The following is a 72,089-nucleotide window of genomic DNA, read 5'->3' on the forward strand; positions in this document are numbered from 1 at the left end:
TGTTGTCCCACAAGGTCTACAAGGGGTATCGGATTTAATGAATGCACGTTTTGCTGACTATGCCAACAATAATTGGTTTTGTTTAATTATCCCAGTGTATATTTTTTTTTTCAATGTCTTTGAATTGTAACGATTTCCAGAGAAATCCAAGCTGAAGGAAGATGGAGAGATAAAGAAAGGATGACTTAGGACGTAGTTTAGCATGTATGTGCGCTTTTTCTAATGTAGCTGTTTGTAGTGTGAGACAGAGTTCTCTGAAGTTTCGCAAGTTGTACTATTTATGTATTCACGTCAGCAAATGTTTGAAATCCTGTGGCTGATGCTCTTCTTATTACTGCAAGTTTGCAGATCTCAGCCTGTACTATGTCACACACAAGCAAATGTGACCAACTCGGATCAAACACAGCAGCTAGAAAATGTGTTTTTTGTGCATGTGTATTACGGATTTAAAATGCGTCACTTCCTGAATCATACTTTACAGCACTACTATGTTTGGTCTGCCACTCCTCATTTTCCTACATGTTCTTAATGTCCAGGGTATATGTTACCCATTGTTGTACTTATAAAAAAGGAAACCACATAAAGTAGTACCTTGTAATATCTGTCTTACCTCATTAAATATCATGGTTAATAAATATTACCAGAAAATATTGAGTTATATACTAAAAGAACACCTTGACTGCAACTGAGCTGAGCTTGGCAAAGTATAAACTGTACTGTGGTAGTGGGGCTTTATTTTGTGTTCTGCAGCAGGGTATATGTTGAGGCAGGATCATATGAATGCTTCCCTTGGCATCTTCCTTTGAACTCTAATGTGGCCATCAATGCCAAACAATAATGTTCAGTGATGAAAGTTCTGCCTTGATACTAATAAAGGCTATATCAGAGTTTGCAGGATGGATGGAGAGTAGCTACTGCCATCATGCATAGTGCAAAGACACAGAGGACCTACACCATGACACATGGAGCACCTTTAGCTACCATTGCCATTCCTATTTAGTATTTGTTGAGGGAACATTGACCAGCCTTTGGTATGTCAAGGACATTGTGGAACCAGTACTACTACCTTTTTGACTCAGCTAGGAGATGTGGTGTACCAACATGATAACGCCTGCCTGTACACTGCCCACGTTACACAACATGCTCTTCAGGGTATCCAGCAGCTCCCCTGGTAACCTCCATCGTCAGACCTCTCCGCCATTGAGAATGTCTGGGACTGGTTGGGGCAATGGATCTCCCATGCACAGCAGCCAACAGCCACCTTGGCTGAACCATGGGTCCAATTTGAAAGATCTGGGAATGACATACCACAGGAAGGTATCCAGCATCTGTATGACCATTACCATGTTACCGTGCCACACTGGCAGTCTGTATGGCAACAAGTAGAGATGTCACCCAGTATTACTGAGACTGAGCTTCAACATATAACCTGCTGCAGAACCGAAAATAAAAGATTCTATGATCATTGACCAAGCGCCACTACCAGTTAATTACTTTGGCAATTATCCAGAGTTAAAGAAAGAAGAAGAAGAAGGGGCTAGTACAGCCCATGAAAGTGTCATTGAAGAAATAAATAATAAAACAAGTGAATATACTTACCCTTCTCCTTATTCCACCGATACGAACAGCACTCCCTCTTCTTCTTTCTCTACCTATGGATACATTGCTCAACCTCTAGTACAACCAATCCAGGTGAGTACCCAATCTGTGGCACCTATTCCCTAAATCCAGCAGTACCTATGCACGCTCCTTTTGTTCTTTCTATACATTGTATATATCATGTAATTCATAAATATTTACATTATGTACTGAAATGGAGAGACCTGACTGACCTCAGTGTCCAAGCAATAGTAAATAATATGTTGGAATAACATAATGACACATATGCTGCTATTGGCTTCACCCATGCCTAACATTTCAGATTTGAAATGTTCTGTTTAATCTACAGTATTTTTTATTGCTTTTTGATGTCTAGGCCAAAGAATTGCCCTTTATTCCTAAAGAAATAGAAATTTTTATCTCTAATTTTTTTTATCTTCTACATAATCTGACAGTCTGTGTTTGTTTTTTTAAATCTTGAAGTTGCAATCTTATTATAAGCCTCCACTTAAAGGGGTTCTTCACTTTGTTTTAACTGATGATCTATCCTCTGGATAGATCATCAGCTTCTGATCGGCGGGGGTCCGACACCCAGGACCCCCGCCGATCAGCTGTTTGAGAAGGCAGCAGCACTCCATTAGTGCCGCGGCCTTCTAACTGTTTACCACCGGCCCACTGACTTCACAACGAGTATCAACTAGCGAGGGCGCTGCTAAGCTCCGTTCCCTTCCCGGACCCCCGCTGATCAGAAGGTGATGATCTATCCAGAGGATAGATCATCAGTTAAAACAAAGTGCAGAACCCCTTTAAAGGGAATCTGTCACCAGCGCCCTCCCTATGCAACTGATTTCATAGATACATAATTGTGGTTCACTTGATGAAAATTTATTTTTATTTTTTTCATTTGTTGAGCTGAGTGTCCATTCTGTTCCTAAGTTATGATAATTTTTCTAAAAATCAAAAATAGTCCTTTGGTGTAATGACGGTGTCGCCATTGTTCTTGCTGCACCCAAGCTTCTGTCTTTTCTGTGGCCAGTTCCTCTCTCATTGCTTTGCCACTTCCTGGCCCTGTCAATCAAAACAGGAGGAAGGGGCTGTACAAAGAAACGAGTGGTGCTTGGGTGCAACAAGAGCAATGGTGATGCCTTCATTGCACCAAAGGTTCTAATTTGCATATTAAGAAAAAGTATAGTAACTCAGGAAGAGAGCCTTGGATCAACCAAAGAAAACCAGTGTTTTAATAAGGTGAACTATAGCTAAGTGTCTTCCCTTTAAGATTCTCTAAAGTATATGAAGTGTAGAAATTCTTTAGAATTACATTCCACCCCCAGGAAAAGTCTTTTTATGTAAACACACATCTGCCAAAAGTGGGCTTTGACAAGATAAAGGGTATGACATTCATATGTATACAGGTTCTTCTGCTATCGTTGGGTTAATGAATCCATCATAAGCATGCACTCTTGGCTAGGAAGCAACTTTGAAGCAAATCCTTCTACTGTACTTCTAGCAGAAAAGCTAGAGAAAATACGTGCTCCTGCGATATAGGCCTGGAGAGAAGACTGGTCCAAGAAATCTTCATCCCTAATGCTGAAGGTTGCCAGAAATCAACTAAACTGAGAAATTGCTCCTGAAGGAGAGACAACAGACATTTTTCTGATGATTGAGAATCACTTTGAAGACTGTGCCTGGAAAAACAGTAAGGTACAGCATGTTCATGGCAATAAGACTTTACTGCTTGTAGAGAAGGTACATTGCTTTGCCATCACCACATTTTGAAATGGCTGGTCATCCAAATCTAAGATCTGTGCCCACAGCCTGGGAATTGCAGAAAGAGTTAATGAGAATAGAATTACATGACTATGGTTATTTGGGAAGATTGCAAGTGAACTTAGAGTAAAAAACGTATATATTAGGGATCTACAGTTAGTGGACCTCCTATTTGTATTCTCAGTGGTCTCAATAATAGAAATACGGAACTGAGGATGCCTTAGTGTATTTAGGTTAATATATAACTTTTATTTAGGTCATATAAAATAAGTGAGACAGTATGGTGTATTAAATCTACACTATAGAAGATAGGGGGCGCTATAGGTCTATAGCAACAAATAAGGCCCAGCTGCCTAGTATATTGGAGGAGGGTGGCAGATCTGGGGAGGAGCCTATGAGTCAGGACCCTACCTTACCCTGTATACTCACCCTACTTGGCCTAGTCTAATAGGTGTGGTAACCTCAGTGGCTGTAGTCGGGGCACTCGTCCTGAAAAGGACGACCCCCAGCCTCAGGAACCTCGGGCCTGTGCTGTAAACCCTATTCTCTTACCTCCCTAGTAGTTGTTGATGGTACCTTTATCCAACGCGTTTCACCGGGTGTAGACTCGGCTCGTCAGGGATATTGGTGGACAGAGCACCGGATGCAGTGGCTGTGCGTCTGTAGTCTTCTTCTGGCAGTGGCAATGTTTGATACTCCCGCGTCTCCTTTTGAACGCGTCGCTCCTCCCACATGGTGCATCACTCATCACATGTCTCTTCAGACGGAGACACCTATGCCGAGATACCGCCCCAAGCTGAGTACGGGCTTGCTGTGCTCCATCGCTACCCGGAAGTGACATGTGTTGTGGGAGTGGTGAGTTGCTATGGGGATCTAACTCCGCGTCCCCGGCTGCTTTCAGTACAGCAAGTTTCTATTGATGATCGCTGTTTAGCGATCCTGATGCCGTCTGGATCAGAGGGCATCTGATGGGTTGTTATAAATGTATCAGATTAGTGGACCGGAGATGACGCTCGATCACCCTGTCCAGTTCCGGACCTCAGTGAGAGCATACAGGTCCAGTCCACTTCTAGATTATGACAGCATTGTCGTTTATTGGATCATAGCAAGTATATATGTATAGTACTCCCATGTGTATATCGCACACATATATCTGTACATAACCAGCGTCAGCTGCCTGTGCATAAGGAGATTTTGCACCATATATCATATGTATATCACCAGAGACTTTGCACCATACACCATATGTATATCACACAGATGCTCCTGTGCATGGCCAGAATCAGTGACCTATACATATAGTAAAAAGTTTGCAGCAGACATTGATCATGCCACTGTGGATTGTCTCCATGGCATGTACAGAGAGTAAGTGTACCCTAATGTAGTTAGCACTACTACATATAGTGTTTAAGATGTATAGGTTGTCCCTAGACAGGTGGTAATAGTCCAGTCAGCTCTGTCCCCAGGTACAGATGGGAACACTTGGTGCAGATAAATGTCACCAGTGTCCCATAGGTACAATTGGGGACATCGCCGTGGACAGCATAGGTATGAAGGGATAGTCTGGTCGGTATTGTTCCACTAGTGAGTGACCTGGCATTTATTGTCTACTGTTTTTTATTTTTACAGAAAAGGCTTATACGAAAGGTATTCATTGAGACCATTAGGTGTCACTGATTTTAGTCTGAAGATCCATCTGGTTTCTGCCTTAAGGATCATTTTGTCCCAATCTCCACCTCTTCTGGGCCTGGCGATGTGCTGGATACCTATGAATTTAAGGTAAGTGGTATCCCCATTGTGATATTGGTTCATATGGTGGGCCACCGATGTATCTTTCTTATTTTGAATGTCATTGATGTGGTCTCTGACTCTTCGCCTAAATTCCCTCTTCGTTTTCCCTACATAGTCAAGGGGGCATGAGCACTGTGCCAAATATACTACACCCATAGTGAGGCAGTTTATATAATCACGTATTGAATACTCTATGTGTGTAGCCGAACTTGTGAAGTTCTTTGTTTTGGATATTTGACTACAGGCTGTGCACCTTCCGCATTTGAAGGTACCTGTCGGCCTCCTTGACAGCCAGTTTCCGGGGTTCTGAGGGGGCTGGTAGTGGCTGTTGACCAGTCTATCCTTCAAGCTTCTACCTTTTCTGTAAGTTATTAGGGGATAGGGTCCTATAATATCTTCCAGATCTGGGTCTGTTTTGAGTATGTCCCAGTGTCTGGATAGCACCTGTCTCACCTGCTGATGTGCATCGTCAAAGGTGCCAATGATTCGAGCAGAATTCTGCTCCTTCGTTGGTCCCCCCCTCTTCTTATTGGGTATGAGCAGTGTGTCTCTGTTTGCCGAGCATGCTGCCTCAAAGGCCACAGGTAGCACTCCGTCGGGGAGCCCCTTTCCCTGAAACTGTATCTCAGATACCTTGCTTCACTCTTAAATTTCTTCATAGTGGAGCAATTACGACGAGTCTGAGATACTGGCCCTTGGGTATGCCCGTCCGTAGAGCATAGGGGTGGGCACTTTCCCAGCGGAGCATGCTATTCGTGGCCGTCTTTTTGCGGTAGATGGAGGTAATTACAGTGGGATGCGAAAGTTTGGGCAACCTTGTTAATCGTCATGATTTTCTTGTATAAATCATTGGTTGTTATGATAAAAAATGTCAGTTAAATATATCATATAGGAGACACACACAGTGATATTTGAGAAGTGAAATGAAGTTTATTGGATTTACAGAAAGTGTGCTATAATTGTCTAAACAAAATTAGGCAGGTGCATAAATTTGGGCACTGTTGTCATTTTATTGATTCCAAATCCTTTAGAACTAATTATTGGAACTCAAATTGGCTTGGTAAGCTCAGTGACCCCTGACCTACATACACAGATGAATCCAATTATGAGAAAGAGTATTTAAGGGGGTCAATTGTAAGTTTCCCTCCTCTTTTAATTTTCTCTGAAGAGTAGCAACATGGGGGTCTCAAAACAACTCTCAAATGACCTGAAGACAAAGATTGTTCACCATCATGGTTTAGGGGAAGGATACAGAAAGCTGTCTCAGAAATTTCAGCTGTCTGTTTCCACAGTTAGGAACATATTGAGGAAATGGAAGACCACCGGCTCAGTTCAAGTTAAGGCTCGAAGTGGCAGACCAAGAAAAATCTAGGATAGACAGAAGTGACGAATGGTGAGAACAGTCAGAGTCAACCCACAGACCAGCACCAAAGACCTACAACATCATCTTGCTGCAGATGGAGTCACTGTGCATCGTTCAACCATTCGGCGCACTTTACACAAGGAGATGCTGTATGCGAGTGATGCAGAGGAAGCCTTTTCTTCGCCCACAGCACAAAAAGTGCCGCTTGAGGTGGGCTAAAGCACATTTGGACAAGCCAGCTTCATTTTGGAATAAGGTGCTGTGGACTGATGAAACTAAAATTGAGTTATTTGGCCATAACAAGGGGCGTTATGCATGGAGGAAAAAGAACACAGCATTCCAAGAAAAACACCTGCTACCTACAGTAAAATATGGTGGTGGTTCCATCATGCTGTGGGGCTGTGTGGCCAGTGCAGGGACTGGGAATCTTGTCAAAGTTGAGGGACGCATGGATTCCACTCAGTATCAGCAGATTCTGGAGACCAATGTCCAGGAATCACTGACAAAGCTGAAGCTGCGCCGGGGCTGGATCTTTCAACAAGACAACGACCCTAAACACTGCTCAAAATCCACTAAGGCATTTATGCAGAGGAACAAGTACAACGTTCTGGAATGGCCATCTCAGTCCCCAGACCTGAATATAATTGAAAATCTGTGGTGTGACTTAAGGAGAGCTGTCCATGCTCGGAAGCCATCAAACCTGAATGAACTAAAGATGTTTTGTAAAGAGGAATGGTCCAAAATACCTTCAACCAGAATCCAGACTCTCATTGGAACCTACAGGAAGCGTTTAGAGGCTGTAATTTCTGCAAAAGGAGGCTCTACTAAATATTGATTTCATTTCTTTTTTGTGGTGCCCAAATTTATGCACCTGCCTAATTTTGTTTAAACAATTATAGCACACTTTCTGTAAATCCAATAAACTTCATTTCACTTCTCAAATATCACTGTGTGTGTCTCCTATATGATATATTTAACTGACATTTTTTATCGTAACAACCAATGATTTATACAGGAAAATCATGACGATTTACAAGGTTGCCCAAACTTTTGCATCCCACTGTATTTTATTCCCTGAGCCTCTTTCTATCAATACATCCAAGAAAGGTAGGGAGTCATGGTTACCAAGAAAGATACATCGGTGGTGTCACGGAACCATGAACCAGACGTACAACAAGAGATAAGTGAAAATGAGAAGGCTTTATTGAAAATAAAGCTGTAAAGCAAAAGTCCAAACGGATGGTGAAACCGAGCAGAGTCTTTGCGAAGCCAGAGGTCAGGAACCAGAAGGGTAGTCAGACGAAGCCAGGATCAGGAACCAGCAGGGTAGTCAGACGAAGCCAGGATCAGGAACCAGCAGGGTAGTCAGACGAAGCCAGGATCAGGAACCAGCAGGGTTGTCAGACGAAGCCAGGATCAGGAACCAGAAGCAGCAGCAGTCTTAGAAGCATGTGAACACAAGAGGACCAAGCAAGGAACTGAAGCCACAGACCTCCTATATATATGAGCTAGGCATCCAGCTCCTCCCAGGGGAAGGAGGAGCCGCAGGGTGGAAGGCTACAAGAAACCCAGAAACCAAGATGGCCGCCAGCACATGTCAAACGAAAGAGAGCAGCAAGCAGGTAAGACCATGACAGTACCTCCCGCTCAAGGGCCCCTCCTCCGCGGAGCACAAAACGGTTTCTGAGGGAAGCGTGCGTGGAAGGCTCGGAGCAAGGCAGGAGCATGGACATCTGCGGAGGGAACCCAGGAACGCTCCTCTGGACCATAACCACGCCAATGGACCAAAAACTGCAACCGACCGCGGACCAGGCGTGAGTCCAGGATATTGCTCACCTCATATTCCTCACGATTGCCCACTTGGACCGGACGAGGCCGAGGAACCGAGGAAGTGAAACGATTACACACCAGTGGCTTCAACAGGGAGACATGAAACACGTTGGAGATCCGCATGCCAGGAGGAAGCGCAAGGGCATAGGCTACCGGGTTTACCCTGCGAAGCACTCGGAAGGGACCAACAAAGCGAGGCACCAGCTTGGGAGTGGGCACTCGAAGGTTGAGGTTGCGGGTGGACAACCATACACGGTCTCCGACCTGGTAGGAAGGAGCAGGCGCTCGTCTGCGATCAGCCTGGAGTCTCTGGCGCTGCGCAGAGACCTCAAGGGACTTCTGGATCTGTACCCAAGAAGCACGTAGGACGGAAAGGTGATCCTCCACAGCCGGAATATCCTGGGGAGAGAATACCTCCGGTAACACGGCAGGTTGGAACCCATAATTGGCCATGAAGGGAGACGTCCCAGAGGAAGAGTTCACCGCCGTGTTCCTGGCAAACTCAGCCCAAGGCAGGAGGTCAACCCAATTGTCTTGGTGATCGGAGACATAGCAACGAAGGAATTGCTCCAAGGCCTGATTGGATCGTTCTGCGGCCCCATTGGACTGAGGGTGGTAGGCCGAGGAGAAGGAGAGATGAATCCCCAACTGGGAGCAAAAGGCGCGCCAGAACCTGGATACAAACTGACTCCCCCGATCCGACACAATCTCCTTAGGCAAACCGTGCAACCGGAAGACCTCCCTGGCAAAAATCGTGGCCAACTCTTGTGCAGAGGGTAACTTCTTGAGAGGAACACAGTGGCACATTTTGGAAAACCGATCCACAATCATGAGAATGACCGTATGGCCTCGGGATGCAGGGAGGTCCACAATGAAATCCATCCCCAGGTGTGACCATGGACGCTCCCCGGTGGCTATGGGTTGCAGAAGGCCCAACGGAAGGTGCCGAGGGGACTTACTCTGGGCACAAACGGAGCATGCCGCTACATATGCGGCGATGTCGGAACGTAGGGAAGGCCACCAGAACAGACGTGAAACAGCCCAGGACAGCTGATTCTTTCCAGGATGCCCCGCGGTCTTGGAGTTATGGTAGGTTCGCAACAACCGAGTGCGCAACTCCTCAGGCACAAAACCTCTGCCGTTGGGTCTCCCAGAGGGAGCACCAGATTGAGCCGCCAAAATCTGCTCACCCAGGGGAGAGGTCAGGCTGGTGCGAATGGCGGCCAAGATCTGATTCGGAGGTATGACCGAAGTCGGAATCGACTCCTCCCTGGACAGCTCGGAGTACTGCCGTGATAAGGCATCCGCCCTGATGTTCTTGGAACCGGGTAGGTAGGAGACCACGTAATTAAAACGTGACAAGAACAGAGCCATCTGGCCTGACGTGGTGTCAATCTCTTGGCCTCAGAAAGGTAGGTCAGATTCTTGTGGTCCGTCAGGATGAGAACCGGAACCACCGAACCCTCGAGCAAGTGCCTCCATTCTTTAAGGGCCTGCACGATGGCCAATAACTCCCTGTCACCAATCTGATAGTTGCACTCCGCGGAAGACAGTTTCCGGGAGTAAAACCCACAAGGAAGCAGAGGACCCTCTGGTGTTCTACGCTGAGACAGAAGGGCGCCTACTCCCGTCTCATACGCGTCCACCTCGAGGACAAAGGGCAACCCAGGGTTGGGATGCGACAGAATCGGAGCCGACACAAAGGCGGACTTTAGGGCCTCAAAAGCTCGGATGGCCTCGAGCGGCCAGACCTGGGAATTACTGCCCTTCCTGGTCAGATCCGTGAGAGGCTTGGCCAGCATGGAAAAGTCCCTGATGAACTTCCGATAATAATTGGCGAAGCCCAAAAAGCGCTGCAGGGAACGAAGACCACTGGGCTGGGGCCACTGTAAGACAGCCGAAACCTTCTCAGGATCCATGGAGAACCCCTCAGCGGAAATGATGTAACCTAAGAAGGTTACCTGGGATCGGTGAAATTCGCATTTCTCAAGCTTACCGAACAGCTTGTTCTCTCGTAACCGTTGCAACACTCGTCTGACATCCAGAATGTGGGCCTCCATGGATTCAGAATATACCAAGATGTCATCCAAATAGACCACCACACACTGCTGCAACAGGTCACGGAAAACATCGTTGATGAATTCCTGAAAGACTGCGGGCGCATTGCACAACCCAAAGGGCATAACCAAGGATTCGTAATGACCGGTCCTGGTGTTAAACGCGGTCTTCCACTCATCGCCCGCCTTGATCCTTACCAGGTTATATGCCGCCCTCAGGTCGAGTTTGGTAAAGACCGTGGCCCCTTTAAGGCGATCGAACAGCTCGGAAATCAAGGGTATCGGGTAAGCGTTCTTGATCGTGATGCGATTGAGACCCCTGTAATCGATGCAAGGCCTCAACTCACCGCCCTTCTTTTTCACAAAGAAAAATCCAGCCCCTGCCGGGGACGAAGATTTGCGAATGTGTCCGCGTGAAAGCGCCTCCCTCACGTACTCCTCCATGGCCTCATTCTCCGCTACCGACAGTGGATAGACTTTGCCACGAGGAGGAACGGCACCAGATTGTAACTCTATGGCACAATCATATGGGCGGTGCGGAGGTAGGGCAACCGCGCGCACCTTATCGAATACATCCCGGTACTCCTCATATTCAGGAGGCAACAGAGAGTCCGAGGAAGTACACAGCAACTTGACAGACCCATGGATGCAACTAGCCCCACACTGCGGTGACCACGAGAGGATCTCGACCGATCTCCAATCGAAAGTCGGATTATGCTTCTGGAGCCAGGGGTACCCCAAGACCACCGAGTAGTGTGGAGACGAAATAACCTGGAGGCAGACCGACTCTCTGTGAACGGCACCAATGGCTATCCCCACTGGAAGGGTCTCATGAGTCACGTGTGGCGGCAGAAGGGGTCTGCCGTCTATCGCCTCAAGAGCCAGTGGGGAACCTCGAGCCTGCAGAGGAATGGAATTGGCGGCAGCGAACACACTATCAATGAACAAACCACCAGCACCAGAGTCCACCAACGCCTGGGTCGTCACCGAGCCCCCGACCCAGGAGAGGACAACAGTGATCAGTGGTTTGTCAACACGGGAAACCGGGGACGAGGAGACTCCACCCAAGATCTGCCCCCGACAGGATCTCAGGGTACGAGCGTTTCCCGGACGGTTCGGACATGCCAACCGAAAATGCCCACCGAGACCACAGTACATGCATCGGCCCTCACGTCTCCGGAGTGCCCTCTCCCCCTCGGACAGGCGAGCAAACCCCAGCTGCATGGGTTCACCCTCAGACAAGTCATCCCCAGGAGGCGTGGGAGGAGAGGGAGGCACGGGTGGGACAGCAAACGTAGGCACCAATCTGTTAGAAGACCTCCGCAGGTTCTCCTTAAAGGAAGCTCTCTCCCTGAGTCTGGTGTCAATCAAAATCAGGAAAGAAATAAGAGACTCGAGCTCAACTGGTAGGTCCTTAGCTGCAACCTCATCCTTCAAGGCATCCGAGAGACCCTGAGAGAAAGCAGCGACCAGAGCCTCATTATTCCAGCCCACCTCTGCTGCCAGGGTACGAAACTCAATGGCGTATTCAGCTACGGATCGTGAACCCTGTCTGATGGACATAAGGAGCTTCGCAGCAGAGGCAGCACGAGCCGGCACATCGAATACCTTCCGAAGAGAAGCAACAAAACCGGAAAACTCGGCAACCACCGGATTGTTGTTCTCCCATAAAGGGCTGGCCCAGGCCAAGGCCTTGTCCGAGAGCAGCGAGATCAAGAAGCCCACCTTTGATCTCTCAGTAGGAAAGGCATGTGGCAGCAACTCGAAATAAATGCCCACCTGGTTAAGGAAACCTCGGCACTGAGTTGGCTCTCCCCCAAAGCGCTGTGGAAGAGGGGCAGAACCGGTCATACCCCGAAACACCGCCGGCGCAACAACAGGTGTCGGGGTAGACTTTGGCGCAACAACCGGAGCGGCAGTAGGAGCGAGCCCAGGAGCAACAACCGACCCATCGGCAACGGGAGCGAAATGAGCCGTGCGTTCAAGCAGAGTTTGCAACGCCACAGCGAACCGACCCAACAGGTGATCCTGCTGATCAAGTCTGGCAACCAGCGTGGGTAGCGAGGATGGCCCTGTACCGTCAGAATTCATGGCTTGGTCCTAATGTCACGGAACCATGAACCAGACGTACAACAAGAGATAAGTGAAAATGAGAAGGCTTTATTGAAAATAAAGCTGTAAAGCAAAAGTCCAAACGGATGGTGAAACCGAGCAGAGTCTTTGCGAATCCAGAGGTCAGGAACCAGAAGGGTAGTCAGACGAAGCCAGGATCAGGAACCAGCAGGGTAGTCAGACGAAGCCAGGATCAGGAACCAGCAGGGTAGTCAGACGAAGCCAGGATCAGGAACCAGAAGCAGCAGCAGTCTTAGAAGCATGTGAACACAAGAGGACCAAGCAAGGAACTGAAGCCACAGACCTCCTATATATATGAGCTAGGCATCCAGCTCCTCCCAGGGGAAGGAGGAGCCGCAGGGTGGAAGGCTACAAGAAACCCAGAAACCAAGATGGCCGCCAGCACATGTCAAACGAAGGAGAGCAGCAAGCAGGTAAGACCATGACAGGTGGCCCACCATATGAACCAATATCACAATGGGGATACCACTTACCTTAAATTCATAGGTATCCAGCACATCGCCAGGCCCAGAAGAGGTGGAGATTGGGACAAAATGATCCTTAAGGCAGAAACCAGATGGATCTTCAGACTAAAATCAGTGACACCTAATGGTCTCAATGAATACCTTTTGTATAAGCCTTTTCTGTAAAAATAAAAAACAGTAGACAATAAATGCCAGGTCACTCACTAGTGGAACAATACCGACCAGACTATCCCTTCATACCTATGCTGTCCACGGCGATGTCCCCAATTGTACCTATGGGACACTGGTGACATTTATCTGCACCAAGTGTTCCCATCTGTACCTGGGGACAGAGCTGACTGGACTATTACCACCTGTCTAGGGACAACCTATACATCTTAAACACTATATGTAGTAGTGCTAACTACATTAGGGTACACTTACTCTCTGTACATGCCATGGAGACTGTAACGGATCACCTGGTACACCGACCGGGTACCTCCGTTGAATGAATGCTCCTAGTGCTTTCCGAGGACTCCAAGCACTCCACTTGACGCCGTACGCACTGCAGACCCCACGAACCGCCGAAGCTTGGTTGAGGTCTCACCGTCTCCTACCCACCCTGGACCTACGACAAGGCTCCAGGCTCCAGTGGGTGGACCTCTCCTAAAACCAGAGATCAGGAACAGCCCTTAAAAGAGCTAGTAGTTATAGCCAGGGGAGTATACACGTATAGCAATCCCCACACACATGAGACGAGGCTCTATGTTGAAGGTGAAACAGGAACTGACTGTACTTCACGTACAGCCTCTTTTATTCACAAACCAAAAACATAGTACTGCCCACAGGGGTTTGAAATACAACCAATCAGTAATTAACAACACATACAATGCAACTACAGCAACCAATCGTTCACGCCCCCAGAGGACCAGAATGAAGACTGGGACATAGGACAACATATCCCCACAATGCATCATGGTCTCCTCCCCTCTGTCTGGAGACAACCTGAGGAGCAATCCAATTATCTCTCAGAACAAAGGGAGATCGCCAATACACATGTAGATACAACAGGACAGACATCACCATTTAAACACACAATGGGACAATGGCACAATAGAAACACACCCAGCATTTTCCTCCCAAGCTGACAAGTTACAATTATTATAGATTGTTACAACTTTGTGAGTTTACATTGGCCATACATATAACTTACATTAATTCAAACAGTATAACGTGGGGACAAACCTATCCAAAATTCACTTGAATCGGTTCAGGGGTTTAAAAGTTAGTATATGGCCCATAATCCTGGGGCAAGAGGCCAGCAGCCAGTCCTCTCCAAAACCCCGTGGCGAGGTTGGTTTCACCACACATCTCCCCCTCCCAGGGAAGACTAACCAGATACCTGACCTCACGGTCAGTACCGGAGTTAGTCTGGCAGTCCAACCACAACCCAATACTGGACCTGTTGAATCTTGGGGCCTGGCTCTGTTCTGTATGTCCCCAGCTGTTGAGTGGGCATCTGCTACTCCTCGCTTCCTTGTGGTTCTCCAGCTTGGAGCTGTAGGTACTTGGTGGGCAGAGGCCGACTGCGCTCTGCCCAGATGCCAGCTCTTCTGCTGGGGTAGCCTGTGGGAAGTCCGGCTCTGGAGAAGAGGATAGGGGAGGGCAGAGGCCGACTGCGCTCTGCCCAGATGCCAGCTCTTCCGCTGGGATGTGGTCAGGGAATCCTATCCCCAGGACCTTGTTGCAGATCGGCTGTGGAGAGGAGGAATCGCTTACCTCCTCCTCCTGGCATTCCTGCAGGGTTGGTGGGGGATCTGAACCGGCCGTCCAGTATCTCGGTAGGTCTGGTGCAGAGACCGTGGTCCCATCTGCACCATCGGAGTTAGGGGTGCTGTCCCCCTGTGGTTGGGGAGAGAGATCAGTGGATATCGCAGGCTCATCCCCTGCCCCCAGAACTCGGTTGGGAAGTACCTGGGAAGGGGAGGGCTCGCTTACCTCCTCCTCCTGGTATCCCTGCGGAGATGGCTGGAGATCTGGACCAACCGTCCAGCATCCCTGTAGGACTGGTAGAGAGACCTCGGTCCCATCTCCACCTGCCATCTGTGGGTCCTCCCAGGACCAGTCTGTGAGGTCCCCCAACAGTTGCGAGTAAGAACCACCTGCGTCCACACCTGGCAACTCCGGCTGCTGTTGAGCGTCTGGGCCAGCTGCCCAGCATCCCGGTGGAGAGACCTCGGTCCCGTCTCCACCTGCCTGTTGTGGTTCCTCACAGGACCAGTCTATGAGGACCCCTACTTCGGGTTCCTCTGGCCGCCTCAGGGGGAGACTGCTAACCTCCTCGGATGCAGCCTCTGCTCGGCTGCTGTAACACTCCTTCCGCTGGGCAATTTCGCTCTCTTTCGCCAGTCGGAATTCTCGTTCCATCCTTGCATGTCGCTTGGCTGTGACCTGGTTCCAGATGGCCTGGTATATATCCATGGACACATTACCTCCATACTGGGCCACTCGCTGCCTCACCTCGGCCAGCCAGTCATCTTCAGAGCCTTCCATACTTGTCTGCTCCAAGTCGCTGGATACCTCTGCTCCCAGGGGCGCTGTACGGATACTAGCGTTGCCCTCAATTTGTAACTCCACGAACGGTGTCTCCGAGCTGCTTCTCCTCACACTAGGACGCCATCCCACTGCTTGCCACCAATGTAACGGATCACCTGGTACACCGACCGGGTACCTCCGTTGAATGAATGCTCCTAGTGCTTTCCGAGGACTCCAAGCACTCCACTTGACGCCGTACGCACTGCAGACCCCACGAACCGCCGAAGCTTGGTTGAGGTCTCACCGTCTCCTACCCACCCTGGACCTACGACAAGGCTCCAGGCTCCAGTGGGTGGACCTCTCCTAAAACCAGAGATCAGGAACAGCCCTTAAAAGAGCTAGTAGTTATAGCCAGGGGAGTATACACGTATAGCAATCCCCACACACATGAGACGAGGCTCTATGTTGAAGGTGAAACAGGAACTGACTGTACTTCACGTACAGCCTCTTTTATTCACAAACCAAAAACATAGTACTGCCCACAGGGGTTTGAAATACAACCAATCAGTAATTAACAACACATACAATGCAACTACAGCAACCAATCGTTCACGCCCCCAGAGGACCAGAATGAAGACTGGGACATAGGACAACATATCCCCACAATGCATCATGGTCTCCTCCCCTCTGTCTGGAGACAACCTGAGGAGCAATCCAATTATCTCTCAGAACAAAGGGAGATCGCCAATACACATGTAGATACAACAGGACAGACATCACCATTTAAACACACAATGGGACAATGGCACAATAGAAACACACCCAGCATTTTCCTCCCAAGCTGACAAGTTACAATTATTATAGATTGTTACAACTTTGTGAGTTTACATTGGCCATACATATAACTTACATTAATTCAAACAGTATAACGTGGGGACAAACCTATCCAAAATTCACTTGAATCGGTTCAGGGGTTTAAAAGTTAGTATATGGCCCATAATCCTGGGGCAAGAGGCCAGCAGCCAGTCCTCTCCAAAACCCCGTGGCGAGGTTGGTTTCACCACAGAGACAATCCACAGTGGCATGATCAATGTCTGCTGCAAACTTATTACTATATGTATAGGTCACTGATTCTGGCCATGCACAGGAGCATCTGTGTGATATACATATGGTGTATGGTGCAAAGTCTCTTGTGATATACATATGATATATGGTGCAAAATCTCCTTATGCACAGCTAGCTGACGCTGGTTATGTACAGATATATGTGTGCGATATACACATGGGAGTACTATACATATATACTTGCTATGATCCAATAAACGACAATGCGGTCACAATCTAGAAGTGGACTGGACCTGTATGCTCTCACTGAGGTCCGGAACTGGACAGGGTGATCGAGCGTCATCTCCGGTCCACTAATCTGATACATTTATAACAACCCATCAGATGCCCTCTGATCCAGACGGCACCAGGATCGCTAAACAGCGATCATCAATAGAAACTTGCTGTACTGAAAGCAGCCGGGGACGCGGAGTTAGATCCCCATAGCAACTCACCACTCCCACAACACATGTCACTTCCGGGTAGCGACGGAGCACAGCAAGCCCGTACTCAGCTTGGGGCGGTATCTCGGCATAGGTGTCTCCGTCTGAAGAGATATGTGATGAGTGATGCACCATGTGGGAGGAGCGACGCGTTTAAAAGGAGACGCGGGAGTATCAAACATTGCCACTGCCAGAAGAAGACTACAGACGCACAGCCACTGCATCCGGTGCTCTGTCCACCAATATCCCTGACGAGCCGAGTCTACACCCGGTGAAACGCGTTGGATAAAGGTACCATCAACAACTACTAGGGAGGTAAGAGAATAGGGTTTACAGCACAGGCCCGAGGTTGCTGAGGCTGGGGGTTGTCCTTTTCAGGACGAGTGCCCCGACTACAGCCACTGAGGTTACCACACCAATTAGACTAGGCCAAGTAGGGTGAGTATACAGGGTAAGGTAGGGTCCTGACTCATAGGCTCCTCCCCAGATCTGCCACCCTCCTCCAATATACTAGGCAGCTGGGCCTTATTTGTTGCTATAGACCTATAGCGCCCCCTATCTTCTATAGTGTAGATTTAATACACCATACTGTCTCACTTATTTTATATGACCTAAATAAAAGTTATATATTAACCTAAATACACTAAGGCATCCTCAGTTCTGAACTTAGAGTAAGACTCAGGGAGGATTACTACCATCACTGCTACTGGTTATACACAATTATTGGGAAGATTCTACTCTGTAATATATCTCAAAACTGTGCCTTTTGCTGCTATATGTGTAGTGACCTGGAGCAAGGGTACTGTGAAGTTTGGACATTTGTGGACATTTACCCCTGTTTCTCCTATGCAAAGGTACAGTTTAAATAATACCACTGCATTTCATATGTATGCTGTGATATATATCCTGTTCATTTGCACTGTATTGTGAGGCACTGTGGAAAAAGTTAATGAATACTGAGAGGATTTGGGGACTTTGAATGAGAATCTGGTAATTTTCCACAGCTGCATGTTTTGGAGGGAAAAGGCCAGACTTGTTTACCACCAAAACCAGACAGACTGACCTTTTGAATATCTGGTTTTAGCTATGTTGTTATGTCTGGAAACTTGTTTTTGAAGCTCTAATGCCAGATGGAAATGGTAACTTTGCAATTGTTTGTGCTGAGTTTCTCCACTCCACCCCTCCCACTAGAAGATTCCAGTCTAGCTAGAAACTGTATATATGGAGAGCAGTCAGAGCCTCTAGTGTTCTGCAGTTAGGAACCAGTGTTTGTAGGGGAAGACTTATGCCAGTCTGCATGAGTGACCAGAAGAAGACCCTAAGATGGGGATGCTGAGCCACAGACCATGGGTCACCAGTAGAGTTGAGCGGACACCTGGATGTTCGGGTTCGGCAGGTTCGGCCGAACTTGAAAAAAAAAATCGGGTTTGGGACCTGAACTTGACCCCGAACCCCATTGAAGTCAATGGTGACCCGAACTTTTGAGCACTAAAATGGCTGTAAAAATGTCATGGAAAGAGCTAGAGGGCTGCAAAAAGCAGCAAAATGTGCTTAAGAGCATGGCAAATGCTTTGCAAACAAATGTGGATAGGGAAATGAATTTAAAAAACATAAAAGACCTTAAAAAAATATTAGGAATGATGTAGGAGGAAGAGGTTGAGGAGGCGGTGAATGGGTGGATGTGGCCGTGTAGGCTCACGTGGCGGTCTAGGTGGAAGCGGCGGCGAAGGAGGAATAGGTAGCCAACACAGATGTGTGTTATTTTTCATTTTTACATAGGGGTATCCCCCAAAATATTGGGACATATAAAAAAAAAAAGGAATAAGTGCACTTGAGTACAAGGATGGATGGTTGAGGCTGTTAGAACTGTCTATTCTGCACAAAGTACAGACAAGTCCTGAGGGATCCAAGCCTGGTTCATTTTAATGAACGTGAGCTTATCCACGTTGGCTGTGGACAGGCGGCTGCGTCTGTCTGTAATGACGCCTCCTGCCGTGCTAAATACATGTTCAGAGAGTCCACTGGCTGCAGGGCAGGCCAGCACCTCCAAGGGATACAGGGCAAGCTCTGGCCATGTGAACAATTTGGAGACCCAGAAGTTGAATGGGGCAGAACCATCAGTCAGTGCGTGTAGGCGTGTGCACAGGTACTGTTCCACCATGTTGTTCAAATGCTGCCTCCTGCTAACACGCTCCATATCAGCAGTTGGGGCCGGTTGTTGCGGCGAGGTGACAAATCTTTTCCACATGTCGGCCATGCTAACCCTGCCTTCTGAGGTGCTGGCGCTGACACAGCTGCGGTGGCAAACTCTTCCTCCTCCCCTGCCTTCGCCTTGTGCTTCCACTTGTCCCCTGGCGTCAGTCGGGAAGGCTCTCAGAAGCGTGTCTACCAGCGTGCGCCTGTAGTCGCGCATCTTCCGATCACGCTCCAGTGAGGGAATTAAGGACGGCACATTGTCTTTGTAACGGGGATCCAGCAGGGTGGCCACCCAGTAGTCAGCACACGTTAAAATGTGGGCAACTCTGCTGTCGTTGCGCAGGCACTGCAGCATGTAGTCGCTCATGTGTGCCAGGCTGCCCAGAGGTAAGGACAAGCTGTCCTCTGTGGGAGGCGTATCGTCTGTGTCCTCTGTATCCCCCCAGCCACGAACCAGTGATGGGCCCGAGCTACCCCGCTGTGAACATGCTTCATCCCCATCCTCCTCCTCATTCTCCTCCTCCTCGTTCTCCAGTAAGTGTGCCCTGGCTGGCCAAATTTGTACCTGGCCTCTGCTGTTGCAAAAATCCTCTTTCTGAGCCCTTCTAAAAGACTGGCCTGAAAGTGTTAGAGATGACCCCTCTTCCTCCTCCTTGTCCTGGACCACATCCTCTTCCATCATCGCCCTAAGTGTTTTCTCAAGGAGACATAGAAGTGGTATTGTAACGCTGATAACGGCGTCATTGCCACTGGCCATGTTGGTGGAGTACTCGAAACAGCGCAACAGGGCACACAGGTCTCGCATGGAGGCCCAGTCATTGGTGGTGAAGTGGTGCTGTTCTGCAGTGCGACTCACCCGTGCGTGCTGCAGCTGAAGCTCCACTATTGCCTACTGCTGCTCGCACAGTCTCTCCAGCATGTGCAAGGTGGAGTTCCACCTGGTGGGCACGTCGCATATGAGGCGGTGAGCGGGAAGGCCGAAGTTACGCTGTAGAGCAGACAGCCGAGCGGCGGCAGGAAGAGAACGCCGGAAGCGCGCACAGATGGCCCGCACTTTACGCAGCAGCTCTGACATGTCGGGGGAGTTGTGAATGAATTTCTGCACCACCAAATTCAGCACATGCGCCAGGCAAGGGATGTGCGTCAAACCGGCTAGTCCCAGAACTGCAACGAGATTTCGCCCATTATCGCACACCACCAGGCCGGGCTTGAGGCTCACTGGCAGCAACCACTCGTCGGTCTGTTGTTCAAAACCCTGCCACAACTCCTGCGCGGTGTGGGAACTGTCCCCCAAACACATCAGTTTCAGAACGGCCTGCTGACGTTTACCCCTGGCTGTACTGAAGTTGGTGGTGAAGGTCTGTCGCTGACTGGATGAGGAGGTGATAGAAGAGGAGGAGGAAGCCGAGTAGGAAGAGGAGGCAACAGGAGGCAAAGAATGATGGACGTGCGCCAAACAGCTCTCCGCCTGGGGCCCAGCCGCCACTACATTTACCCAGTGTGCAGTTAGGGAGATATAGCGTCCCTGGCCGTGCTTACTGGTCCACGTATCTGTGGTTAGGTGGACCTTGTCACAGATGGCGTTGCGCCGTGCACACTTGATTTTATCCGATACTTGGTTGTGCAGGGAGGGCACGGCTCTCCTGGAGAAGTAGTGGCGGCTGGGAACGACGTACTGTGGGACAGCAAGCGACTGTCACAGCTGAGGATGCGGAAAACCCTCAGCCGTGCGATGACGGAAGATGGTGGTCGCTGCTTGGCCAGGAGCACAGAATTAGGGAGCAGGTCACCTCCTAACGCATCCCTAATCTGACCCTGACTCCTAGCTGCATGAGCCGACCTTGAAGGTAGGAGGGCTCATGCTCCGGAACCTCGGATCCCTAGTAACCCTCCGCAGATCCCTAAAGCTAGGAGCAGGGTAAGACGACCTGTTCCTCCTAGACACGGAGGAACAGGAGTCTGTCACGGCCATGGTCATGACTCCTTTACCGCATGCGGTTGCCTGCGGTCTGGTTTAGTTGTTCAACCACAGGTGAGGGCCGCTAGTGTGTAGCCTCACTTGGGGTTGCCGCGGGCAACAAGTAGTTGGGTATTGTCGCAGTAGAGCAGCCTGAGCTGGTGCTAGGCAGCTTGCGGCAATGTGCATGCGGTTGCACCTAGCAACCTCTCTGTTAGGTGTGTGTGTGTATGTTATGCACTTTGTATGTCTGGTGTGCACTAGGTTTATGTTAGGTGTGCACTGTGACACTTCCCTTCACTGTGGCTGCCCGTGGCAACGTTTGGTATGTGTACATGTGGTGGCAGTGTCTCGGCCTTCTGGCTGACTCCCAGGACATGGTTGCCACCCATGTCGTTGCCTGCGGTAACAGCTACAGTGGGATGTGCATTTGGACACTTCCCCTTTAAGTGGTTTCACTCCCTGTTAGTGTTGGAAGGGTTAATTCCCTCTCCTGTGTGTGTCTGTGTGGGTGTGGCCACTTTGGGCTATAAAGCCTCTTTGGAGATCTGAAGCTGAGGGGTTCTTCAGCCATGCTTTGCTGGAGAAACCCTCCTGGTATTTCCATCTGCCAGTGGGGGCCACCCTTGTGGTCATAAACAAATTGTTATGTATTGTTTATACACGATGTTATGAGGATGTGTTTGTGTGTCATGTCAATTCTTTGCAGCGTATGGTTTCCTGGTGTCCTGTGTGGTGTGTGTGCTCTGTCGTTTGTGTTTGTGGACAGCAGCACTGATACTTGGGTCCCAGGCCCTGTGTCTGTGGCAGGTGGGTGTTAGTACTAGTTGCACTTACCTGCCATTGCCATATGCCTGTTTCCGTTTCCCCTGTCTTTATAGTTTGGCCATCTTTAGACTCCTATTTCTCCATGTCCAGGAGGAACAGGTAGTCTACCCATCTCCTAGCGTAGGGACCGGCGGAGGGCAAGTAGGGACCCGAGGTTCCAGAGCATGAGTCCTCCTACCTTCAAGGTCGGCTCATGTCGCTAGGAGTTAGGGTCAGATTAGGGAGCAATAGGAGGTGACCTGCTCCCTAGTTCTGTGGTTCTGGCCAAGACGTGACTACCATCCTCTGTCATCGCACGGCTGAGGGTTTTCCCCATCCTCAGCCGTGACAGCGTCTCACAGGCCAGGCTACAATAAAGGGGAACATATACAACTCATGGCAGTGGCAGGTAAATGCCATAAGCACAACACCCACCTGCCACAGACAAAAAGCCTGGAACCCATGCGCAAGTGCTGCTGTCCTAACACAGAAACGGACACAGCACACAACACACATCACACAGGAACCCAGGACCATAAGCTGCAATAAGAAACATACAACAGACACATCTTCATCACATCAAACAAGATTTATGACCACAAGGGTGGCTCTCAGTGGCAGATGGCATAAACCAGGAGGGTGCCTCCAGCTTACACACAAGGCTGGAGTACCCCTCAGACTTCAGGTCTCAACTGAGGCTTTATAGCCCATGTAGCCACACCCACACAGACACACCCGGTGTTCACACACACAGAAGGGAATTAACCCTTCTCACACCAGGGAAGGGAAGACAACCACTTAAAGGAGAAAGTGTCCAAATGAACATCACACTGTAGCTGTTACTGCAGGCAACGACAGGCGTGGCAACCATGTCCTGGGAGTCAGCCTGAAGGCCTGGGACACTGCCACCACATGTACACAATACCAAACGTTGCCACGGGCAGCCTCAGTGAAGGGAAGTGTCACAGTGCACACCTACATAAACCTTGTGCACACCAGAAATACAAAGTGCATAACATACACACACACACACACAACCAGGAGTTACCGCATGCACTTGACAGCAAGCTGCCCAGCAACAGCTCAGGCTGCTATACTGCCAAGTACAACCATGTTACCAGCGGCAACCACACAAGAGGCAACATACCAGCAGCCCTCACCATGTGGTTGACAATAAAACCAAACCGCAGGCAACTACATGCGGATCCTGAGTCACGACCATGACCATGAGCTGTTTGAAGCTGTCCGTCTACACCAGCCTGAATGACAGCATTTCAAAGGCCAGTAGTTTAGAAATGCTGGCATTCAGGGCCAGGGATCGAGGGTGGCTAGGTGGGAATTTACGCTTTCTATCAAAGGTTTGTGAGATGGAGAGCTGAACGCTTCAGTGTAAAATGGTGGAGATGCTTGGTGACGGAGGTGGTGTTGTTGATGGCACATCCTCTGTTTGCTGGGTGGCAGGTGCCAACGTTCCTCCAGAGGCGGAGGAAGAGGCCGAGGCAGCAGAAGAGGGAGCAGGAGGGGCCTGAGCCCTTTCTTGGTTTTGATTGTGCTTACTCCACTGCAGCCCGTGTCTCGCATGTAGATGACTGGTCATGCAGGTTGTGCTAAGGTTCAGAACGTTAATGCCTCGCTTCAGGCTCTGATGGCACAGCGTGCAAACCATTCGGGTCTTGTCGTCAGCACATTGTGTGAAGAAGTGCCAAGCCAGGGAACTCCTTGAAGCTGCCTTTGGTGTGCTCGGTCCCTGGTGACGGTGGCCAGTAGCAGATGAACTGTTTTGGCGACGGCTGCTCTGCTTTTGCACCCTGTTGCCTCTTTTGCTACGCTGTTGGCTCGGTCTCACCACTGCCTCTTCCTCCGAACTCTGAAAGTCAGTGGCACAACCTTTATTCCATATGGGGTCTAGGACCTCATCGTCCCCTGCATTGTCTTCCACCCAGTCTTCCTCCCTGACCTCCTTTTCAGTCTGCACACTGCAGAAAGACGCAGCAGTTGGCACCTGTGTTTCGTCATCATCAGAGACGTGCTAAGGTGGTATTCCCATGTCCTCATCAGGAAACATAAGTGGTTGTGCGTCAGTGCATTCTATGTCTTCCACCCCTGGGGAAGGGCTAGGTGGATGCCCTTGGGAAACCCTGCCAGCAGAGTCTTCAAACAGCATAAGAGACTGCTGCAAGACTTGAGGCTCAGACAGGTTCCCCGATATGCACGGGGGTGATGTGACAGACTGATGGGCATGGGTTTCAGGCGTCACCTGTGCGCTTTCTGCAGAAGACTGGGTGGGAGATAATGTGAACGTGCTGGATCCACTGTCGGCCACCCAATTGACTAGCGCCTGTACTTGCTCAGGCCTTACCATCCTTAGAACGGCATTAGGCCCGACCAAATATCGCTATAGATTCTGGCGGCTACTGGGACCTGAGGTAGTAGGTTCAGTAGGATGTGTAGCTGTGGCAGAACAGCCACGTCCTCTCCCTGCACCAGAGGCTCCACCAACACCACCACCACGACCATGACTGCATCCCTTATTAGATGTTTGCCTCATAGTTAGCGTTCACAAATCAAAGTAAAAAGTGGTTAAGTCTGTTAAAAATAATTAACCGCCAATAAAAACCCTGATGTAGGGTATTGCACTTTTTTTTTTAACTCTATATGACAGCGGTATTTGTGGCCTAAATTTTACAGTAATTTATGCACGTCTAATCCCAGATGTGCAGTATATCAGAGGGATTTTTCACCCCAGTAAGCACAAAGTCGCATTTCTGGCCTAAATGTGACACTCACTTATGCATGTCTAATCCCAGATGTGCAGTATATCAGAGGGTTTTTTCACCCCAGTAAGCACAAAGCCGTATTTGTGGCCTAAATGTGACAATCACTTATGCACGTCTAATCCCAGATGTGCAGTATATTAAACAGATGTATTTTTTTCACCCCAGTAAGCACAAAGCCGTATTTCTGGCCTAAATGTGACAGTCACTTATGCACGTCTAATCCCAGATGTGCAGTATATCAGAGGTTTTTTTCACCCCAGTAAGCACAAAGCCGTATTTCTGGCCTAAATGTGACAGTCACTTATGCATGTCTAATCCCAGATGTGCAGTATATTAGAGGGTTTTTTCACCCCAGTAAGCACAAAGCCGTATTTCTAACCTAAATGTGACACTCACTTATGCACGTCTAATCCTAGATGTGCAGTATATCAGAGGGTTTTTTCACCCCAGTAAGCAAAAATCCGTATTTCTGGCCTAAATGTGACACTCACTTATGCACGTCTAATCCCAGATGTGCAGTATATTAGAGGGTTTTTTCACCCAAGTAAGCACAAAGCCGTATTTCTGGCCTAAATGTGACACTCACTTATGCATGTCTAATCCCAGATGTGCAGTATATCAGAGGGTTTTTTCACCCCAGTAAGCACAAAGCTGTATTTCTGGCCTAAATGTGACACTCACTTTTGCACGTCTAATCCCAGATGTGCACTATATGAAACAGATGTATTTTCTTCACCCCAGTAAGCACAAAGCCGTATTTCTGGCCTAAATGTGACACTCACTTATGCATGTCTAATCCCAGATGTGCAGTATATCAGAGGGTTTTTATAACCCCAGTAAGCAAAACGCCGTATTTCTGGCCTAAATGTGACACTGACTTATGCACCTCTAATCCCAGATGTGCACTATATGAAACAGATGTATTTTTTTACCCCAGTAAGCAAAAAGCTGTATTTCTGGCCTAAATGTGACACTCACTTATGCACGTCTAATCCCAGATGTGCACTATATGAAACAGATGTATTTTTTTCACCCCACTAAACAAAAAGCTGTATTTCTGGACTTGCAGACATGCAGATAGCCTGTGCTGGTGCACTATCGTTACATAAAACGGCTGCCGATTATGTATTGAGATTGACTAACTGAAGGAAAAAAAGTTTTCAGTAGTAGTTGGCTCAGGGCAGGCTTAAAAAAATTGTGCACTGCACCCACAAAACACATTTGCTGTAGATCGCTGAGTAAAGAAGCAGTTCTGAATCTTCATAAGATTTCTCCCTGATCTCTCCCTCACAGCAGCTGCAACCTATCCCTACACTAATCAGAGCAGAGTGACGGGCGGCGCTACGTGACTCCAGATTAAATAGAGGCTGGGTCACATGCTGCAGTTGGCCAATCACAGCCATGCCAATAGTAGGCATGCCTGTGATGGCCTTTTGGGGCAAGTAGTATGACGCATGTTGATTGGCTGCTTTGCAGCCTTTCAAAAAGGGCCATAAAAATCGCCGAACAACGAACCTGAACTTTAACGTAAATGTTCGGGTTCGGGTCCGGGTGCCGAAAACCCTAAAGTTCGGTACGAACCCGAACTTTACAGTTCGGGTTCGCTCAACTCTAGTCACCAGCCCTGTGACCAAGGAGCCACCAGGACTACTGAGCTACAGGCCTCCAGCCTTTGGCAAGGGTAGCAACCTTCTGAGAAAGAGAGAGAGAAAGAGGGATGGCTAGCTCAGGCCTTTCCTCAGCATCAAACCCTTCTTCTGCCAGGTAGGAGATTGGAGAAGCCAGCCCTATGCCTTGACTGTATTGTTTTGCACCTGAATTCCTCCAGTAAAGAAGCACACTGACTGGTTTACTGCAGACCCTGACTCTCTAGTCTTATTTCCCATTGGGAAGCACCATGCGTTACCATCCCTTCCGGAGAGCAGCAAAACGTGGTGACAACTCGACGGTGTCCGGGGGACTCAGCGTATCGTTGGAGCCACCTCAAACTAGCATATGTACTATTACTCAGACTTCATATGCAATTCAGCCATATAACATTTTGAATATTTGTTGTTAGATGAGAAGGATACTACTTACACTTCAGAAGACCTCTTGGTCCTTTCTTTACTTTATTTTTCACAATTAAAAAGTGCTGCATGGCTCTCAGGCCCACTTATTCAGAGTTCGCAGAGTTGTAAACCACATTTAAGCGTGACTTTTTGTGGGTCACGCTTCCTTACTCATGCGTAAAGATCAGGTGTAACCAACAGCCTTAAATATTCTAGGGCATGGGCGTAGTCTGTCTCGATTCTCAATTTGTGTCTAAAAACATTCATTTGGTTACAAATTGACATTTCACAAAAATACTTTAAAGTTACAGATGTCATTCAACCCTTTTGGTTTTAATGTTTCCATTTTTGTAATCCATCTAGTTTCATGTTGCAGCAATTTATTCTTATTATTCTAGTATTGACCATTTTATTTCACTCCATTTATGTTTCCTTTCATAACAATGTTGCAACAATGTAGTTTCTTGATATTTATTTTTTTCTTCTTCTTTACTATCGGTAAATTCCACATATCTTTTTATGTTGGATTTATGTTCTATGAGTCTTGTATGTATTTCTCTTTTAGAAAGACAAAAACGACCCAGGGTGTCCCAAGGGAGGGGGAAGGACAGTGCCCACCCAATATGACCACAGAGGGCACCCGTAATGGGTAACTCGGTACAATAGCAGAAAAACAAGAAAATAGAGCTCATAGTACCAAAGAATAAAAATATATATTTTATTAAGACATGATTAAAAATACATAAATAAATAAAGAAGCCAGTAAATGTGATGCCGGTGACAAAGCAAGTAAGGGCAGAGGAAAGAAGAGAAAAAGCACCACTCTCTTTTCTCTTCTTTATATATTTTTATTCTTTGGTACTATGAGCTCTATTTTCTTGTTTTTCTGGTATTTCTCTTTTAGTTTGTCCTATATACCAAATGCTGCAAGGGCATCTCAGACCGTAGACAACATTTTTGGTCATGCATGTAGTATAATGGCGCATTGGAATTCTATATCCCTTACTGGGATGATTAATGAACTCTCCCTTTATATTTGGTTGCAGTTCATACATGACAAGCATGGAAACGTGCCTCTTTTTTGTGTGTCTAAGAAGGATTGTCGATCCTTTATTTGTATTTTTATATCTCCCTTAATTAAACTATTACCTATTGTTCGCCCTTTTCGGTATGCAAAATTAGGTTTTGATTTAAAAAGATTTCCGTATTTTTTATCATGTTGAAAAATATCCCAATATTTATTGATAGTTTTTTAAATTAAAGTCGTATGACAATCGTAGGTGCCTAAATATACTGGGCGTTCATTTGTGTTTTTCTTATTTTTCCTAATAAATAGTGTGTCTCTTGGGATATGTTCAATTTCTTTTTCTGCTGTATTGATGATATTTTTAGGGTATCCTCGGTCCCAAATTTTTTTAGATATGTTTTTTTTTTGTTTTATATAATCTTGATTTGTTTTGCTTATACGTTTAGCTCGTATCAGTTAACTTTTTGGTATACCTTTAAAAATATGTGGGGCGTGGTGGCTAGTATGATGCAAGCGTCATTTAACAACAAATATTCAAAATGTTATATGGCTGAATTGCATATGAAGTCTGAGTATCTGAGTCAAAGTGAGACTCTAAGTCAGCCAGAAATGTGAAATACGAGGGAGTACCCGGATTGATTATATGTACTATTACTCCCATCATTTATTTACTAAAGGGAAATCTATTCATTGCCACTACAGCAGCCCTGGTTATTGACTTCATCATCCTTCTGCTTGACCTGCCATGTACCCCATCATCACATCCATCTAATATTAAAGGCACTCCAGCCACAATCAGGCAGGAGCCCTAATACCATGGTGTGCACGAGGGGTAGAAGGGTTGCACCCCTACATTTACAGCATGGCCCCATGGACAGTTGGAGTGAGGATGATCCACCACCACCACTCCTATCAGTGCCACAACTACCACTCTCCTCCTACTGGATGTCCCCTGGCAGGAGGCTGTTTCATTTAAGTTCATTGTTGTTGTTGGGGGAGGAGCTTTTGTGGGAGTGTGTGTATATATAGCAACATAGTATTAGCTTGCCTAATTATAGCTTGCATCATTCTCCAAGTGCAGCATAAGTGCACTAGAGATATTCAGGAGACTAACTTAGAGCTTTTCCACTGTAGCAGAACTTCAGCTGTGTTTTTGGTGGCTACTCAGACACTCTGCTTCAAAACAGGTAATGAATTTGTTAGACAGGTTTTTGCTATTGTCTGATTGCAAAGATTGTAAGCGAGCAGGGCCCTCATTCCTCTAGTTGTAGTAATCGACTTGTCTTTTGCTATGTTATTTATGACTGTTTGTACATGAACCCCAGAATTGTAAGGCGCTGCGGAATATGTTGGCGCTATATAAATAAAGATTATTATTATTATTATATTGCAAATGAGCATAGGGCCATTAAGGTGTTACATTTGTTGTAGCAGGTTGCTACAGTACAGGAGATACTGTATTTAGGGGTCCAGAATGAGTCCAAAAAAGTTTCCACACATAATGTTCCCTCTAAGCTTTGCAAAATGGAAATGCAAAATGAAAACATCTATGTTCTGCAGACAGGGGAGCTTTTTTTGGACTTGTTGACCTCAATAATATGTTAACTCCTTCCATTCCAGTGCACACAGTTAGAGGGTGCCCACAACTGCTGCTCATCAGCCATGATTCTGTACACAGGATTCACATCACTCTTCTATTAAATGCCTAGACAACATATAATAGCCAATAATGTGCATATATGGGGCTCTGACTTCAATGTATAGGCTGTGGGGTTTCGCTCTGGTAGATAGGGTAAGTGGATGCAGTACAGAGGCAAAATACAAGTTTTTAACTCAAACTTCAGTGTTTATTCACACTTGCGGCAGTTGCATAAAGCAACATGTCACTTTGCAGTCTTTGGTGTTAATTCACACACAAATGGAAAGTTCAATTTGCACAGAACAACATGTTACTTTGCAGTCTTTGGTGTTATTCACACACAATGGAAAGTTCATATTGCACAAGTCAACTTGTTGGCAGTTCTGCCTCCAGTAGTCCACAGAAGGCTTTAGGGGGCCTGTTCCCCCTGCACATGGGTCTCAGCCCTCCAGTCCGGCACAAAACCTCAGATCCCAACTAGAGACTCAGCTGCTGAGCCCAGCTGCTTATTTAAGGACAGCCAGGTGCTGCCAAAACCTGGACTGGCACTTAAACTCCGATCCGGTATTTGACCTCACCTGGCTGGAAACCAGCCTAGCCGCATATGTTGGGAGGAAAATACCTGCATTCCCAGACAAATCCCTTTGCTGTGTCAGAGGGCCCAGATACAGATGTAGTAGAGTTAACACACATGCTTTACGAGATGTGTTATCTAAACTTAATGCGTTAAGCAAACACCTTCAATTGCTTTTAAATGGGTTTTGTTTCAAGATAACGTTATGAGTTAAGAAATTTGAGTTAAGAGTTTGTGTGTTAACCCTGCTACATCCGTATTTGTAGCTGTGCCTATAGAACTAGAATTATCACAAAGAACTACACTGAAGTTAGGTAGGCCTTGTAACCAGGGGCGCACCTTTAATGAGGCGAGGTGAGGCGGCTGCCTCAGGCGGCATCTAGTTGAAGGCAGGGGGCGGCAATCTAAAACAGTAGAATGACAGTGCAGTATTGTATGTGCTGGTGGAAGACCTGCCTCAGCCTCAGGAGATGCTGTGCACATAGGCACTGCTCTGATGACAGACAGCTGCAATTTGCACTATATGCCTGGGTAGTAGCGAGGGGGTGCAGACAGGGCATGTGTCCTGAGGGAGCGCCAGGGCAGGTGACAGTCCTCCCCCTGCATGGACTCCAGACTTGCAAGGCAGATCCCGGCACAGCTGGTGATCAGCTGTTCTGAACTACAGAACAGCTCATCGCTTGCTGGATAAACTGTGGGCAGTCCTGCGGTCCCGCACACAGCAGCCTAGAAGAAGGCTCCTCCTCCCATCCTACTACCAGTCAGAGGAGCCGGCACTGGTGTAAAAGTTGCTAGTTAGAGCCGCCTACCCCCTCCCCTCTCTTATTCCTTGGCTAGCTGTGGTGTCCTGTTAACTCTTACACTCTTAGGCCTCATGCACATGGCCATTGTGCAGCCATTCCGTGCATTGGGGACCACAATTGGTCCCCAATGCACGGGCAACGTCTGTGCGGTGGCCAGGACGGATTGAGACCCATTCAACTTGAATGGGTCCGTGATCCGTCCCCACCACAAAAAAATAGAACATGTTCTATTTTTTTGTGGTGTGGAGGCACGGACAGAAACACCACGGAAGCACTCCGGGTTCCGTGCCTCCATTCCGAACTGCAGCTCCGGATGCCCACATATTTGGAACCTGCTGTTTGCAGGCCGCAATACGGTCCACGGCTGGGCAACAGCTGTGTGCATGAGGCCTTATTCAGCAGCTGGTGTGTGATGTGTAGTATGTGTGTGTGATGTGTAGTATGTAATAGTGTGTGTGATGTGTAGTATGTAATAGTGTGTGTGATGTGTAGTATGTAATAGTGTGTGTGATGTGTAGTATGTAATAGTGTGTGTGATGTGTAGTATGTAATAGTGTGTGATTTGTAGTATATAATAGTGTGTGTGATGTGTAGTATGTAATAGTGTGTGATATGTAGTATGTAACAGTGTGTGTCATGTGTAGTATGTAATAGTATGTGTGATGTGTAGTATGTAATAATGTGTGTGATGTGTAGTGTTTTAATAGTGTGTGATGTGTAGTATGTAATAGTGTGTGATTTGTAGTATGTAGTAGCGTGTGATTTGTAGTATGTAATAATGCGTGCAATGAGTAGTGTGTAATAGTGTGTGATGTATAGTATGTAATAGTGTGTGATGTGTAGTATGTAATAGTGTGTGTTATGTGTGGTGTGTAATAATGTGTGTAATGTGTAATATGTGCCTGTATGTAATATAGGATATATTAAAAGGTACTTTATTTTATAAAGTGTATGGTAGAATCAATGCCTGTATACGCTAAAAAAGATTGACCCCAGTGTATATTAAGAAAACGGACTAACGGAAGCAGCAGAGAGCTGTACTCCGTCAGTAGTGATGGACGAACATCTGCCGGGGCGGTTCGCGAACGCGATCGCGCAAACGTGATCAAATTTTCACGAACCGCAAGTTTGCGGCGGGTCCCATTCATTTTAATGGCAGGCGAACCTGAAAAACCTTGCAGCCAAGAAATAATTACTAGAAGTGCACAAATAGTCCTACAACATGGACACTGACATACCAGATGTATTATTCGAATTTGCGATCTCCATTAATTCTAGTTTTCAATGCGAAATATCGGCAATATAATTTTCGTGTACGCGCATGTGCAAATGCACTATACAGTACCCAAATGCACTATAAAGAAAGTATATTGGTATATAACACCTCAATCAGTTTTTTTGGGGGACGACTGGTATATCACACAAGTAGAAATTATTTGTTCCAATAACGCTTGTCTCTCTATATACCTGCAGTATCGCAGCAGAACCGCACACAACTGCCGCACAATACAAATGCACTATAATATACTTTCTAACATAGAAAGTATATTATAACATTGTACAAGGAAGGCAATCCATTAGAATATACATGAAGATAAAACGTAACCTTTAATAATTTTACTATGAGGGTCCATTCACAGGTCCGCAAGTGTTTTGCGGATCGGCAAAACACGGACACCGGCAATGTGCATTCCGCAATTTGTGGACCGCACATCGCCGGCACTACAATAGAAAATGTCTAATCTTGTCTGCAATTGCGGACAAGAATAGGACATGTTCTATTTTTTTGTGGAAACGGAAGCACGGATGCGAAAGTGCAGATCCGCGGAAATGAAAATGAATGGGTCTGCACCCATTGCGGACCCATTTTGCGGACGTGTGAATGGAAAAGATATCCCTCAAAATGAAAATAAATGAAATTATTAAAGTTAACCAAAAAGCATAGATGTGGTAGGCAATAACAAGTGCGGCGGCACTAAATCAGGTGCTCGGCGGCACCAAATCAGAAACCATATGTCCTACCACAATCCAGGGGGTTCCAGTGCACATCGATGAATCCAGGAGGGAAAGAAAAAAAACATCTATCCCTGGGCTAGATGATGACGTGGTATTGAAGGACAGGGTGGGCAAAGAACTGTCCCTGATATTACCCTACAGGGGGTGCTATTCTGGCCCTGATAGCCTAACCACAGACCACCTGCCCTGATAAGAGCGACCCCGTCCGGAACCTTACCCTATATAAAAATGGCCCTAGTAACCCCCTAGCCCCTAGGCCCCTGACTTCCAGGTGATCACTATATAGATCTATGTGTTTTTGACTCATTATAAAAGTATATTATAAGTATATCGCACACCTCTGTGTATCACACAATATCGATAGCACACCTATACTAGTGCTTAAAATGACTTTTGTGGCCCTATTAGCTAGCGTTTGGTGTCCATAACAGCCTGTCCCTGCTCCACACACCAACCTCTCCCTACACTGGCAAAACACTGAATGTAAAATGGCGGCCAGATCAGGTTTATTTATAAGGTAGGGGGTATGTCCATGTGCTGAAATGTCTCAATTGGCTGTCCTGTACCACCTGATGGATGTGTCATAGGTCAAAGTTCTTCACAATGTAAAAGAATATGGCGGGCGCGAATTTCTCCATATGTTCGCATGTTCGGCGAATCGTGAACACGCAAAGTTCGCCGTGAAACGGCCATCTCTATCCGTTAGTGCTATGGATCATCCACCCCAACCATTCTAATGTGGACACGGGTGAAATAAAGAAAAATCTCCTCCTTTAGATTACTGTATATGCCTTATATGCCTCAATCAGCATAGATTGGGGCATCTATAAATTAATAAGAAATGTCTGGTTTTAGCTAAAAAAAAAATAATGCCAAAGGATAATACATTAAAGGGGTTCTCCAGGAATTAAGAAGATGAAAATATGTAAATATTACTTTATTATAAAGACATTCCCAAATACCTTTCATTAGTTATAATGGCTCGTTTTTTGTAGGGAGCAATCATTAGGAGAAACAAAATGGCCGATGACTCATTAGTGCAGGACAGGACAGACTGTGGTAATGTGGGGCTGTACTGTGGTAATGGAGACTGCATATAAGAGCTACTGCTCATTAGCCAAGTCTGCTCATGAACTTAATTCCTACAGAGATTCATCTGATGACCATAATAATATTCAGGATCATAACCCCTGACAAGCAGAGCAGAGAGGAGGATGAGACAGCGCTTTAGCTCAGCGTTGTGAAGTAACTTGTCGTCCTTGGTGATTAGGACAGGCTTTGTGTGCACTAATAGGACAGCGGCCATTTTGTTTTTCCTAATGATTGCTCCCCAGACAAAAAGAGCCATTATAACTAATGTAAGGTATTTGGGAATATATTTATAATATAGTAATATTTAAGTATTTTCATTTTCTTAATTCACGGAGAACCTCTTCAATTATTATGTTCCAATTAGATTAAGAGCTGACACATCGGTGTGTGACAGCGCTTTTATGTACTGGGCTAGAGGGGGACCCACACTTCTCAAACAGTTTAGGGCCCATGGTACCCTTAATCTGCCCCTGGTGACAGGGCACAGAGTGCTTTACTCTATGCACTGTCACAAGGTGCATCACTCCACCAAGAGGAATGGGCGCCGCTGTCCCATAACAACTAATCAGCAGCAGCAGCACCCAAGCTAAAAGTATAAAAGGACTGAATGCTGCTGGGCAGCACTGTCATTGAAGGCTTGCACTTAGCCACGCTCCCTCCCTGCTGCTGAATTGTCTTCTCTGTTGCTCGCTCCACTGGGGAGGGACGCTGCTTCTACTAGCAGCCAGGCAGAGCCTGCCTATCTCTATCTGTTGTAATGACTGCCCCTAGTGACATCATTGACATGTCACATGACAATCTCACTGACCCGCCATTGCCGTCAGGGCCAGGGACTTCAATACTGCCAAAGAGTCTGGGCCCCATGAAGTTGTGGCCAGACAACAAGGTAGCATGGGCTTTGTGGAGGTTGGGGCTGCATGTGGGAGGGGGTTGGGAATAGGGGAGTAATGTTATTTACATTGGACTGCATGTTGGAGGGAGGAGAATGATGTAATTTACATGGGACTGCACAACTTTGGCATTATTATTGCTTGAGCACTATAGGGGCATTATTACTACTGAAGTGACTTTTGCAGTATGGTATTGGGGGCAGCAGGATAACTATGCTGGAGCACCAGGAAGGGAAGGAGAATGAAAAAGTGAGGAATCTAAGATGTATGCGTGCAAAGAAATTGTCAAGATGGTCTGCTTCAAATGGAGAAGATGATGAAAGATCTACATCAAAGGAGATATCACTAGTTGTAATTTGGTATGTGATGCTGTATTCTCCTGTATATTCTGTAGCACTGTATGCAATCTCCACCCAAATATGTCTTTAAAGGCTATGTGCAGCGACCGGGCCGCAGGGGCAATATGTGAGTGTTATGGTGGGCCGATGGGGGTAGTAGTATTACTCACTGTTCTGTAGCTCCCTGGGCCGGCATGCAGTGAAGGGAAGGACGGCACAAAATCCTTCCGAGGACTCTCTCTATTTGTCCAGGGATCCCCAGCCAGATGGTAGTTGAGGTGCCCTTGGTGGTGTAGGTGCTATGGGTGCCTTGGAGGCAGGGTCCCTGGTGTTCGTGATGCCAGCACCGTAAGGTGCGTTGAAAGATGATATGGAATAAGGAGAGAGGCAGGAGTTGAACCAACAAGAACTTACTTGAAATATTTGCCTTGAGGTAGATAACATCCATGCAAATAATGCCTTGGTACATAAGATGGAGGTAAGCTGCAACTTCAGACAACAGGCACGGTGAGACAGTGGTATGCATGCAGGTTCCAACTCAATCTCAGAGAGGGTGATACTTTTCTTATCTTGCTCAACTTGCTCTGAAACTTCAGCCTTTTGGTACTTTAGATCTTCTGAACTAGCACTTGACAACCAACAGGGCGGTGTCCTTAGTGGCAGGCAAAAAAACTCTGCTCCATTATTTGAACAGGTTGCTTCAATATTCTAAGTCCACTTCGTCTCTGACTCCAGGAGAGTGGCAACACAAAAAGAAGGGAACCAGTAGTCCTTGGGCTTGGTTTCCTCTCTATCTTGCCTTTCTGCTGGGGGATACCCAGGGGCACACAGCATAAGTTACATACTCTCTTCTCCGAACCTCCTCCCAACTCGCAACTCAACTCTTAACTCCCTTCCTATGCTTGGCTTACACTATATAAATGATGTGATAGCTACAAGTAGTGGTGAAAGTATGTAAATGCATTTACCAGTGATAAAGACGCCCTAAATCAGGGCATTTTAGATACACTCTGGTGTTCCAGATCAATGTTCCCCCAGGGGGTTAATATCCACGCGTGGATGAGAGACTGAACACTGACACAGAAGTTGGTCAAAGCAATCTCTAACTTTTATTACATGGGGTAAGCCGTATTATACATCTTCAAAAGAGGGCAGTCCTCTCTGAGGCTTAAACATTATTTCATTGGTCAAAAAGGAAAAAGTGATAAGAGAAACAGAGATAACACTTCAACATCTGCGCAGTGAGTACCACTTTGGAATGTGAACTAATGTAAACATCTCGTTACCATTTTGTAATGGCTGCTATTCTAACAATAATACTGCATACGTCATATGTGACACTTCAAAGAGGTGCTTCTCTATAGGCAGTGAATAATATATATATCATCAAGCCATATGATTGGCTTACGCATCTCCACCACACTCTATGGGACACCTGCAGAAAGATGAGAAATCAGACACTGCCCGCAGCACTTTGCCCCCCCTTGGTCTCCTGCTTGAGACAAAGAGAAGGGTGGGGGGGGGGGGGGGGAAGGCACTTGGAGAAGAAAAAGTTTAACTCATTACAGTCCTAGATATACAAAATATAGAATAAAATTCACACATCTTTAACACCAGCCTGTTGTGAGGAATTTGCAACTATTACAAGAGAAAATATACACTGGCATAAGATGACATACACAAAAGTTTGAAGTGTCCTCTTTTCACACGTAGTGGGACACTACATATGCCTTTGGGGGCATTTTTAAAAAATTATTGCATTGTACTCACTTTGAGCTAAAAATCTTTTTTTCAATTAGTCCTTAATAAAAATATAGAGACATTTTTTCTGTACAGAGCTGAGATGCTCTAGAAGCAGCCTGTGGCAGCAGCCTCTCTTTTCTGTCAGTTGGGGAGCTGACGGCTCCTTATCTCTGCTCTGACCTTATAAACTCTCATCAGAGCTCAATTCTTATCTTACTGATAAGAGTTTAAATAAGTGTTTATGACCTCTTAGTAGTCTAGAGATAAGGTTTATTAGATGGCTGGCAATAAGTAAAAGTGAAAGAACCAGTCACGCAGTTAGAAAAACTGTTAACCCTTTGTGACTAACTGCTCAATACTTTTAATAAAGGCCAATTAAAAATATGATTTTTGGCCAAAAATAAGTAAAAGGCAAGCAGGAACAAAAATGCATCCAAAGGTGTACATAGCCTTTAATGGTAGGGCTGGGGGAAGGGGTCAGATTGAGAATTTGGCACAGGGGGCTGCAATTTAAATTTATTCCTCAGGCAGCAGAAAAACTAGGTGCACCCATGCTTGTAACAATGTCCATAGTCGCCTTATAGCTATCAAGTCATTTTTTAGTAAAGGATAGAAATAAAATTTAAAAAGTTATCTGGTTTATTAGCTGTAAATCCACCATTTTTGTCTGCACTAGTTTTCCATAGTTACGATATAGGCCTTTGTATAACATAGCTGCTGATATACCAATAGATGGATATTTCAGCTACTCCCTTCTTTCCCACTACTCTTTCAAGGATAATTTGTTTATCTATATACAAATCACATAATATTGATATAATGTCTACTGTCATTATTATTATTATATATGGGTAAGGTCTCATGCACATTTTTTGCGGATTGGATGCATGCCCATTCATTTAAATCGGGCTGCAAAAGATAGAGACAGCACAAGGTGTGCTGTCCACTAGAGATGTCACGAACATAAAAATTTTCGTTCGCGGACGACGAACGCGAATTTACACAAATGTTCGCGAACGGGCGAACCGGGCGAACCGCCATGAACTTCAATAGGCTTGCGAATTTTAAAACCCACAGGGACTCTTTCTGGCCACAATAGTGATGGAAAAGTTGTTTCAAGGGGACTAACACCTGGACTGTGGCATGCCAGAGGGGGATCCATGGCAAAACTCCCATGGAAAATTACATAGTTGACGCAGAGTCGGGTTTTAATCCATAAAGGTCATAAATCACCTAACATTCCTAAATTATTTGGAATAACGTGCTTTAAAACATCCAGTGTGTGTATACGATCAGGTATGATGTTGTATCGATCAGGTAGTGTAAGGGTTACATCCGCTTCACAGTGACAGACCAAACTCTGACAGACCAAACTACCCGTTTAACGCACCGCAAACAACCGCAAAGAGTTGTCAATAGTTGACACACTCATGACATACATTTTATTCCTCTATGCGTCAATCTTGGTGTAGTGATGACTGTGCTCGTGCGCACGTTCGGGAGATTGCAGGCAATGGCGGTTTTTCAAAGCCTATGGTCGTGCCGAGGTAGTTCAGTAACCGTGACCCAGAAAACAATGATTCTGCAAAGTGGGCCCATTGTTGGCCTAGTAGGCTTTAATGATCACCTTAGATGATCACAAAGAAAATTTATGTTTTTTCTATGAAAAATTATCCAGCCGATCGCTTTTGGTCTTTTCACAATGAAGCAACGACCTTATCATCTGGGGTGTGCCAACATTGCCAACACACTCATAGAGGTGGTCGCTTCATTGTGATACGCAAGCCCCTTCACCACAACAAGGTAACGATCAAGAAGGGGAATTGACACATGCATGTGCCTTTTTTTTTGTTTGTTTTTGCAGCCACAGTGCAGCACCAGAGGCCAGAAAAATTAGGCATGTACACATGCCTGAAAAATTAGGTATTGTTGCAGCCGCTGCTGTAGCAGCGGCCAGAAAAATTTATGTTTTCCAGGCAGAAAGTGTACTAAAACATTGCGGTTTGAACTATAGTTGGTGGCGGAGAAATCACGCAAGTCATCCGGCATGCAGAGATTAAATACAGCAGCGTGGGGACCATTTTTAGCCCAAGGCATCTCATCAGGCCTTTTTTAGTCAAATGCATCCCCCACTGTCAGTCCCTTCGGGATCCATGCCTCATTCATCTTAATAAAGGTGAGGTAATCTAGACTTTTTAGAACTAGGCGACTTCTCTTCTCAGTGACAATACCTCCTGCTGCGCTGAAGGTCCTTTCTGACAGGACACTTGAAGCGGGGCAGGCCAGAAGTTCTATCGCAAATTGGGATAGCTCAGGCCACAGGTCAAGCCTGCACACCCAGTAGTCAAGGGGTTCATCACTCCTCAGAGTGTCGATATCTGCAGTTAAGGCGAGGTAGTCTGCTACCTGTCGGTCAAGTCGTTCTCTGAGGGTGGACCCCGAAGGGCTGTAGCGATGCGTAGGACTTAAAAAGCTCTACATGTCCTCCATCAACAACACGTCTGTAAAGCGTCCTGTCCTTGTCGGCGTGGTCATGGTAGGAGGAGGATTACTTTCACCTCTTCCCCTGTTAGATTCCCATTGTGCTGTGACATTACCCTTATACGCTGTGTAAAGCATACTTTTTAACTTGTTTTGGAACTGCTGCATCCTTTCCGACTTCCGGTAATTCGGTAACATTTCAGCCACTTTCTGCTTACACCGGGGGTCTAGTAGCGTGGCCACCCAGTACAGGTCGTTCTCCTTCAGCCTTTTTATACGAGGGTCCCTCAACAGGCATGACAGCATGAAAGACCCCATTTGCACAAGGTTGGATGCCGAGCTTCTCATGTCCCATTCCTCGTCCTCACTGATCTCATTGAAGGTCTGTTCTTCCCCCCCAGCCACGTACAACACCACGGGTCCCAGATAGGTGTAAACAAGCACCCTGGGATGCCTGCTGTGGTTGGTCTTCCTCCTCCTCAAAGCCACATTCCTCCTCTGACTCCTCTTCCTTAGACTCCTCTTCCAGCGTTGCCGCAGATCCAGCAAGCGATGATGATAAGGCTGTTTCTGGTGGTGATGGTGACCACAACTCTTCCTCTTCACGCTCATCTACGGCCTGATCCAGCACTCTTCGCAGGGTACGCTCCAGGAAGAAAACAAATAGGATGAGGTCACTGATGGTGCTTTCGGTGCGACTGACTAGGTTTGTCACCTCCTCAAAAGGACGCATGAGCCTACAGGCATTGCGCATGAGCGTCCAGTAACGTGGCAAAAAAATACCCAGCTCCGCAGAGGCTGTCCTAGCACCCCGGTCATACAAATACTCGTTGACGGCTTTTTCTTGTTGGAGCAGGCGGTTGAACATTAGGAGTGTTGAATTCCAACGTGTTGGGCTGTCGCAAATCAAGTGCCTCACTGGCATGTTGTTTCGCCGCTGAATATCTGAAAAGTGCGCCATGGCCGTGTAGGAACGCCTGAAATGGTCACACACCTTCCTGGCCTGCATGAGGACGTCCTGTAAGCCTGGGTACGTATACACAAAGCGTTGTACGATCAGATTCAACACATGTGCCATGCACGGCACATGTGTCAACTTGCCCAAATTCAATGCCGCCAACAAATTGCTTCCGTTGTTACACACCACTTTGCCGATCTCTAGTTGGTGCAGGGTCAGCCACTGATCCACCTGTGCGTTCAGGGCAGACAGGAGTGCTGGTCCGGTGTGACTCTCTGCTTTCAGGCAAGTCAACCCCAAGACGGCGTGACACTGTCGTATCCCGGATGTGGAATAGCCCCTGGGGAGCTGGGGGGGTGCAGTTGATGTGGAGCAAGACGCAGCAGCAGAAGAGGACTCAGCCGAGGAGGTTAGCGAAGAGGATGGAGTAGGAGGAGTAAAGTAGGGGGCAGCAGGCCTGCCTGCAAGTCGTGACGGTTTCACCAACTCCGCTGCAGAGCCATGCATTCCATGCTTGGCAGCCGTCAGCAGGTTTACCCAATGCGCAGTGTACGTGATATACCTGCCCTGACCGTGCTTTGCAGACCAGGTATCAGTGGTCAGATGGACCTGTTGTGGCAGGCCAAGGGTCAGCCACGTGATGATCGTTGCCTCATGTTCAGGTGAATGACGTCGACGGAGGAAAATGACAGAAGTCTGAGTTTAGTTCAAAACCTTGTCAGGATCCTAACATAAGATTTCCTGCATCCTTTATTTACACACAGTTCAAAAGGGTGTAACCCCTCAAAGTAAAACATGATTGGTTTACAGACATTTCAAGTTTCAACTTTTACAAAAATGTGTTAACTAATGAGTTTAGATTTTTTAACAAGAGATGCATATTTTTGGTTAGTAGTACGTACAAATCTTATCTTATCTTAACACACACAGTTCACTTCTATTGTTTTTTTTAGCTTATGCTTGTTCTTTTCCAAATGTCACCACAATGTATCACGTATACAGAGAAAATGAAAACATCTTATAAATTTAATATCCACTTTCAGAAAAGCTGGATAATTTCCTTAACATTTCCCTCCTTTTTTTCAATTTTTCTGTTCACGTGGTAGACATTTTGTTCTGAAGGCTTCATTGTATCATGTGTGTGTTAACTACTAACCTGCCTGGACAAACAAATGACCCCTTAGACAGCCCGTACTTCACAGAGTATACAGATAAGCTGCATAGACCATGCGATGCAAGCATCGATTCCAGTCTGTCTAGTAGTTGTCATTTGATTAAGCATACATACATTTTATTAAAACCACATACAGCACACAAACACACACTAAGTGGATGTAGGTGCAGCATTGTTGTTCCATGCATCATTGTCCATAGTTCTGGATACACCTTCTTCTGCTCCTGTGTTGGAATCTCTAGGAGCTGGTCGATCAGCTATACCTGCTAGGAGCATCAGCAGTAAGCCTAAAAGTTTCTGTGTAGCTGTGGTCAGAAGGATGAACATCATCTTGGGCGTTGCTGTCCCTTGATTGGACAGTGCTGTCAATCATGGCATATCCCTTGACCAATATGGTAAGTAGGCCTGGAAACGCCTTGAAAGTCCACCTCCATCCTCCTCTAGTCAACGTTATGGACACTTCAGTGATAGGAAACCTGGGATGGACACTTCCTTCCTGCCAAAGATGCGTCTCCATCCGAACTTCCACTTAGGACCTAGAGCTACTTAATACAGAACAGAAAGTAATAAACGCAGTAACCGTACAACATGAGTGATTCCATCTGGGACCACCACTATAGTGACTCCATACTGTTGAGAATGTAGAGCTTGTGTGATCCCTAGGGTCTTCAGCATGTGTCCCATTTATCTCCCCAGTGAAGTGGGTACCCCTGTCTGGAATCTATCACTTCTGGAATCCCATATCTGCAGACTACCTCTGACAATATTTTCTTAGCAGTATTTTTGGCTGTAGCCGTAGTTACTGGCCAGGCTTCTGACCAGCCTGTGAATACATCAATGGCTACAAGGACATACTCATATGTGCTCACCTTGGGTAGCTGTATGTAATCCACCTGTACTCTTTGAAACGGGTACAAGGGTTTGGGAGTGTGTTTCTTGGGGGTCTTTACAAACCTCCCAGGGTTATGTCTGGTACATGTAAGACAACCCTGAACAAACTTTGCAAAGAGGGTCTGAATTCCAGGTGCAAACCAATGTTCTAACACTAGTGCTCATAGCTCCTTTCGACAAATGAGTAGGACCATGTGCTAAATTGGCCATCGTCAGATACAAACTCCGAGGCAAACATGTTCTGCCATTTACCTGCCAGAGCTCTCCTGTCTTCGTGGCCCCCGCCTCCATCCATACCTTTTTGTCTTGAGGCGTTATCTGTGCCTGTAATTCCTGCAAGAGCGACAAATCTGGCATAGTTGGAAAAAATAATGTCAGGAGCGGCAGACCAGCTGCTTGTTTGGCTGCTTGGTCTGCTTGAGCATTTCCCACAGCTAGCGGATAATCTTGCTTCACATGGGCTGGCACTTTAACAATGGCTACCTCTGTGGGCAGCTCTAGGGCCTCTATGAGGTTCTGTACTGCTTCTGAATTTTTGATTGGTTTGCCCGATGAAGTCAGAAATCCCCTAGTTTTCCAGATAACACCAAAGTCATGTGCTACCCCGAAAGCATACCTGGAATCAGTATAACAATTTATTCTCAGTCCCTTACCCATTGTGCATGTGTCAGAGAGTGCCTTCCACTCCGCCTCCTGTGCAGACGCACAAGATGGGAGTGGGTTTTTGTATGATTACCTTACCATCCTGGATTACCGCATACCCGGTGACAAAGTGTCCTTGTTCGTCATTCCACCATCTCGAGCCATCTACAAAATACTCAAATACTCAGCATCAGGATTAGTTAATGGTGTTTCAGTAACATTTGGTAACCATTTTGTTTCTGCAATCATCAATTCATGACAGTTATGATTTGCAACTGGATCAGACATTTCTACTCCTCCTTCTCCCCCCTCCTCTTCTAAATCCACTGGCATCAAAGTAGCTGGATTTAGAACAGTACATCGCTGCAAGGTAATGTGGGGACTGAGGAGTGTCATCTCCTATTTTGTGATTCTGGACAAATGTTTCATTTTGGTGGTGTGTCAATACAATCCAAACTGGTAGAATAGTATGCAATGGGCCGCATACGGTCCCCGTGTTTCTGCATCAGTACACCTGAGGCAAATCCCCCTTGCTCGTGACAATACAATGTGAAAGTTTGTTTGTAATTGGGGATGCCCAATGCTGGTGTTGTGGTGAGAGTTAGTTGTAATGCACGAAATGCACTCGCAGCTTCTGGTGTGAGTTCAAAGGTCTCTCCTTTGAGGCAGTCATATAGTGGCTACATCATCTGAGAGCAATCCTTAATTCAGGGGCGACAGTAACTGACAAGTCCAATAAAGGCACGCAGAGCCCTTCGAGTACTTGGCAGGGGGTGCTGCTGTATGTCATGGTCTTACCTGCTTGCTGCTCTCCTTCGTTTGACATGTGCTGGCGGCCATCTTGGGTCCTGGGTTTCTTGTAGCCTTCCACCCTGCGGCTCCTCCTTCCCCTGGGAGGAGCTGGATGCCTAGCTCATATATATAGGAGGTCTGTGGCTTCAGTTCCTTGCTTGGTCCTCTTGTGTTCACATGCTTCTAAGACTGCTGCTGCTTCTGGTTCCTGATCCTGGCCTCGTCTGACTACCCTGCTGGTTCCTGATCCTGGCTTCGTCTGACTACCCTGCTGGTTCCTGATCCTGGCTTCGTCTGACTACCCTGCTGGTTCCTGATCCTGGCTTCGTCTGACTACCCTTCTGGTTCCTGACCTCTGGCTTCGCAAAGACTCTGCTCGGTTTCACCATCCGTTTGGACTTTTGCTTTACAGCTTTATTTTTAATAAAGCCTTCTTATTTTCACTTATCTCTTGTTGTACGTCTGGTTCATGGTTCCGTGACATTAGGACCAAGCCATGAATTCTGACGGTACAGGGCCATCCTCGCTACCCACGCTGGTTGCCAGACTTGATCAGCAGGATCACCTGTTGGGTCGGTTCGCTGTGGCGTTGCAAACCCTGCTTGAACGCACGGCTCATTTCGCTCCCGTTGCCGATGGGTCGGTTGTCGCTCCTGGGCTCGCTCCTACTGCCGCTCCGGTTGTTGCGCCAGAGTCTACCCCGACACCTGTTGTTGCGCCTGCGGTGTTTCGGGGTATGACCGGTTCTGCCCCTCTTCCACAGCGCTTTGGGGGAGAGCCAACTCAGTGCCGAGGTTTCCTTAACCAGGTGGGCATTTATTTCGAGTTGCTGCCACATGCCTTTCCTACTGAGAGATCAAAGGTGGACTTCTTGATCTCGCTGCTCTCGGACAAGGCCTTGGCCTGGGCCAGCCCTTTATGGGAGAACAACAATCCGGTGGTTGCCGAGTTTTCCGGTTTTGTTGCTTCTCTTCGGAAGGTATTCGATGTGCCGGCTCGTGCTGCCTCTGCTGCGAAGCTCCTTATGTCCATCAGACAGGGTTCACGATCCGTAGCTGAATACGCCATTGAGTTTCGTACCCTGGCAGCAGAGGTGGGCTGGAATAATGAGGCTCTGGTCGCTGCTTTCTCTCATGGTCTCTTGGATGCCTTGAAGGATGAGGTTGCAGCTAAGGACCTACCAGTTGAGCTCGAGTCTCTTATTTCTTTCCTGATTTTGATTGACACCAGACTCAGGGAGAGACCTTCCTTTAAGGAGAACCTGCGGAGGTCTTCTAACAGATTGGTGCCTACGTTTGCTGTCCCACCCGTGCCTCCCTCTCCTCCCACGCCTCCTGGGGATGACTTGTCTGGGGGTGAACCCATGCAGCTGGGGTTTGCTCGCCTGTCCGAGGGGGAGAGGGCACTCCGGAGACGCGAGGGCCGATGCATGTACTGTGGTCTCGGTGGGCATTTTCGGTTGGCATGTCCGAACCGTCCGGGAAACGCTCGTACCCTGAGATCCTGTCGGGGGCAGATCTTGGGTGGAGTCTCCTCGTCCCCGGTTTCCCGTGTTGACAAACCACTGATCACTGTTGTCCTTTCCTGGGTCGGGGGCTCGGTGACGACCCAGGCGTTGGTGGACTCTGGTGCTGGTGGTTTGTTCATTGATAGTGTGTTCGCTGCCGCCAATTCCATTCCTCTGCAGGCTCGAGGTTCCCCACTGGCTCTTGAGGCGATAGACGGCAGACCCCTTCTGCCGCCACACGTGACTCATGAGACCCTTCCAGTGGGAATAGCCATTGGTGCCGTTCACAGAGAGTCGGTCTGCCTCCAGGTTATTTCGTCTCCACACTACTCGGTGGTCTTGGGGTACCCCTGGCTCCAGAAGCATAATCCGACTTTCGATTGGAGATCGGTCGAGATCCTCTCGTGGTCACCGCAGTGTGGGGCTAGTTGCATCCATGGGTCTGTCAAGTTGCTGTGTACTTCCTCGGACTCTCTGTTGCCTCCTGAATACGAGGAGTACCGGGATGTATTCGATAAGGTGCGCGCGGTTGCCCTACCTCCGCACCGCCCATACGATTGTGCCATAGAGTTACAATCTGGTGCCGTTCCTCCTCGTGGCAAAGTCTATCCACTGTCGGTAGCGGAGAATGAGGCCATGGAGGAGTACGTGAGGGAGGCGCTTTCACGCGGACACATTCGCAAATCTTCGTCCCCGGCAGGGGCTGGATTTTTCTTTGTGAAAAAGAAGGGCGGTGAGTTGAGGCCTTGCATCGATTACAGGGGTCTCAATCGCATCACGATCAAGAACGCTTACCCGATACCCTTGATCTCCGAGCTGTTCGATCGCCTTAAAGGGGCCACGGTCTTTACCAAACTCGACCTGAGGGCGGCATATAACCTGGTAAGGATCAAGGCGGGCGATGAGTGGAAGACCGCGTTTAACACCAGGACCGGTCATTACGAATCCTTGGTTATGCCCTTTGGGTTGTGCAATGCGCCCGCAGTCTTTCAGGAATTCATCAACGATGTTTTCCGTGACCTGTTGCAGCAGTGTGTGGTAGTCTATTTGGATGACATCTTGGTATATTCTGAATCCATGGAGGCCCACATTCTGGATGTCAGACGAGTGTTGCAACGGTTACGAGAGAACAAGCTGTTCGGTAAGCTTGAGAAATGCGAATTTCACCGATCCCAGGTAACCTTCTTAGGTTACATCATTTCCGCTGAGGGGTTCTCCATGGATCCTGAGAAGGTTTCGGCTGTCTTACAGTGGCCCCAGCCCAGTGGTCTTCGTTCCCTGCAGCGCTTTTTGGGCTTCGCCAATTATTATCGGAAGTTCATCAGGGACTTTTCCATGCTGGCCAAGCCTCTCACGGATCTGACCAGGAAGGGCAGTAATTCCCAGGTCTGGCCGCTCGAGGCCATCCGAGCTTTTGAGGCCCTAAAGTCCGCCTTTGTGTCGGCTCCGATTCTGTCGCATCCCAACCCTGGGTTGCCCTTTGTCCTCGAGGTGGACGCGTCTGAGACGGGAGTAGGCGCCCTTCTGTCTCAGCGTAGAACACCAGAGGGTCCTCTGCTTCCTTGTGGGTTTTACTCCCGGAAACTGTCTTCCGCGGAGTGCAACTATCAGATTGGTGACAGGGAGTTATTGGCCATCGTGCAGGCCCTTAAAGAATGGAGGCACTTGCTCGAGGGTTCGGTGGTTCCGGTTCTCATCCTGACGGACCACAAGAATCTGACCTACCTTTCTGAGGCCAAGAGATTGACACCACGTCAGGCCAGATGGGCTCTGTTCTTGTCACGTTTTAATTACGTGGTCTCCTACCTACCCGGTTCCAAGAACATCAGGGCGGATGCCTTATCACGGCAGTACTCCGAGCTGTCCAGGGAGGAGTCGATTCCGACTTCGGTCATACCTCCGAATCAGATCCTGGCCGCCATTCGCACCAGCCTGACCTCTCCCCTGGGTGAGCAGATTTTGGCGGCTCAATCTGGTGCTCCCTCTGGGAGACCCAACGGCAGATGTTTTGTGCCTGAGGAGTTGCGCACTCGGTTGTTGCGAACCTACCATAACTCCAAGACCGCGGGGCATCCTGGAAAGAATCAGCTGTCCTGGGCTGTTTCACGTCTGTTCTGGTGGCCTTCCCTACGTTCCGACATCGCCGCATATGTAGCGGCATGCTCCGTTTGTGCCCAGAGTAAGTCCCCTCGGCACCTTCCGTTGGGCCTTCTGCAACCCATAGCCACCGGGGAGCGCCCATGGTCACACCTGGGGATGGATTTCATTGTGGACCTCCCTGCATCCCGAGGCCATACGGTCATTCTCATGATTGTGGATCGGTTTTCCAAAATGTGCCACTGTGTTCCTCTCAAGAAGTTACCCTCTGCACAAGAGTTGGCCACGATTTTTGCCAGGGAGGTCTTCCGGTTGCACGGTTTGCCTAAGGAGATTGTGTCGGATCGGGGGAGGCAGTTTGTGTCCAGGTTCTGGCGCGCCTTTTGCTCCCAGTTGGGGATTCATCTCTCCTTCTCCTCGGCCTACCACCCTCAGTCCAATGGGGCCGCAGAACGATCCAATCAGGCCTTGGAGCAATTCCTTCGTTGCTATGTCTCCGATCACCAAGACAATTGGGTTGACCTCCTGCCTTGGGCTGAGTTTGCCAGGAACACGGCGGTGAACTCTTCCTCTGGGACGTCTCCCTTCATGGCCAATTATGGGTTCCAACCTGCCGTGTTACCGGAGGTATTCTCTCCCCAGGATATTCCGGCTGTGGAGGATCACCTTTCCGTCCTACGTGCTTCTTGGGTACAGATCCAGAAGTCCCTTGAGGTCTCTGCGCAGCGCCAGAGATTCCAGGCTGATCGCAGACGAGCGCCTGCTCCTTCCTACCAGGTCGGAGACCGTGTATGGTTGTCCACCCGCAACCTCAACCTTCGAGTGCCCACTCCCAAGCTGGCGCCTCGCTTTGTTGGTCCCTTCCGAGTGCTTCGCAGGGTAAACCCGGTAGCCTATGCCCTTGCGCTTCCTCCTGGCATGCGGATCTCCAACGTGTTTCATGTCTCCCTGTTGAAGCCACTGGTGTGTAATCGTTTCACTTCCTCGGTTCCTCGGCCTCGTCCGGTCCAAGTGGGCAATCGTGAGGAATATGAGGTGAGCAATATCCTGGACTCACGCCTGGTCCGCGGTCGGTTGCAGTTTTTGGTCCATTGGCGTGGTTATGGTCCAGAGGAGCGTTCCTGGGTTCCCTCCGCAGATGTCCATGCTCCTGCCTTGCTCCGAGCCTTCCACGCACGCTTCCCTCAGAAACCGTTTTGTGCTTCGCGGAGGAGGGGCCCTTGAGGGGGAGGTACTGTCATGGTCTTACCTGCTTGCTGCTCTCCTTCGTTTGACATGTGCTGGCGGCCATCTTGGGTCCTGGGTTTCTTGTAGCCTTCCACCCTGCGGCTCCTCCTTCCCCTGGGAGGAGCTGGATGCCTAGCTCATATATATAGGAGGTCTGTGGCTTCAGTTCCTTGCTTGGTCCTCTTGTGTTCACATGCTTCTAAGACTGCTGCTGCTTCTGGTTCCTGATCCTGGCCTCGTCTGACTACCCTGCTGGTTCCTGATCCTGGCTTCGTCTGACTACCCTGCTGGTTCCTGATCCTGGCTTCGTCTGACTACCCTGCTGGTTCCTGATCCTGGCTTCGTCTGACTACCCTTCTGGTTCCTGACCTCTGGCTTCGCAAAGACTCTGCTCGGTTTCACCATCCGTTTGGACTTTTGCTTTACAGCTTTATTTTTAATAAAGCCTTCTTATTTTCACTTATCTCTTGTTGTACGTCTGGTTCATGGTTCCGTGACACTGTATAGCAGTAACCCTCTCAGTTGTGAGGTGTTTGGTACCTGGAGAAATACAGTGACCTAGGAAAATCACAGTAGATTTACAAAGTTGCAGCCTCTCTTTGGAGGCTTTACAACCATTTTCAGCAAGGAAAATAAGCAAAGATAAAGTCTCTTCATTACACTGTTCAGAGCTGTGACAACAAAGCAACTGATCATCAATATATTGTAAAAGAACAGTGTTCGGATAGGCCGGCTGCCAGGACTGCAACACAGAGTGTAGGGCAGTAGAGAAAATATATCTGAGCTTACCAACACACGTGTGACAATAGATAAGGCATCATGAATGTTAAGTTTAACAGTCTTTGTTAGTGGGAGTTTAACAGTTGTTCTCTCAACCCCTTGACAATAAATGTAATCAGAGGAGATAAGCTCCTCAGGCACATATTTTTCTTGTATTTTGGTATGGGCTGCTCCTGTGTCTACCAAAAATTCAATTGAATTCCCCGTGTCCTCACATGTGGATGTGATGATTAGTTGTGGACCTGGGGTTGCGTCAAGGGGGTAGTTAACGTTGAGGGAACTCACAGGATTGCCGTCACTTCATTGAGAGGTCCGGGCAGTAACCTGACCTCTCCGGGGACATTTGACTGAGTAATGCCCCTTTTTCCCCACAATTCCAGCATGTTACTTGGTCCCAGTTACGTGGAGACTGATCCCCACCTGGTACTCTTTCCTGGAACCTGCCCTTAGGTTTAAAGGGTTGGTTAGCCATTTTTGGCTTCTTTTTTTATTTTGCAAGTCTAGCTCAGCTCCCTTTGCTATGGCCACTAGGTCAGGGAACTGGCAGGTCCGCCAATCAGGGCGAGCCTTCTTTACAGCATCCTGTATAGGTGCTTTTAATCCAGACATAAATGTATGTTTTAGTAGTCTCATGTCCTTACTGTCTCCTGTCTCATACCCATAGTCAAGCCAGAGCTGTTCTAGAGCTGTGGCGTAGTCAGCTACAGTCTGCTTAGCGTCTTGTGTTTGCATCATAAAAGTGTCAGTCTGATTGTCCTGTTGCTCTTTTACCCAGGGTTTAAGGGCCATGATAAATTCCTGGCCTGACTGGTCTGTGGCCTTATCCACAGGGACAGTACCAGGGGCCTTTGCCATCATTTGATTCTTAAGTACTTCCCCTCCTTTAGTCTCTAAAAAGACTCTCCAGATCCGCCCAAGTGGCTTTATATGCGGTCTGGATACTTTCCAATTTACGAAGGAAAGTACTGGGGACAGTACGGGGGTCTGGCAAAGTGTTACACATAGCCAGCAACTCACTAGGAGTCCATGGCCTATAAACCTCATAATCATGTGTTTCCAGTTGCCCAGCTTTTACTGTGGGGAGGGTTTTATTGACTAATGGGTATAAGCCCACACGAGAGTGTGGCTTGTGCCTCCCACAGGCTGAGCATCTCTCTCTTGAGTCTGGGTTCTGTTGTCCACAATTAGGACAAGTCCACCCCTCCGGGCTTTTATATGGAGGTGGTGCTGTTGGAGTGAGAGATTTTTGTGGTTTATGGGGGATAATACACCGTACTTCAGAAGGGATGTTTAATTCTTTTGTTGGCAATTTAATTTCATCCCATATTTCATACATAGTCCCTTTGTCAGTGTCTTTTGCCTTATGGGCAGTCAAAGTCATTCCCTGGGCTACATCATACCACATTGTGGCCTTTTGTTATGGTCTTTCAACCACCCCTTAAAATTAGTGAGAAATTTCTGCCATACTGGTTCATCCAATGTTCCATTCACACCTGCTCCCAATTTCTTTAGCATTTGTCTACAGTCTTTGGTTGCTTCAGTGCCCTTTGCATATTGCATAATATTAATTGCAGAGACCCATTTCTCTGCTCCCTTCTCAGAGGAACGCTTACTCTGTGTAGCCCCCATCCCGTGGGTGGCTCCTTGTAATTCACTATCCAGGTACGCGCACACCTGGTGAATTACAACAGTGCTGTGGACACACTTCCGAGGCAGCACTATCAGTAGTGCCGTGGACACACTTCAGAGGCGGCACTACTAGTGGTGCCGTGGACACACTTCCGAGGCGGCACCACTTTTTCTACTACCAGTGGTGCTGTGGGCACACTTCCGAGGCAGCACTGATCCACTGGTCTGGCAATACTACAATATAGTCTTGCCCTCACACAGAGTAATTCACACATCCTCTCTGGGGTTATTCGCTGGAAACCCCTTAAACCCTTCTACGTTATTTCTATGGCACAGGAAGCAAACAAATACTGCAATCCAAATGATTATAACTGCAACCACCCAATCCAAACTGGTATCATAATACCCACGCATGTATACACTGTACAGCACAGGAATTGGCAACAATGCAGTAATTCTTCCTCACACAATATCAGCAGGCACTCAGTACATGTGAAACCACACAGTATGACATAACATTGAAACAACCCCTGACCTCAGGCGCCTTTTCAGGTACCAACAAGGAACTGCAGGGCCCCTATCCAATCTTACTGGACAGCTTTATACACTGCCACTTCTCACAGCCTCCTCCAGGATAGGTCTGTCAACCCTTTCTCCACCAGAACCAGAGGCCTCCAGAGTCAGGGACCGGACAAGCCAGTCAGCGAGCTCTAGACTTTCAGCTTGGCTCAGGAGGAGCAGGGTCAGACCCCTCCAAGATTCAGCTTATCTCAGCCACTCACACATTCGTGCATTCATACGCCTAAAGACAGTTTTGCACATATAGGGGAAATAATTCATTCACCAGAACACGGTACAGGCACCACTTTCACACACCACACTGCAGAACAGCGAGCAGAGCTCAGGAGACAGGTAGTAACACAATGGGTTACTTACCGCGGTCTTCCTGGGTCCTGGTCTCCGTATCGCGATCTGCAGCTAGGAGCGTTGTTGTAGTGCCCGCAATTCTCCACCAGAAAATGTTGTGGCAGGCCAAGGGTCAGCCACGTGATGATCGTTGCCTCATGTTCAGGTGAATGACGTCGACGGAGGAAAATGACAGAAGTCTGAGTTTAGTTCAAAACCTTGTCAGGATCCTAACATAAGATTTCCTGCATCCTTTATTTATACACAGTTCAAAAGGGTGTAACCCCTCAAAGTAAAACATGATTGGTTTACAGACATTTCAAGTTTCAACTTTTACAAAAATGTGTTAACTAATGAGTTTAGATTTTTTAACAAGAGATGCATATTTTTGGTTAGTAGTACGTACAAATCTTATCTTATCTTAACACACACAGTTCACTTCTATTGTTTTTTTAGCTTATGCTTGTTCTTTTCCAAATGTCACCACAATGTATCACGTATACAGAGAAAATGAAAACATCTTATGAATTTTATATCCACTTTCAGAAAAGCTGGATAATTTCCTTAACAGACCCTTGCCCCAACACTGTGTGGCAGACATGCCATGTCTTCCTTTTCCACAATAGAGTACAGGTTGGGGATTTGCCTTTTGTGAAAAAAAAATTTGGCCGGGTACCTTCCACTGCGGTGTCCCAATAGCTACACATTTTTTGAAGGCCTCAGACTCCACCAGCTTGTATGGTAAAAGCTGGCGGGCTAAGAGTTCCGACAAGCCAGCTGTCAGACGCCGGGCAAGGGGGTGACTCTGTGACATTGGCTTCTTACGCTCAAACATTTCCTTGACAGACACCTGACTGTGGGCAGATGAGCAGGAACTGCTGAAGGTGAGAGGCGGAGTGGTGGGTGGTTTAGAGGGGGCAAGGAGGACAGCAGTGGTTGACGTGGCTGAAGATGCTGGACCAGGAGGAGGATGGTGGCTTTGAGTTTGTGTGCTGCTTGTACTCATGTGTTGATCCCATAGGCATTTGTGATGTGAGATCATGTGCCTTCGCAAAGCAGTTGTACCTAGGTGGGTGTTGGACTTCCCACGACTCAGTTTCTTTTGGCACAGGTTGCAAATGGCATCGCTGTTATCAAAGGCAGACACACAAAAAAATGCCACACTGCTGAGCTTTGCAATGACGGCATTCTGGTGGCATACATGCTGTCTGACTGTGCCACTAGCTCCTTGCGACGACCTCCCCCTGCTTCCAACTCGTCTCCTCCTCCTCTCTGTCTCCCCATCAGAACTTTCCCCCTCTTCTTCTTCTCTTCTAGCGGGCACCCACTTGACATCCACGGACACATTGTCATCATCAACCTCTTCATTTGTATCTGACAACTCAGCAAACGAAGCAGCAGCGGGTACAACATCATCATCATCACACCGTACGTCTATGTGTGTAATGCTGCCTGACTGAGACATATCCCTGTTATCTACATCCTCTGGCAATAATGGTTGCGCATCACTCATTTCTTCCAACTGATGTGTAAATAACTCCTCTGACAGATCAAGTGAAGCGGCTGTGGTGCTAGTGTTGGTGGTGGCGGCGGGCGAGTGGTAACTTGAGAGGTGCCCGAAGCTGAGCTGGAGGAGGATGGTGCGTCAAGGTTCCGAGCAGAAGCTGTAGAAGATTGGTTGTCCTGTGTAAGCCAGTAAACTATGTCCTCAGAATTTTTTGAGTTCAGGGTACGTGGCCTCTGAACACTGGGCATTATTCTAGGGCCAAAGGACAGTCTGTGGGCCTGACACTCACTGGCAGGCAACTGCTATTATATTACAGAGGAAAAATTAAATGAATTTTTTAACAGCAAGATGCTGTGCCACCCTATATGAGTGGTGGGCAGTGGGCACAGTACAGTCTGTGGGTCTGACACTCACTGGCAGGCAACTGCAATTATATTACAGAGGAAAGATTAAATGACTTTTTTAACAGCAAAATGCTGTGCCACCCTATATGAATGGTGGGCAGTGAGCACAGTACAGTCTGTGGGCCTGACACTCACTGGCAGGCAACTGCAATTATATTACAGAGGAAAAATTAAATGAATTTTTTAACAGCAAGATGCTGTGCCACCCTATATGAGTGGTGGGCAGTGGGCACAGTACAGTCTGTGGGCCTGACACTCACTGGCAGGCAACTGCAATTATATTACAGAGGAAAAATGTAATGACTTTTTTATCTGCAAGGTACTGTGCCACCCTATATGAGTGGTGGGCAGTGGGCACAGTACAGTCTGTGGGCCTGACACTCACTGGCAGGCAACTGCAATTATATTACAGAGGAAAAATTAAATGACTTTTTTATCTGTAAGGTACTGTGTCACCCGATATGAGTGGTGGGCACTGGCAGTGGGCACAGTACAGTTAGTAGGCCTGACACTCACTGGCACGCATCTGCAATTATATTTACAGAGGAAAAATTAAATGATTTTTTTTTATCTGCAGGGTACTGTGCCACCCTATATGAGTGGTGTGCACACAGTACAGTCTGTGGGCCTGTGGCCTCTCACACACGGGCAGGCAACTGCAATATATATATAGAAAAAATAAATAAAAGCAGACTGATGTACCAGCCCTATAAAGGGCTTTTTGGGGTACTGTCATGACGCTGTCCTTACAGCAGATGAGTCTTTGAGGACTGGAGTGGACACAGAACACTGGCCTAGCTAACGCTTTCCCTATTAATTCAGCAGCAGCAGCAGCAGCAGCACTCTCCCTGCTCTAACACTGCTGCTTCAGAATGAATCTAAGAGGGCTGCCATCCTTGCGTTTTTTTAGGAGGTGGGAGGGTCTGGAAGGGAGGGTATGCTGATTGGCTGGAATGTGTCTGCTGACTGTGAGGTACAGGGTCAAAGTTTGCTCAATGATGACGTATAGGGGGAGGACCGAACATCGCATATGTTCGCCCGCCGCGGCGAACGCGAACAAGCGATGTTCGCCAGGAACTGTTCGCCGGCGAATAGTTCGGGACATCTCTACTGTCCACCTCCGTATGTCCATTCTGCTGCCCTATTGTTGTCCATTTTGAAGACAAGAATAGGCATTTGTAACATAGTGTGGGACCTGCAGAAGGTAAAAAATGAGGGGTGCACATGGCTGGTATCCGTGTTTTGCGGATCTGCAATGTGCAGACTGGAAAAACGAATTGGGTGCAATTGGGTGCATGAGGCCTAAAGCTAGGAAATCAGAGACCATGATTTCCCTGCATTCTCCTTACTTCACATGACAGAAAACAGCCTGTGATATCTTTACATGCAATTTAGCATCCTGAACACTTTAGATACCTGAACGTGTCTTCAACAACTACTCCTCCGGACTTCCCCATACACATGCCTCAGCCTGGACTTCATTTGTATGCATGCATGCTTTTAGTGACAAAGAGCTAATCATTTCAGTTTAGTAACAGCCCAAAAGTTTGAAATTAAAGGGCTTGTGCCACCATTAAATGCTATTTTAAAATAATTCAGTATGAAAAGCTCGATATTTTTTTACAAAGATGCTCCGGTTGTGAGATATTCTCTTTACTTCATTATAATAGTGCTACCTCCTGAGCTGTATGAGCTGAATGTGCTCAGTTCCAAACTTCAAGCCATATCAAGCCATATATTCTGGTTAGAAGCTGTGGCAGCTTGACTGAGAGATTCGCAGAAAGGACACGTCCCTGAGCTGTAATAGGGAGAGAACTGCAATGGAAAGGACACACACCCTTGAGAATAGACACCCCCCCTGAGCTGCCATTTTAAAATAAATCTAACAGGGCAAGAGGAGCAAAGAATGAGGATAGCTCTGGATCCATGTAAGGTACAGGGCTGGTTTTATCTTTGTTAGTAAGGGATTGTCATGTGCGCCATGATATCCAATTTTAATTTTTTAGATAATTCAAGAGTTGTCATTAAGATTGGATTTTATGGTCCAGATGCACAGGTTGTTCGCTACTGGGGTGTGAAAGGATTCAAACTAGAGGTGGGATGACGAATCCGTCGAATCCACGAATCCCTCAAATCTTGTTGGATTCGTGGACTCGAATCCCAATGTAATTTAGTAAAATTCAAATCTGGTGAATCCTGCGACGCGATATAGCGATTTGGCCAACCCAAAAATGCTGCGATTAGTTTACCTAATGATACACGGCCGCCGCCATGCCGCACAGTGTGGTGGGCGGGTGTATCAACAGAGGGAGGAGGGGCTGGGGGCCCGCATCTGGATTAGGAATAACAGCGGGGACCGGTGCAGTCCCTGTATTCTAATGCACCGGCCCCGCTCACTGTTGTATAATCTTATCTAACCTGTAGGCATTGTTAAGATATAATAATCATTTGTAATTTAATCATTTAATAATCATTTGTAATTTAATCATTTAAGTTCCGGAGGAGGGAGGAGGCAGGCCGGGAGGGCGGGCGGGCGGCACTTTACTCCCTACGTCATGCACCTGCGCCGCCCACTTTATGAATGAAGCAGGTGGCACGGGTGCGTGATGTAGTGAGTGACGCTTCGCCCGCCTGTCCTCCCGGCCTGCCTTCTGCCTGCCTCCTCCCTCCCCTCTGCAATGAAACTTAGTTGTATGTAATACAGCTGGATTACAAATGATTATTATATTTTAACAATGCCTACAGGTTAGATAAGATTATACAACAGTGAGCGGGGCCGTTGCAATAGAATACAGGGACTGAACCAGTCCCCACTGTCATTCCTAATCCAGATGCTGGCCCCCAGCCCCTGTATTGGGGGTCATTCACACTGCAGGGACACTGTTATGGGGGGGGATCTATGGATGGCACATAACATAAGATGCTATATATGTGTCATCCACAGATTCCCCCATCACAGTACCATCCAGAGATCCGCATAACAGTGCCACCCAGAGATCCCCCATAACAGTGCCATCCAGAGATCCCCCATAACAGTACCATCCAGAGATCCCCCATAACAGTGCCATCCACAGATCCCCATAACGGTGCCGTCCACAGATCCACCATAACAGTGCCGTCCACAGATCCCCCATAACAGTGCCGTCCACAAATATCCCCCATAAGTGTTTGGATCACTTTGTTTCTTACATCGTTCACACAATTCTTATGTACAGGATTCGTAGAATTCGAGATTAGAAAGATTCAATATATTTGAGAACCTTTTCGGATTGGGATTTGGATTCGAAAAAAATTTGATTCGTCCCACCTCTAATTAAAACTTTTTCAGCTTGACATAATAAAGATGTGTAGACCCTAAAAACAGCCTGTATTGTGTCATATACCACATCTATAACCCACTGGGGCAACTGTTACTGAATAAATAGCATCCATATATGTCGTTCAGGAAATGTATTAGATGAGGCGTTAAAACCATGACCGTATTAGATGATACTATGAGAGACGAGTCATGAAATGGTCATTTCCAGACCATAGGAATTAGTCTGGCAACATGACTATTGTGAAGTTTAGATATAAGCTATAATTACATTAATAGCAAATCTTTTGAACAAGCCATGTTTTATATTGTAATTGCGATTAGTCTCCAGAAAGAGACTTTGTAATATGGAGTTAATTCCATTTGGAGAACATATGGCCTCTATTTTCTCATTCTTGAGAACTGAAGTTGGTGAAGCCTGAGAAAATTGGTTTACGAACATGGTTGCTACAACATAGATTTATCTATCGCTCTCTGGAAGGAGACAGCAAATGGCCTCAAAAAGCCCTTAATACTTAGCATACTCCATTTATATACCTCTGAGGATTCCTAGCACTTCAACAGCCATATCCTCAACAAAGTCTTAAAATACAAGAGCCCAACATGGGACTAAGTTTTGCCACTCTTGTCCTCCTGAACAACCTTAACAGCATAATTTGAACTTCCTGCTCACTGATATATCCATAATATCGGAACACCTGCCTAGGTTACTGCACTTAATGTCCTCTGCCTAACAAAGGAGAAAAATAATAAGTTAAAGACAAAAAAAAAAGCCAAATGGGAGACATATATAGAAGATTCAGGTTGTCATCACACCTTTCAACGTCACATTTCACCCTCTCACGAGGCATCCACCTGTTTATAATTGTCTGCTAAAGGTTTTCCTAATACATGTAATGGTAATGGACTGCCAATAAGAAGTAATCAGAATGTAAGATTTCGATGAAGTGAGTGTGAGTAAAAATAAAGAGATAATAAAAAAAGATTTAAAAGCGTTGCATACAATTGCAGATTTAGTGTATCAGCAAGTAACTTTATGTCTTTTTCATATAATAAACCAGAGAATGTTTTAAATGAAGTATAATACAAGTTAAAAAGAAGGACTTACGTAAAGAAAGTTATTAAGAAGCTATTTATTTTAGGGTTCTCTGGTTTAGGAAATCAATTTTAAATAGCCCTGTGTTAGGATAACATGGATCCCAGCAAAAATTATCCATCCCCCCATCATGAGAACCTTCAGCAGTAATTTACATCTTCTTAATGTACATGGATAAGGAACAAAATGATGTCCCAGTACAGGTATAATACATATAGTGATGTCACAGAGATAATGTAAACACTGATGTCACAGTACAAGAATAATTTACAGTGATGTTACAGTACAGTCATAATAAATACACTGATGTCACAGTACAGGAATAATACACACAATGATGTTACAGTACAAGGGTAATAAATATATTGATGTCACAGTACATGAATAATAAATACACTGATGTCACAGTACAGGAATTAAAAAAAATGGCTGCACAACTTTACACATACAAACAATAGAGCTGAGAAATGCGGATCATTCTAAATTAAAGTGGTATTATACCTACTATAAATGGAAAAATGGAAGCTCTTAGCGCATAGAGATGGCCCGAACTATCCGACGGCGAACAGTTCCCGGCGAACATAGCTTGTTCGCGTTCGCCTCTGCCGGGCGAACACATGCGATGTTCGGTCCGCCCCCTATACATCATCATTGAGCAAACTTTGACCCTGTACCTCACAGTCAGCAGACACATTCCAGCCAATCAGCAGCATACCCTCCCTCCCAGACCCTCCCACCTCCTGCACAGCATCCATTTTAGATTCATTCTGAAGCTGCAGTCTTAGTGAGAGGAGGGAGACTGTAACTGCTGCTGATTTAATTGGGAAATCGATAGCTAGGCTAGTGAATTCAGTGTCCACTCCAGTCCTGAAAGACTCATCTGATCTCTGCTGTAAGGACAGCGTCCTGACAGCACCCCAAAAAGCCCTTTTTAGGGCTGCAACATTAGTCTGCTTTTTTTTTTTCCTTTATATACATATTGCAGTTGCCTGGCCTGCCTGTGTGTGAGGAGCTGCAGGCCCACAGACTGTAGTGTGCCCACTGCCAGTGCTCACCCCTGTCATTCCGTGTGGCACAGGACTTTGCTTAAAAAAAGGCACTTAATTTTTACACTTTAATCTAAGGTTAGTTGCCTGCCAGTGTGTGTCAGGCTGACTTCCACTGACTGTAGTGTGCCCACTGCCAGTGCCCACCACTCATACCGGCTGGCACAGGACTTTGCATAAAAAAGGCATTTAATTTTTACACTTTAGTGTAATTTCAGCTGCTTGCCTGCTGCTAGTGTGTGTCAGGCCGACTTCAACTGACTGTAGTGTGCCCACTGCCAGTGCCCACCCCTGTCATCCCGTGTGGCACAGGACTTTGCTTAAAAAAAAGGCACTTCATTTTTACACTTTAATCTAAGGTTAGTTGCCTGCCAGTGTGTGTCAGGCCGACTTCAACTGACTGTAGTGTGCCCACTGCCAGTGCCCACCCCTGTCATCCCGAGTGGCACAGGACTTTGCTTAAAAAATAGGCACTTAATTTTTACACTTTAATCTAAGGTTAGTTGCCTGCCAGTGTGTGTCAGGCTGACTTCCACTGACTGTAGTGTGCCCACTGCCAGTGCCCACCACTCATACCGGCTGGCACAGGACTTTGCTTAAAAAAGGCATTTAATTTTTACACTTTAATGTAATTTCAGCTGCTTGCCTGCTGCTAGTGTGTGTCAGGCCGACTTCAACTGACTGTAGTGTGCCCACTGCCAGTGCCCACCCCTGTCATACCGAGTGGCACAGGACTTTGCTTAAAAAATAGGCACTTAATTTTTACACTTTAATCTAAGGTTAGTTGCCTGCCAGTGTGTGTCAGGCTGACTTCCACTGACTGTAGTGTGCCCACTGCCAGTGCCCACCACTCATACCGGCTGGCACAGGACTTTGCATAAAAAAGGCATTTAATTTTTACACTTTAGTGTAATTTCAGCTGCTTGCCTGCTGCTAGTGTGTGTCAGGCCGACTTCAACTGACTGTAGTGTGCCCACTGCCAGTGCCAACCACTGATACCGGGTGGCACAGTAGCTTGCCGATAAATAAGGCATTTAATTTTTAGACAGTAGTCTAAATTCAGTTGCTTGCCTGCTGCCAGTGTGTGTCAGGCCCGCTTCCACTGACTGTAGTGTGCCCACTGCCAGTGCCAACCACTGATACCGGGTGGCACAGTAGCTTGCCGATAAATAAGGCATTTAATTTTTAGACAGTAGTCTAAATTCAGTTGCTTGCCTGCTGCCAGTGTGTGTCAGGCCCTCTTCCACTGACTGTAGTGTGCCCACTGCCAGTGCCAACCACTCATACCGGGTGGCACAGTAGCTTGCCGATAAATAAGGCATTTAATTTTTACACTTTAGTGTAATTTCAGTTGCTTGCCTGCTGCCAGTGTGTGTCAGGCCCGCTTCTACTGACTGTAGTGTGCCCACTGCCAGTGCCAACCACTGATACCATCTCCCCGTTCGAAAAATCTATTCAATAAATGGCACCCAGATTGGGGACGTTAGAGGGATTAAACTGATGAGAATAGTACTACAGAAAATACCACTCATATCGGGTGTGACAGTAAATTGCACGGCGCAGACGCAGTCACCGTGGATTAAAACAGAGTGGAGGGAGCCAGCGTTTTTTTAACCATCTCCCCGTCCGAAAAATCTGTTTAATAAATGGCCCCCAGATTGGGGAGTCGGGGACGTTAGAGGGATTAAACTGATGAGAATAGTACTACAGAAAATACCACTCATATCGGGTGTGACAGTAAATTGCACGGCGCAGACGCAGTCACCGTGGATAAAAACAAAGGGGAGGGAGCCAGCGTTTTTTTAACCATCTCCCCGTTCGAAAAATCAATTCAATTGACCTTTCGGGGACCCTTGGTGTTGTACGTGGCTGGGTGGAGGAAGAAACCTTCAATGACATCACCGGGACGTGGCTAGCTTGGTATCCAACCTTGTGCAAATGGGGAGTTTGCGGTTGTGCAAATGAACTGTTTGCGGTGCATTAAAAGGGGAGTTTGGTCTGTCAATGTCTGTGATGCGGGCGTAACCCTTACACTACCTGATCGATACAACATCATACCTGATCGTATACACACACTGGATGTTTTAAAGCACGTTATTCCAAACAATTTAGGAATGTTAGTTGATTTATGCCCTTTATGGATTAAAACCCGACTCTGCGTCCACTACGTAATTTTCCATGGGAGTTTTGCCATAGATCCCCCTCCGGCATGCCACAGTCCAGGTGTTAGACCCCTTGAAACAACTTTCTCATCACTATTGTGGCCAGAAAGAGTCCCTGTGGGTTTTAAAATTCGCCTGTCTATTGAAGTCTATGGCGGTTCGCCCGGTTCGCCAGTTCGCGAACATTTGCGGAAGTTCTCGTTCGCTGTTCGCAAACTGAAAATTTTATGTTCGCGACATCACTATTAGCGCACATTTTTGATCAAACGTGTGTCGGGCCCATCTACCAGGCATTAAGGTGGCTTTCGCAGACGGGTGCCTAACACTAATATACCGCCTCTCTTGGACTTACCTTACTGCCCTGAAAATGTAGGCTTAGGTAAGTCCAAGGTACCCGTCTGCGGAAGCCACCTTGATGCCTGGTAGATGGGCCCGACACACGTTTGATCAAAAATGTGCGCTAAGAGCTTCCATTTTTCCATTTATAGTAGGTATAATACCACTTTAATTTAGAATGATCCCCATTTCTCAGCTCTATTGTTTGTATGTGAAATGTTGTGCAGCCATTTTTTTCATCAACCATGTTTGCTTGATGGATATGCACCTATAACTATGTATATGAATGTGCTAGTCTAAATTTTCTTACAGTACAGGAATAATGAACACAGTGATTTTACAGTACAAGGGTAATATATACAGTTATGTCACAGTACCAACATAATATGCACTGATGAAAAGATCCTCTCATTGGTTGTTGGATGCACATAGAGGTGACTAGGAGCAGCACACTATATGTGCAGAGCCTGCACTCCTGAACATAGTTGCCCAATGGCATAGGTAGGTTTAGCATAGGACCTGCCTGACCTAAGACCACCTTGGCAGAGGTAGGTGGGCACAGATCTGTTTTGATCAAAATATATTAGCTAAGAGTCTTGGATTTTATTACATCAGAATGAGGGCTTAGTCCATATATAATGCTTGCATCTATTTTGTTAGTGCATTTTTTTTTCTGTGATTTTTTTTACAGGGATAATAAGTACAGTGATATCACAGTATAGGAATAATGTACACACTGATGTCACAGTACAGGAATAATGCATGCAATAAAGTTACAGTACAGGGGAAAAAAGCTCTGTGACGTCACACTACAGGAACAATGAACACAATTCTGTCACATTACAGGAGTAGTAAATACAACATTGTCACAGTAATAATGTACACAACTCACAGTGATATCATAGGACACATATGGGGCACACAGTTGTAGTGTCCCACTAGGTAAAGGTGGGCACTACACAAGGGTCAATTGGGCCACGTTGTTCACCACCTCCTGTGGAACATGGTCATTGTATTTTATATGTCATTTTAATGTATAATTGTCATTTTATTTATGTTATCTCCTGTGTACCAGGCTTATTAAGGGTGTAGTTCCTCCTCCTAGACAGTAGAGGGAGCTAGGGCACCCCTTATATAAATAGTTAGGCCCAGACAGGGAAGGGGGAGTTGTGTAGTCAGAAGCCAAGAGTGACTTCAGCCAGAGAGGAGCTGAGAGTAGCCTCTGACATGCAGCTAGACAGCCCAGGCTTCTAGCTTGCTACCAGGAGAAGAGCCTGCCTCCTGAGAAACCTGAAGTTCCTATAACAGAGGACAGTGCAGAGCCAAGTATATACCAGCCAAACAGAGAGCTGAAGGGCAGAAGGATTTATATGCAAAGCAAGGAGATATATACCTGAGGAAGTTTCCCTAACCAAGGATAAAGCCAGCAATAGGGCATACGGGCCTTGGGATAAAGACAGACAGGATTCTGAGGAAAAGTGCAGCCTGATCTGTAAGTGTTTAACTCTCTGCGTATCTTGCAAGAACATTGTTACCTGCCAATTGATGTCAAGCCTGCATGTTACTGCCTCTTACTTGTGGAACTGAACAAAAGACTGTAAATAGTTAACTGTTTCAGTAAAAGGAAGTTTTGGTTCACTGCAACTTGTGTTCCTCCATTATTACTGCAACAAATCGGTGTGCCACCGTTACCGGCACTGGCGTCACAAACTTTAAGGGATCTTGCCACAGGCACATTAAACCTACAACACCTAGGGTACCTCACCTACCACCTGACCTGGTCCCTATATACAGAGAGTGCCCCAGAGGATCCAAGCGCCAGCCTCTCCATCACTGCTGTACGCCTGCCCAGGGTCTTTCATAAACTGTGAGTAACCAAGAGCAACCCTCGTTTTGCCTATTAACCGTGAACTCACCATCGCAATACCCTGCAGGGCTGCGTACTGCACAGTGATGTCATAATAATTCAATAATGTGTACAATGAAGTTAGAGCATAGAAATAATGTGCACAGTGATGTCACAGAACAGAAAAAAAAAACATAATAATGTCAAATACAGGTATAATGCAGACTTGATCTCTCAGTACAGGGATAACACTGTGATATCACAGCATAGGAATAATGCAAAAATGTATGCAACAGAATGAATAATACACAGGGCAGGGGTAATCGTGGGGATCTATAGTAATTCTTAAAATACGGCCACATAAAATTTTCCTAATTTTTTTGCAAACTGATTTTAAAAACGTAGACAACTCTTTAAAAAAATGTTTATTTTAATTTGGATATTTGAAAGCTTATAGGCAGTAAAGGGGTGTAGCTACCATGAAAGCAGGGGAAGCCATTGCTACAGGGATCAAACTCAGGAAGGGGCCGAGGACGAGGACAAATGGATTTATTTTCAGGGCCCATGGAGCAGTATAATGTATAAGTATAATGCTCCCAGTCCTAGCACTAGTATTACTCACAACTCCCTGTTCTTCTTCTCCGGGCAGCACAGCTTCAGGAAGGAACACACAGCCTCCACACGGATTCTTGATGGGACATAGTGTGCGTAGGAGTGCACTACGACCTGGTGCTGTGACAACTGTGAAAAGTGGCGAGGATCATGAAATATCGCAAAAATGTCAGAGTTGCCATGGAAATGTCACTTTACGACACGAAACTGACATATTTGATTTAATAAATGACCCCCATAATGTTGTGTGTACTAAGTGATCTCACTTTTGTCTCACCTGTCCCTAGAACATGTTCCTATAAACATTGTACAACATCTAGGTGGTCTCAGACAAACTTGAGAAAGTTATAATTTTTTTGACAGTAGTAGCTTTTTGACAGTAGAAAAGGGGTACTTTGGAGTCTGCATGTTTTATATGATATATGCTGTTCATTTGTAGTGTTGGGCGCGAATATTTGAATCACAAATTTTAATTGCGAATATCGCCACTTCGAGAATTCACAAAGTTTTAGAATATAGTGCTATATATTCATATTCGCAAATATTCTAGATTTTATTTTAATCTGAACCCATGACCCCTCCCTGCTTCTTGCTTGTGGGCCAATGAGAAGGCTGCAATGTCTGTGTCTGAGCTTAGCAACATCCCTAGCAATCAATAGGAAAGTTGCCTACCCCTTACTATATAAGAATCTCCCCAGCAGCCATTTTCTGCAGTTTTTTTCAGTTCTGAGAGAGACAGCAGTTAGTTAGCTTATATATATAGTACAGATAGTGGGAGATAGTCAGTGCAGGTTAGATCGTGATGTAGTGTAGCTGATAGGTTCTGCTGTCCATACATACAGTACATGCTGCAGACATAGTGCTGTGATGTCACAAGTTCACAGCAATACTTAGTGCACCAATGAGTAATATGTAGTCAGACCTGCTAAAATGTGAAGTTGCACGTATTGCTCCAAAATATGCGCATCATTAATTGCTGATTTGCACAATATATTGGAGCACTGTATCTGCATATAAAGCTATTGTAATGTTCTGTCATGCTAACCATTTTCTCCAGTCTCAGGCAATTTCTAGCAGCTTTAAAAATGTAGCAAAAGTGACCCACGCCTGTATTGCGCACGCAATACGCGAATATTATATTGCAGATTTTTCGCAACCAAGAAAATAATGGCAAATTCTCAAATTCACAAATTTATGATGAATATTCGCCCAAATATTTGCTAAATATCCCAAATTCGAATATTGCCCCTACCACTCATCACTATTCATTTGCACTATATTTACACTGAATTGTGTTAAGGGTTAATGCCTGGCCATTTCATAGTAAGAGACTTTCTGATCTGTGCACTGAGAAGCTAGTAGTTTTCCACTGCTGTCATAAGGGACTATACAGAGCTGAACATTAGAGGGAAAAGCTAGACACTGTGAACTTTTGACCATCTGGATTAGCTCTGTCAGATTGTTGCTTACAACTGAAAACTACTTGGTTATTTCAATTGACTTGTATTGAGGCCTATTACAAGTCTATGCCAGCCTTGAACTGCCACATTGTTTCTGTTAAGCTGTGCTTCTCCAGCTTCACCTCTCCCACTAGAAGTTTCTAGATCAGTTGGAAACTGATTTAAAAGTAGAGCAGTCAGAGCCCCTAGTGTCTTGCACATAACGACCAATGTTTAAAAGGAGAGGCTCTGCCAGGCTGCATGAGTGACCATCAGCACCTGGATCTGAATACTTTTGCAACTGCATGTAATTAAAAATGTTGTATAATCCGAGTTATTCAATAATATTTATCAGTATAGTCACGACTGCTGTTTATTTTTTTTCCATATTTTTTTATAAACCTACTTGAGGTGTGAACAGTACCATCCTTCAACTGTCACCAGCCAGATTATCAGTTAGAAGCTGTCACAGTTCAGTGCACCATCACTGAGAAAGGACAAGCCCCCTGAGCTGCCAGCTTGAAATAAATCAAGCAGAGCAATAGGAGCACTGAATGGAATGATCTCTCAATCCATGTGAGATACATGGCCAGTTCTAACTTTGTTAGAAAAAGATTGTCGTGTGCTATATGATGTCTTATTTTCGATTTTTACATTAATCATGGTTTAACTCTTTTCAGGGAACAATAAATTCTAAGGCCTCTTTCACGTATGGGATGACATCCATGTGAAGGTGATCAGTGGTTCCTCCATGAAGATGTCCGTGTAGAACCTGTGTTTGGTCTGTGTGTCCGTTCCTGTATTCCACGTACACTGCTTGGCTGAAATCTAATTTCCAGAGCATATCCTAGCAACAATGCATGAAAACCATCCACCAAACATGGATGGCATCCCTGTTGTGTCCATGGTTTTCACAGACCCGTTGACTAGAATGTGCGCGAGGGATGAGTAATCACTGACAAAAATAGAGCATGCTTCCGTGGTGTCCATGGAAGACCACTAATGTGTGAATACACACATTAAAGGCAAATGATATGATATTCACCGCCATTCACTGATGTGTGAAAGAGGCCTAAGGTGTATCATAATATTTTACAGGAGAATGTAAGGGCAGCAGCCCATGACCTCAAACTGACAACATAATAGGCGATGCAACAGGACAATAATCAAAACCACACAAGTCAATTAAAGAATGGTTGAAAAAGAATTGTGTTTTGAAATGGCCAAAGTTTTCCATTTTTAAACATTGCCCTAGATATAAAAAATAAAAATACTAACCTAAAAATTACATAAAGTCCCAAGTATCGCAAAAAATGGGAAAAATATTTAAATAACCAAACAAAAAATAAATTTATGACTTTCAGAGACACATTGGGAGTTTTGCCACCTACCCACTTGGAAATCCTTCCTTTAAATCATGCATTTGTCCTTGGTAGGATTTCATTTTTAAATTATCTGAACGCAGGATATTCACTAAGGTATATTGCAAAGCAGGTATCAACTCATGTCATCTTTTAACAGGTAGATGGAAAATATATTTAATATTAAAAAGTAAACCAATGAAAAATAACTTAAACTATTTAGCATCTGGAGCATTCTAACTACATTTTATTAAATAATATAACTTTTGAGACAATTCATTTCAGTATAACAATCTTCTTATTTCATTCTAAGCACTGATCAAAGAGAATTAACTGGTCACAGCAGTAAGGGAGTATACAGTATACCATCATGGCTAGTATATTAGTTAGTAACCTAACAACTTCAGCGGTCATCACACTTGGAGCCTGGATGACTGTGAGACTAACCACATGATGTTCAGCAAAGCTTTTCATAGACGCTTTATTTTAATGCTTTTATTATTTTTTTGGAAGGACTACAGTTCTAGTACTTCCTGCACAAGTGTGTAGTTATTATATCACCATGTCAATGACTGTGTACATGCCAACATTTTAAGGGCACATAAATGGACCTAATATATTTACTAGTGTAATTTAATTATGAGTTGGTGCCCAATTGACTGTAAGAGTAACATATTATGCACCAGAGTAGTTGAAAAATAAGGAGCAGACCACAGAGTATATAAAAAGTTATATGTCTTTCGTAAAAAAAAAATACAAAAAACATTTTGTAAATGCTTAGACTGTGTTTTCATTGACCAACAATTCAAAGAGTAGTTTTGCAGAAGTCCTCATAATTGGAGCTCTCTATATAAAAATGGTAATGTTTAGATTATTTTAGAACTGCTGTTCTGTGCGGTAGTAGAAGCTAACATTACCATGTTTAACACATAATCAAATTATATGTAAGTCTAAAATGAATCAAGTTAATAGTTGTATTAAATATACCTCTTTTGATACATAGCCATGCAAGACTGGCACACACCAATCTATAAACCGATTTCAATACTGATTCCATACAGATATGTTACTTAAGTCTGATGGAGGTTGGTATAAACATTAATCTACTTCATGACCCACTTTTCCAGATGTGTTAAGAAGGAAATTAAAGCAGTAAAACACTTCTATGTGGCATATAAAATATTACTTTTTATTTAAAAGGGTTTTCCAAGTGTTTTTTTACTGATGACCTATCCTCTGGATAGGTCATCAGGATCTGATCGGTGGGGGTCCGACACCTGGGACCCCCGCCAATCAGCTGTTTTAGAAGGCATTGGTGCTCGCAGTATTGCTGCAGCCTTCTCTCTGCTTACCAAGCACAGCACCGTACATAGTATAGCGACTGTGCTTGTTATCACAGCTCAGCCCCATTCACTTCAATAGGGCTGAGCTGCAACTCGGCCGTGTGACCAATGATTGTGACATCACACAGCCTAGGAAAAGCTGGAGAAGGCTGCGGCCTTCTCAAATATCTGATCAGCAGGGGTCCCTGGTGTCAGACTCCCACCGATCAGATACTGATGACCTATTCGGAGGATTAAGAGACAAGTACCAAATAAATACTGACTTCAACAATATCTTGATTGGGGTCCACAACCTTTTTTGGTCTGAGGGCCACGTTTTCACATTGTTTTACACATTGCAAAGTGAATTTGGTAGGAATGATTGCTAGCTCAGTCGTTCCTCTCTCATACAGATGTATTGATTATCGGCTGCACAGCTAGATTGCAGGAGCCTGAGCTTTTTTTTGCAGGTCAGATACGGACCCATTCACACCATGTGCTGTCCACATCTGTTTAACTGTTCCGTTCCACCCACAAAAATATAGAACATGTCCAATTCTTGTCCGCATTATGGACAAGGATAGCCATGTTCTACTATGGGCCGGTATCCTTGTTTTGTGGATCTGCAATTTGCAGACCACAAAACAGGCAACGGTTGTGTGAGGTGAAAAACACAACTGATCGCACTAGCAGATGCGTCCTTGTCCATCAGGACAGGGGCTACAAATTCCAGATTCCTTGCTGATGCCAGAGAATCGCACCTGGAAATTGCTGCTATTGAATGTATTTGATTTTCTACGTTGCACTTAGTAAAAAAAACTTTGTTATGTTTAACTCTGGCCTCCTTCTCCGACTGCACCGATCCCTAGGGGGCAATGGACTAAGGGAGTACACCAGGACACAACACTTCATCAAGGCCACTATCACACATATCTTCTACACCGGCTTCTCAGGGGGTCAGCAGGGGAGCACCCAGGGATTTGTCTATGGGGGGTCCGAAAGGCAAAAAATGTGGGATGTGTTATCCACTGTGCAAATTCTTTTGCCCACCCATTTTTCAAAGCCCCCTTCATATTTAAAAATGCGGCGCGCATAGCGTGTTGTGCTGATTCTTTTGCCTGGCCAATTCAAAAAGCTCTGTAGAAGAGTAAAAATTTGGCGCGCGCGGCGCAATATCTTTGGCCCCTCCCATACTTTAAACCCCTCCTACATATAATAGACCACTCCCAACAACCACTGGACTGCTGAAATTCTATTGTTGAGGCCTGTCTCTACACATCATACGGAGAGGGGAGGCCTGTCCTGGCTGCACTGCCTGCTTCACATTATACAATAAACAACAGCAGGCTACAGCCAGGAAGCTCCTCCGCTCTCCTCCCTTTCCCCCCCAATCTGCTACCCGCCCGTGGCCTGCTGCCCCCCTTGGCCGTCCTCACCCATCTCTGAATCCTCCTCCTGCAAATGGCAGGGGGAGGAGTCGGAACATCTCCTCTCCTACATAGCGTCACATACCTCTTACATCCTGTGATGTCACCTTTGTTCTCTTTCCTCATCTTCTCCATTCAGACCAGACCGCCATGATGATTTTTCAGCCATCTCCCATCTCTGCAGAGATTGACAAACAGACATTAGTTTCCCACATTTCCATCATCTTCACATCTTCCGAACACCCTTTCCTGCCACCCCCAATACTATACTGCAGAAACAGTCCCCCTGGAAATACTACTACCACAAAGATAGTGCCCCCTTTAGCAATTATTGGCACACAGTGCTCTAAAAAAAAACTGCCCCCAGACACTAATAGTATAAAGATAATGTCCCCCAAATGGAAGCGCTCATCTCCTACTGCCCCACCACCACCTAGAACCAGGGCCACGCCACTTGTGGTGATCGGCGGTGCGGCCCTGAGGGATTAAAATAAATAAATAAATATTCGCTGGTTGTTCTAGGGGGGTCCAGACCCGCTGGACCCCTCTGTAGGTGCGCCACTGGGGGTCAGTACACATCTAGTGATCTCATATTCTCCATTAGAAGCAGACTGCTATGATGCCATCTTTCAGCACCATCTTGTCTCTGTAGAATTTTTGCACACAGACATTTTAGGTTCCTCACTTTTCCATCATCTTCCCCCTCCTGAGGCCCCAGCATTTTCATGTTGCTGCTACCCCCAATACTGTGCCTTCTGTGCTCCCTAATGCCCCCAAAACAGTGGCGTCCCTAGTGTGTTTGGCACCCGGGTTGGGTCGTTTCTCTGGCACAACCCCCAATCCGGCAACAACACTTTAAAGAAATTGTACCCCGTCACAGTAGTATTGCCCTCATTGTACAACCTTCACAGTAATTTTGTCGGGATATGTGCCCCCTTATGGTAGTTATGCCTACATTGTGCCCCCTCACAGTATTTATGCCCTCACTGTACAACTTTCACAGTAGTTATACCCACATTGTGCCCCCTTAAAGTACTTTTCCCTTCATTGTGCCTCTTCACAGTAGTTATACCCTCATTGTGCCCCCCTCACAGTAGTTATGCCCAATCTGTGCCTCTTTCATAGTAGTAATGCCCTATCTGTGCCCCCTTCACATCTTCAATGCCCGCTCTGTGCCGCATAACAGTAGTAATGCTCTCTGTGCCCCTTTACAGTAGTAATGCCCATTGTGCCCCATAACAGTTACGCCCACCCCTTCACAGTAGTAATGCCCTCTGTGCCCCTTTTATAACAGTAATGCCCTCTGTGCCCCCTTTATAACAATAAATCCCTCTGTGCCCCCTCTATAATAGTAATGCCCTCTGTGTCCCCTTTATAACAGTAATGCGCCCTTTATAATAGTAATGCCCTCTGTGACCCCTTTATAACAGTAATTCTCTCTGTGCTCCCTTTATAATAGTAATGTCCTCTGTGCCCCCTTTATAGCAGTAATGCCTTCTGTGCCCCCTTTATAACAATAATTCCCTCTGTGCCCCCTCTATAATAGTAATGCTCTCTGTGTCCCATTTATAACAGTAATGGCATCTGTGCAGTGGCATAGCGTGGGTTGCCAGCACGCGGGGCAAGCCAAGTATTGCCCCCCCCAACCTGTGACCATGCCCCTTTTTACAAATAATGCAGTAGATGTCACCTGCAGTCCTATGTAACATTACAGATAACACAGGGATAACTCACTGAGTACAGATAATGTAGTAGATGGGTGTGAGGCCCCAGAATTTAGAACACACACAGTGTGACCTGAAGTCTGGAGCCAGGCTTCGGCAGTGTGGGTCAAATTCTATATCCAGCCCCCCAAATAAGATATTTGGATGGACATAACATACATTGCTATGACATATACAGTAGAATACAGCACCATACCTGTTACATCCAGTGACATCTCCTGTGATGTAGACTTTAATCAGCGTCTTCATTCGGAGATAGGACCGTCATGATAACTTCTTTCAGCCGCGTCTCGTCTCTGTAGAGTTTCACAGAATTTTTTGGGGATTTCTCACTTTACTATCATCCTCAGATAACAGACCTCCCCTTCCCTGTAGTGCCCATAACTATAATGCCCTCTGTATAAAATATAATATATACTGGCCCCTCTGTATT

Source organism: Bufo bufo, chromosome 5 (genome assembly GCF_905171765.1).
Source record: "Bufo bufo chromosome 5, aBufBuf1.1, whole genome shotgun sequence".
Lineage (NCBI taxonomy): Eukaryota > Metazoa > Chordata > Amphibia > Anura > Bufonidae > Bufo > Bufo bufo.